The following is a 72,089-nucleotide window of genomic DNA, read 5'->3' on the forward strand; positions in this document are numbered from 1 at the left end:
TTCTATATATAATGGTTTGCATCTGCTAACCAAACTCCCAATCCATCCCTCCCCCAACCCCTTTGGCAACCACAAGTTTGTTCTCTATGTCCATGAGTCTGTTTCCGTTTCATAGATAGGTTCATTTGTGTCATATTTTAGATTCCACATATAAGTGACCTCATACAGTATTTGTCTTTCTCTTTCTGACTTACTTCACTTAGTATGCCAACCTCTAAGTTCATCCACCTTGCTGCAAATGGCATTATTTCATTCTTTTTGATGGCTGAGTAGTATTCCATTTTATATATGTACCACATCTTCTTTATCCATTCATCTGTCAGTGGACATTTAGATTGTTTCTGTGTCTTGACAATTGTGAATAGTGCTGCTATGGACATAGGAGTGCATGTATCTTTTCGAATTATAGTTTTCTCCAGATATATGCCCAGAAGTAGGATTGCTGGATCATATAGCAATTCTATTTTTAGTTTTTTGAGGAACCTCCATACTGTTTTTCATAGTGGCTGCACCAATTTACATTCCCACCAACAGTGTAGCAGGGTTCCCTTTTCTCCGCACCCTCTCCAGCATTTATTATTTGTAGACTTTTTAATGATGGCCATTCTGACTGGTGTGAGGTGATACCTCATTGTAGTTTTGATTTGCATTTCTTTAATAATTAGCAATGTTGAGCATCTTTTCATGTGCCTGGTGGCCATCTGTATGTCTTCTTTGGAGAAATGTCTATTTAGGTCTTCTGCCCATTTTTCAATTGGGTTGTTTGTTTCCACAAAATATCTATGTGCTCAAGTTTTTAATCTCAGGGTTTTAGCTCTTTCATCTGTAAAATGGGAATAAAAATTCTCATCTCCCAGAATTGCTGTGATATTTATTAACATAAGAAAATTATACTCATATTAACATAAGGGAAAGTGATTTACATCTATTAGATACTAAATTACCAATGAATGTGGAGTTAATAGTTGTTTTTTTTTCTTAGCCTGTGCTTCCTTTCATTGACTGCAGAGACTGTTCATCTACACTTAGACCAAGCAAATTATAGTATCATTACCTTTTGCTTCAAATGATTTAAATTTGAACCTTGAATCTTAAGAAAAGTCAACTGCATTGTAGACCTGTCTGAAGATATGAATACAGTTAGATAATCACAAACAAAAGAATGTTTCCCATTTGTAACAGAGCCAGCAAAGTGCTTCATAGAAAAAAATTCCATGGTCTAATGACCTTTTCCCGAAAAGCTGTATTGGGGTCACTCTATAACAAAAATTCAGTGGCCCACACTGCAGTGGACAGTTGACACATTTGAACACATCCCATGTTTGGGGGAATTTCTTTGCTTTTGAGTACTTGTGTTTATATGCCTAGAAGCAGTCATATGCCCTTGGACTCACCAGTAAGGCATGTTGAAATTTCTATCCGGAAGCCAGTAACAATGAAAAAGCAAGAGCCACAGAAAGCCACTTGGCAACTGTACTGGATCCAGTTTGTATCCTCTCCCCAGATTCACTCATCCATGCTGTAATATAAAGAAAACTGTATTTAGTCTTTGTCCCCAGTAGACTCATACCTACTCCAGGGGTTCAGATTCTTTTGGCGTAGAGCTTCAAAAAACCTTCCTGAGTGATAGAAGGGTCTTTTTTTATTCATAGTAAGCCCCTTTGGACCACATTCGAGTTTACGCTAGCAAAGCCCCTAGCTTTCTTCAGGATGGGGGCTAATTGCCAGAAAAACTAACAACGTGATAAGAAGGTTGGAACTTCAGCCCTACCTCCTGATCCCCAGAGAGGGAAGTGTGGCGGGAGAGTGAGTTCAAGCACATGGCCAATGGTTCAATCAATCACGCCTACATAATGAAAGCTAGATTAAGAACCCTGAACAGTGAGGCTCAAAGAGCTTCCTGGATAGTGAATATATTAACATTCCAGGAGGGTGGCACACCCTATGCCGTGGGGACAAAACTCCCCTCCCCCCACCCCCCGCCCTGATCTTGGGCTGTGTCTCTAACATTTGGCTGATCCTGAGTTGTATCCTTTATAATAAACCTGTAATTGTAAAGTATACCACTTTCAGTGAGTTCTGTGAGCCTTTCTAGAGAATTATCAAACCTGACAGCAGATCATGGAAACACCCAATTTAGAGCCAGCTTGTCAGAAGTATGGGTGGACCCCAGGACTTTCAGCTGTCTGAGGTGAGGACAGTCTTATAGGACTGAGTCCTTAACCTATGAGATCTGTTACTAAATTCTGGTAGTTAGTGTTAGAATCGACACTTTGCCTTTAGCGTGTAGGATTTGTGCTAACTCTAGGTCACTAACATCAGACCTGAGTTGAATTGTAGCATGCCCAGGTAGAGTTGGAGAACTGCTGTTGGAAATACTGCAGGATTCAGATTCTTGCTTATTTCGTGCTTGGAGAAACCCCAGTGATGGCTCACATTGTTCCTGCTTCACCTACTAGTAACCCATTTTCTCTGCCTTCCCCAGTGGTGCATGCTGGGCTCCAGCGTGGCCTCCATTGCCCCACCCTGGTGAGGGCTGCAGCAGCTCCAGGACTCAGGTCCAAACCTACCAGACTCATGAAAACTCTGGCTGCTCTAGCAGTTTCATGGAGGGTCCAGATAATACAACCCCAGTGTCTTGTGGGATGTCTTTCACCAGAGAAGGAATAAGCAGGTATATCACCCATATTCCCTGCCACCAAGGGATTTTGCAAGATACAGTGTTTGCTTATAACCTCTCTAGAGGCATCCCACATATTTAAATAAACACTGAGTTTTTGTGTGAAGTTTTAGCCAGTTCAATAATGCACTGCTTTCCTGCTTTTATTCTCTAGTCTTGCTTTCCAGGATTGCACCCACCCTTAAAGCATTAGAATGTAAGCTTTTCCTTAGACTTTATTTTCTAGGGAACCTGAAATAAGACAGAAGTGTAGCTAGTAAAATCCTGTATTAAAGGGATCTGTAGCTGATGGCCTGCTTGTAGCATCACATGTCCAGGGTCTGCAATGTGAACTGCAATACCTGTGCCAACTTTGGAGGCAGGATAGGCTCTGATGGAATCATCTAGAAGTATATTTAGGCATTGTCTCTGGTTGTATAACACACAGACATGTTTTTATGCCCCTCCTATAAATGCATTTACAGCTAAAAATCCTGTCTTATAGAAAAATAATTTAAAATTATAAGCATTGTTAGCTAGCAAAACTTTCCTATTTTGGAGGTGATAGGATGTCTTTATTATGTAATAATAATGATGGTTGAAGGCCAGTGTATTTGTTTTTTAAAATATCTTTATTTGGCAAAGTAAAAATTACCCTGCTTTTCTAAAATAGAACCCCAAAGAAGCATTTATCAAATTCAAAAACTCTTGGAACCACTAGATTTCCCCATTAGAGGACAGGGTCCTAGCTATCCATTTTGTGGCTTTTCTTTGACCCAGATATAAGACCCACTGAGGCTGCCCTTTTCCACAACTATGAAAAGGAGTAATTAATTGGGGGTTTAGGGACTGTTGGTGAACCAGGGGAGGTGAATAGTTTCCTCTTGTTAGGTATTCATCAGGGATACAACAGGGAAATTACTCACTAGATTGAGACTATGAAAAAAAATTATAGAAGACATCTTTCTCACACAGCCACTATCTCTCTTCCTACATTTCCCATGTAGAAGTCAGTTACACTGTAAAATATCAGATAATTAGGTCACCTGTGTCTAGTGTTAGTAGGGCAGTGCATTTGCTGAGTCCATTTCTTCCAGAGCTCTTCTGCTAAATGACACTATAATTGTTTTCTTAAAAAAACAAACAAACAAACAAAGAAACACTTATGGGGAAACCAGAGGAGGCAGATTTCTGGTTATAGTGAAGTGAAAATGTAGGCTAATATTCTCCCCCACAAAAAGCATAAAACTGAACAAAATTGTCAAAACTGCAACCATTTCAGTGTTCTGGAAATTGACCAAAGCAAAGGCAAATGACAATTTGAAAAGTGTTTCTTCAGGAAAAACTGCTAGAACTTTAAGTGAGAACAGTGGGACTGTTCAACTGCCATGCCTGAAGCTGCCCCCATCTACTCCCTGGCTCCAGCTCGCTTACTCGGTGCCAGAGTATGATCAGGGTGGAGCTAGCCATAAAAACCAGCAGCCTTGGTTGGTTGACATGATTTGGAGCAGCTAAAGTCCATACCTAGCAATGTTGTCAGTGAAAGTAATAAACTTGGTAGACAACAAAAGAGCTCTGCTTGCCTGAGGTTGCAATTTGAGTGAGCATGGTAGATCATCTGTAAGTTTAACAAAGAGATTTTAGTGAAAATCATAGAACAGTTGTATATGCTCTTCATACATCCTATCTTTATACATTTCTAACCACTGCCATGTGCAGGGGAGACCTGAGAGGTCCTGGCAGAGGGTAGGAGCTGAGGCAGACTTCACAAAGCCTGAACTTTGAATGCGCTTCTCAACCCATAGACAGATCCACAAGGAGAGGGTAGATGCGTTAGGATGCACCATTTAAGCACAGCATCTGCTCCATCACTGGCTGACCAATCAGCAACAGAGACACTATGCAGACTCAGGAACAATTCTAACAAGCCAAGGGAAAAAGTAAAAATAAGAATAAAAAAGTTTAAGTAGAAACATCAGTGACTGCACACTGTTGAAGAGACTAATTCCACAAACTGAATTAAGGTGAGTTAAAAAAAAAAATCCCCACAAATCTGAATCCAGATTTGCTACAGTATTTTACCTAAAATATTCACTTTCAACAACAAAAAAATGAGACATTCAAAAGAAACAGGAAAGTGTAAGCGTTACTCAGAAAAAAAAGCAGCTAAATGTTGACATCAGCAAAGATGTTAAACAACTATCTATATGTAACAACTATTACAAATACATTCAAAGAGTTAAAGGAAAATATAATGACAATGTGAAAACAAATAAAAATACCCAGCGCTCAGATCTTGGTTTCTAATGGCATTGTTCAATAAAAGGATGCAGGAATCATTGAAGAAATGGTTGAGACTGGAAGTATACAAGATGAGCCTGGAGTAACTTGTGGTGTAAGAAAATAAGGAAGTACTCAAAAAACAAAAATAATCTTAGGGATTCTAAGCCCTCATACTCAGCCCACATTAAGCCTCCAAAAATTCATTAGGAGTTCAGCTGTTTTTCTTCTTATCCATAACTATGACTCTTTTCTCTTTCTCTCTGTTCTACCAAAGGTGAAAATAGCCATGGTTCCCTTCTCTCTTAGGAGGAATTTGTCCACTTTTGGCCTTTAGTTTCTCAAATTGCTTTGCATTCTCAGCTTTCTGACAGACTTAAAATGATAGTGATTTTGTAAATTATCTGGCTTTTTAGTGGGAGTAACATTTTCTTGTGACTTTCCACATCCTAAATAGAGATGAACTTTTTCTAAATATTTGAAATAGTTCTCAAACTCTTATCAAAGTGATCTCCTAAAGTTCTGTCATACAGGTTTTTCTGCTGGAATCTTCTCTCCACTCATTTGCTTGGAAATTTCCACTTATTCTTCAAAACTTCAGTTACCTTTTACTTCTAAAATGTATAATTCAGGGTTTCTCAACTTCTATTGACATCTAGGTCCAGAAAATTATTTGTTGTGGAGTCTGTCCTGTGCATTGTAGGATGTTTAGCAGTATCCCTGGTCTCTATGTACTAGATGTTAGTTACACACCACACTCCTCTGATTGTGACAACCAGACTGTCACCAGACATCCCCAAATGTAGAGAACCACAGGTATACCTTCGTCTGGGATCAGTGCAAGGGGCAGCTCTTATTTGCTTTTGTTCTCATGTTATCTTGGATCTATTTATCATTCTGGCACTTATATTTTCTTTTATTTGCCTGTTCCCTCTCCTCTCTCTCTTCCTCCCCAACACACACACATTTATCTCAGGTGAAAAGTAATTATTATTTAGAAACCTCTGATGCATTGAAGAAGGTAAGTGTTAAGAGGTAGAGAGGTGGGGAGAGAGTTGATGGGTGTGATGATGTAAATAATTTGGAGAAGCTTAGAAAAGCTAAAGGTCTATGTATAACAAACGGGAAAGATCCAGGGGAAGAAATGTGTACGTATGTGTATTTGTGCCTATGTGTATGTTGGCATGGAAATACGAAGGGGAGGGGATAGCCATCCGTCCTGGAGAGGGCTTTGGGTTGGAGGCAGAGAACTTAGAGAAAGTAATGGAAAAAAGGGTTGTGAGGAAAATAACGTTTGGCAATTAAAGTTGTGATTTGAAGAAGTTAAAGAGGTCTAGTCAGGATTCTTTTTGAGTTTTGCCATGTAGTATAAAATAGACATTCTCATTCTATCTAAAAAATCTTTATCATTGCAGAGTTGGATTTGCTTTTTAAGGTTGCAAAGGAAGTTCCAGGTCCTGCTTTGAGGTAGACAAGATGTTGATAACAGTCCCTGGGGTAGGGGGTGTATAGTTCTTATTTGTTTTTTGTGTTGTCTTCATGCTGTTCTTATTTGCTTTTTATGTTGCCTTCATGCTCTGTTTGCCACTTGAAGGCTTGGTGTATCCCTAGTGTAGAGCAGAGTTTACGGCACATAGCAGACTCTCAATATCTGTTGTATAGGTCCACGGATGAGAGTTACCTTCTCTCTGAAAAGTGATAAAATGAGCAGTGAATATTATTCTCCCAACTTCTGGGGAGAAGTAATAGCTTGACCATGCAACCTGGGAGAAGGACCTTCTGTGTATATCTCATCCTCAGTTGCCAGGTGAGAACTGGAACTCTTGGGATATAAAATAGGAGTGGGAGGAAGAGAAAGAGGGGGAGGAATAACATTTATTGAGAATTTACAAACACTTCATCAATTTAAGATTGAAAGATGCACCAAAAAAGTTAATTATAATTTTAATGTCAATCATCATTTCTAAGACAGATGCAAATTTCATAGATATTTAAATATGAAATAAAAGTTAATATTAGAATTGGAAGTATAGTTAATGTCATGCACTCTTCTGAGTCATTTGAATAGTTAACTCAATTTTACCACTACCCTATGAGGAATCTTATTATTAGATGGAAAAATGATCTCTAAGTTTGGAGCCTTGATTTATCCCAGGCTATGAAGTCCTTGGAAAGCCAAATCTCCCGTATATGATGAAAGATCCTTTGGTAATTCTGGTGGAAAACTGTTCCTGAAAGATATAAGGACAGAAGCTGATCAAAAGTATCTAAGAAAGGATGAGTGGTGGTGAGCCTAAAGACCATGTTCCAGAAATCTAAATGGGGGAGAATATATAAGTGGATATCTCATTCAAAAGTATTCCATGATGTTAACATAACCCACAGATTGTGGGGCATGAAACAGTTAAAACATTTTTAAGTGATGAAAAGGGCTTCTGTACCAGGACAGCAGTTTGAATGGGTGCCATAGTATTTGAATACCAAGCAAGACCACTTTCCTTTTGCTCTACAGCTGTGGACAGAGAGGGACATTTCTATGGGGAGGGTACTGGGAGAGGGGGTCTAGAGAAAGAGTTTGTTGTTCCTGAGAGGACAGATATCTCAGCATGCTAAAAGTCTTTCCTTTCCTCCCATCTCCATCCCAACTCCACAAAAGCTTGGGAACATCACGCTGAGAGGAGAATCAACAAAGACAAAGAAAATTAAGGAGATGCAAGAGGGAAAGCAGACAGGGGAGATGGGGCCATCTGACGGAGAAAATTAAACCAGGGTGGTTAGAAGTGTGGATTCTGGAACATGAGAGCTTGCATCTGAAACCTGGCCCCCTCTGTTCAGCAGCTGTGACGGGTGTAGCCGCTTAGCTCCTCCAAACCTCAGTTTTCTCGTCTGCGAAACACAGATGATAATAGTATCTACCTCATTGGGATGGTTGTAAGATTGTTAACCTCGTGACTGGCACAAAGTTAAGTACAAGATAAGCATTAGCTGTGGTTATTCTTAAAAGAATTAGCATGCCTCTCAGATAGATATATAGATATGGATATAGATATTAGTACATACAGTAACCCTGTGTGCATGGCTGAGCAATGTCTGTACAATCAAAGAAGGAAGGAAAGTAACCAGGCGCAGATGACATGACTGGCAAGTTTGTTGACATGTGACCAAAAAGCCAAGGCAAAGTCCCCTAGAACAAAGTTCTCACCCTCTTTGGCAGGACACGATGGCATGTCATGATAGCTAGGGGCAGAATTACAACTGGCTTCCCCAGCAATTTCTTGTAAACTGTAGCAAGTGACTCTTACTGATAGGAGTGCATTGCAACTAGACATTATCCTTCAGTGGTGTACCCACAAACGTCACTGTTTTAGAGCAGTGGCTTTCCACTTGGGCTGCACAACAGAATCATCTGGGGAGCTTTGAAAAATGTTCGGATTTCTAGGCCCCCCTCCAGACCAATTGAATTGGAATCTCTGGGAGATTCAGTCATCTGTATTCTAATGGGCAGCCAGCACTGAGAACCATTGCCTTAGAGCAGTGGATCTCAAGCTGGAGTGTGTATCATAACCACGTGGAGAGCCCACCCCCCAGAGTTTCTGATTCATTAGATCTAGGGTGGGAGCCAAGTATCAATGTCCTTCAGCCAAAGACCACCAGGAACACACCTGTAGTTAAATAAGTTGGATTTATTATTTGCTGCAGGGAGGGGAAACACACACCTTGGGGATTCATGGATGTGTTAGGAAGATGCTATTATAAGATATGGGCTTTAGTTGTGCTATCTAAGGGATACAGGTGGTAGTTTGCTCTAGATTGGATGCTGTCAGAAAACAGGGATGATTCTATGAGTGGATATCTCAATAAGTTTTATCTTTAGGGAGGGGAGACTCACAAGAGGATAAGCTATAATTGGTAGAGAAATAGCAGCCACTCATTTTGGCCGAGAGAGGGGATGTTTGGTAACTTGTGGGCTGTACAATGACCTTGGTTTTGCCTGTATTTAGATAAAATTATGAAGTGGCCTTGTTTTGTCTTATTTTATCCTGGTCTCAGAGTAACCTTGCATGGGGTTAGTGTTTTGTGAGATTGTGCTTCTGTTCAGTAGGGGAATAACATGGCCCACGGTGAGTGTGAGGCCAGCTTTCAAGTGTCAGGTACCGACCCCTCCTCTTTTTCTCCTTTCTCACAAGTTCCAGGTGATGTGATACTACTGGTCCAGAGACTACCAGCCTTTGAGAACCACTGTCTGAGAGGGTAAAAAACCTGAGACCTATGTTTGGAACAGGCACATAATAAAAATACATGAACACAGCCTTAAAAAGCCAGGGCACACCATGAGCCATGGCCGCTGAGCCTGAGCGTCTGGAGCCTGTGCTCCGCAACAGGAGAGGCCACAACAGTGAGAGGCCCGCGTACCGCAAAAATAAATAAATAAATAAATAAATAAATAAAAATAAAAATGCTATTTGATATGTACTTAGTAGCAAATCAAAAAAATCAAATGATTCCAGTGTCAAGGATGCCCCCTTTAAAAAAAAAAAAAAAAGCCAGGGCACAGAGTTTCAGGGGAAAAACAAAACAAAATAAGAATAACATAGCCTGGCAAATAATGTAACTTTGGGAAACTGAGTCCAGCACAGGTGAATGCAATACACCACCTTTAAAGAAGGATGAGGCTAGCGTGTCTGGTTGTGCTCTTCCTCTCCAGCTCCCAGCTGCTGTCTTGACCAACTTCCAGCTCAGGGCCTTTGTGCCTGTTTCCTTTGCCTGGTAGTTGGCCCATTTTTTACCTCATTCTTGCTCATTCTTCATGTATCCTTTTCAAATGTTCCTTCTTCAGAGAGGCCTACCAAGACCCACCCCTCACACTAAATTAGGTTCCCTCTTCATCACCCTAACTTCTTTTCCTTCAATGTACCAATCATGATTTAAAATCAGATATTTACTTTTATGATGGTTGATTTAACGTCTGTCTCCCCCACTAAACTGTGAGCTCCCTGTGGGTAGAGACCATGCTTAATTTGCTGACCACTGTCTCTTTCCCTTCCAGCACTTTTCTGAAAGACCCGCTTCCTTCCACAGCATGCACTGAATCACAGATGGGGCCTTATTTCCCTCTATCCAGCCCAATCCATACTGCGTCTTTAAAAAATTATTTATTGCTTTGGCTTGTCAATGACACTCTTCTCTGTTTTTCATTGCTTATATAGAGCCTATCAAACACTTTATATTTTTCTCTGATTACTTCCATGAAAAATGTAAAGTGCTTGCGGAAATCTACATGAGCAAAGAAACGTTGAGTTTCACATCTAACAAATCACGATTTGTTGTCAAGCTCGCCCTGTCTTGATTCAATCTCATGGTGGCTCTTTTAGATGCAATTTTATGAGAGCTAGTAGGGACTATCTTTAAAATAAAAATTTTCCTTCAGGCATTTCATTTGTTTGAAACATTGCTTGGGTTTGTCGTTTCAATTAAGTGTTCTGACACACTTCCCTTAACCCTTCTTCTGGGGCTGGGCTTGCTAAAGCAGCCTTCTTGGCTATGGATCTGGGATGAGAGAAGAGATGTTGCCAAGAATGAGATCCAACGGAGCCTCAAGAGTTTTAAATTTCAAGCCAAACTGGGTCCTGTTCAGATCTGGTTTAGCTGGCTCCTGGATTCTGAATGCAAATGCTTCAAAATGCTCATAAAATGGTAACAGAAGACTCTGTGGACATCAAATGGCACTCACAGAACATCACTTTAATGAGTTAAGCGAAATGAAACAGGAACATGTGGATTCCATTGTCCTAAAAATACACAGGGGGTTAAAATAAAGGCAAATAAATAAGTTCCTTGGTGACATGTGTTTTGGGGTTTGCTGAACCAAACACATTGGAAAGTTCTCCAAGACGTTTATCAGGTCTAAAATGCAGCCGGCTTCACCCGCTCCCTCATGTGTGGTCAATGACTTGGTATGCCTACTCTTCCCTTGTACTCTCAGAGCCGTTTGCTCTTTGCCTAAGATGGGGCCAAGCTCACTGTCATTAGTATATACAGATGTGAACAAAGCTCCATCTTCCCGGAGCCTCAGGGAACATGTGTTCCCCAAGCAGAGAGAAGAAATGCTTTCTTTTCTCTCTACGCCAGCCCATCCTCCCTTTCCTTGGCTTACATTCTCTTCCAAAGCCTTGCCTCTTCCCTGTACAGGACCAGAGGGGTGATCAATGGACATCCTAGGTGGAGCTGGCCTCCAATACAGGCCTGCGAGCCTCAAAAACTTGAACTGGGTTGATTGTGCTGATTCCTACAAGCCCCTGAGCATTCTTTAACTGTAGACCCTTGCAGGGGTCTACTGTTGCCATAACAGCCTCCGCTTGTCTGTTCCTGCCTCGCAAGTACCCATCCTTGCAAATGTGAGAAGGGCTTCCTTCCACAATTACCCATTAGCTCAGAGGTTTCTTGAGTGGGAGAAGTAGGTAAACTATCATTTTGCCTCCAACTGTGCTCTTCCTTTAGCCTTTTTGTATGAGCATGGGCTTTATTTTCCTGTGGTATGTAAGTAATATACTTTACCACAGCAATAAAAAATGCTTCTGCTGCCTTTGTCTCAGACACCCATCCATCAGAGAGAGCCTTTTGGCCATGTTCTGTAGGCCGTCAAAATCACTGGCCCCCAAAGAGCTTCAGAAAAATCATTGCCACCTCCTTTGAAAAGGTAAAATGGACATTTGGGGCTCCCTAAAGGCTTCTTGTTTCCTTATGACTCTTTACTGCCTCATAACTCCAGCAAGTAACTATTCCAGGCTGGAGCCAAGAATCAGGAGCTTCTGTGCACAATGTGATCCCCAGAAAAGGCTTTGAGCAGAGGGTCCCCTGCTTTGTTTTCTTCCAGGTGAACAACCCAAAACACACAGGGGGCCATCCCTTCCCTGAACAAAGTGAGTACAGAGAGGCAGTCAGTTCACACTGGAGTGTCACGTACAATTTGTTTGGCTTGTGGGGATGTGTCACTCACTTGATGGGAAAGAAGTGGCTTAGATTCCTATGCTGAGTTTTGGTTTGGTTTTTCCTGCTCTAATCTTTTCTCCTTCTGCTCAACTATGTCTTGTTCCCTAATGCTTTGTGGCTTGTTTTTAAAATATATATCAGGGTTTTTCTTGGGTCAAGAGAATGAGGGCATGGGGAAAAGGGTGTCAGAATGTTGGATAAGGAATAAAATGTTAGTTCAGATGGACAAGAGGCCAATTATCACTAAGGGGAAAGTCAAGAATGACTTTTTGGTCCTGGAGTCCTGACCAGCTAGTAGAATGGTAGTCATGTCCATTCTTGTCCAAAACAGCTAAAAAAGTGATCAAGAATATATTAAAAGGAGAATAAGTTTCCCTCACTGTGTCCCCTGGAGCCTCTTTGTTCCAGCTTCAGTCCTTGTTCAGCAAATAAAAGAGGGATTTGAATGCTGAGGGTTAAAGGGAAGCCTGTTCTTCTCTATTTAATATACGGAAGAAAGAGCTGAGAACATTTTTCCTTGACATAACATGATCCCTGTCAGGCTCCTAGTCAATAAGGCAGGGTGAGATCTCCTGGTGTGCAGGCCCATTACACACAAAAATGTATCTAGAGACTCCTACCTCTATCTCTATGCACTGTCAAGCTTTCCAAGATCTCTCAAGATTTTCAGAGGAACATCTGCATAACCTACACTTCCTCACTGTTTTCTGTCATTTGCTGTTGTGTAGGACTGCAGCAACTCCCTTCCCCCTCACCCTCATTTTCCAGTTGTGCATTATGCTCACAGCCAATACCAAACTCAATTTCTGTAAAAAAAAAAAAAACAAAAAAAATGAAAAATGAGATTCAATTTAACCAAGCAAGTGGTTGAATTTAAGACTACAAAAACAGACAACCTTGTGCATCTCCTGTATACAATCCGAGAAAGCCTTAAAATGTTCTTTTTATTCTTATTCAAAGAATGACTAGACAAGATTCATCAGGGACCATTTTGGGGAACGTTCTTTCCTGGATGGCAGAGGGAAGGGGAGGATGACCTCATAAATTTCTTCCATCACTAATTTTTACGACTCTTTATGAGAACATTGGCTTTGTAGGCTTTTGCCCGGGGTAAGCTGGCATTCTTTGTGGGGAAACCATTTACATAGCCACATAGCCGTGTGAAATACTTGATTCAGCCAGATTGCATACATGGTGAGTGAAGACGCAGACTCATTTTCTCAGTAAACACATCTGCCTTCACAATTGCTTTCCTTTGCCTGAGCTCTGGCGACATTTTGAGAAATGACTCTGCAGTCAGTGAAAATAGGGGTGAAAGGATAGTCTTCATCCGTTTGTTTTTTACCACCTCTTCCCCTTCCCTAAATAAGATGAACTAACCAGGTTTTACCTGCTGAAACGTATGAAAACATTGAGTCTGTCTCTGACATCCTGCTACGACACTGATTATCTTGCTTTGTGTTTTTGGTTCATAACATCAACATGAATGTGGCAAGAACATAAGCTCCCAACTCAAATGATGATGTTCTGAAACTGTTTGCCTTGATGCACCTGCCACAAAAATCTTATCAAGCCCTTTCTGGAATTTTCTTTACATAGTTTCTCCATAGATGGACATCATTTTTTCCTGTTTAGCCTACTTTATCTGTCCTAAGTCCTCTTATCTATCTCATTTCTTTGCAGTACATGCCTAGGTTTTGTCTGACCAACCTAACTCACTCTGGCCCTGTTTTCTGGGAGCTGCTACTTCTTCTCCAACACCACATTCACATTCTTACAAGGGGCGCAGCTGAATCATGACCTCACTCCAACCTCACCCCATCCCCAACACCAACCCTCAGGCACTGTCGATTGGGCAAGAGTGGGTACCTGGTTCAACCTGAACCAATCAGAAACTCTCCTTTGAGAATTTAGATTCAAGCCTGTCAGGCTGGTCTCCTAGACAAAGGAGATACAGCATTGTAAACTTTTGGCTATTGAGTTTTATAGGAAGGAATAGAATTCTCTACCACATTGGGAAAGAGAGAAAGCTGGCCTGCAGGTACAAAACAAGCAGATAGATTGGGAGAAACATAAATGAGATAAAAGTTGGAGAGAGGATGCCTCTGGGATTCCCAAGGTCTCCCTTTTAAAGCCTGGCTATATGCTTACCTGTGGGTCCAATGAGTTAGCCTTGTATAATAATAATAATAATGTTTCCTTTTGTGATTAAATTTGCTAGAATTGGCACCTGTTCTTTACAACCCAAAGAATGGGTAACTAATCTATCTTCCAGATATCCTCTTATAGCATATTTGAAGCTACTTGACATAATTTGACATTGATCTGCCTACAATGACCACCTGGTCTTCTCTGACTAGATAGAGATCATTATCCTTCATGATGCAGTGCTCATCTAATGAACCCAGTAGCTCCTTGAATGTGGTCAAGGTTTCTCATCACTGAGACCTGGCACAATAGGCATGCGACGAGAAAGCACCATAAAATGTTGATCGGGTCGAATTATTCTTTGGTTGACTCTGCTACTTAATTTTCAACACTGCTGATCCATCATTTTGTGATCCATTCTCTTGTGTCTCTTCTTCCTGTTCAAGCCCAACCACTTCCTCAAAGTTAAGAAAAATCTGTATAAAGAAACCTGTGGCTTTCCTTACCTGTCATACTTTCTTCTGTCCTCTTTTTTTAAACATCAGTTCAGGTCAACGCAAGGCCTTTCCTAGACTGCCTGTTTACACCAGTCATTCATTTCTGGTCCTCTGAGCAATCCTCTGCTAATCCTTTCACTACATTGAGGTGCTCCTGTCCTTGCAGTTTCCTCAGTCTCTACAGCTCCGGGGGAAGGAACACATAAACTACTTGTAGACAGCCTAAACACACATGGGGGTGCAGGACACAGATAAATGTCCCTGCACACAAAGCAAGTTATTTTCAGCCCTGAGACTCAGTGAGAGTTCATTGAAAGTAGCTTTCATTGAGTGTGAGTCACAGGTCGTCAGTCTTTGTGATATAACCTGTGAGTTAATGAATTCTTACAAGTCTTGATGAAAACCGTTCTTTGTCCATGTGGTTATTAATGGGTTCGTAAAATTGCATGATAAGGTGAAATGACGCCTTAAAACCTCACTTCTCCTTGCTAGTGCAAAAACAAAACGAACAAACAAATAATAAAAACCCTGTCCCATAGCATTGTCTCATGGCTGGACCTATCGTTTTAAGATCTGTACACTTTAGGTTAGCAAGAAACCTGCTTTTAAGGAGCCACCTTTTTCATCAGAGGACCGACCACTTGGCATAAAAGTTGAAAGCCTCAGTGACTTTAAAAAAGACAAAAAATGCAGGATATATTCATATTTCTGAGGTTGTATGAGTCTGTGAGAATGTGATTTCTAAACACAGGTTCTAATTTGCTCTGGCTACAAAGTGACATTCCATGTGTGAGAGTTCCATTTCAGCGGTGAGTTCATCTTTTACTACCTTTTATCAGAGCAAATTATAGTGTACCAGATACTTCTCTGCACCAGGAGGGGTCAAGTAGTTAATTAATGAGAATTAATCTGTAAAAAGGAATAAAATCTCCAATTTGAATCCTGGTTTATGACTTGGTTTATGACGCAAGTGTGAAACTTCAAAGGGAGCTAACTCAACGTGGCACTTTAATTGCATTTTATTACATTTAAGAGCTTTATGGAAATTTTGCTGACTGCCAAGAAATGGCTCTGGAGAATAGTTTCCTCCTCAGCAGGCTGCTGGGGCCCCTGTTCCCAGAGCAACTACAGAGAGGAGCCGCTTGCACCTTCCTTGAATCTGAGAAAAAAGGCGCAAACGGCTGCTAGGTGGAACATTGGCTTAGGGAGCGGCCAAGGATCCTTTCTCTGACGGAGGGTAAAGGTGCAGAACCCAACAATCCCCCCTTTGAAGGCTCCGAATTCAAACATTCCCAAGGGCAAACTGGAAGGTTTATGTTTAGGGGCAGGCTTTTAGAGGATCAAAACCGTGAGGTGTCAATTCTGTGGGGAAAGCAAAAACAAAAGCAAAAAACCAAAAGTGGAGCACACGCATCTGTTTTCTTTGTAGCTTAACTAGAGAGAACTTTCTTAATTGTGTTGGCTTTGGCAAAAAGGAAAGAGACCCTTTCTTTAATAGCTGTATTGTTTCCCCACCCTCTTATCTTCCGTAGAGCATGACACCAAGGAAAAAGGATTCCTAGGTTAACATGACCTCGAGTCTGAATCCAGGGCTGAGGGCCAGTGTTCCAGCTTCCAGCTCTGGTACTGACTTGTCCTGTGGCCTTGGGCAAAGCTACTTAGTCTCTGTGCTGGGTCTGTCCACTCCTAAAATGACAAAGATGATGCCATCCACCCCTACCTCACTGGGACATTGTGCAGACTAGTGGTTTCCGATGATGGCAGGCTAAAGGAATGCTTAGAAAGGAGACAAGTTGGAGAATAGGTTGATTTATTTGGCAGGGTATCGGATAGAGCAGTATGTCCAAAGGTGTTTCTGTAAAAAGTAAATCAAGTAATGATATTTAAAAGTGACTTTGTTGTGAGAGGAAATTGCCCTCGGGCTTGAATAGTTTGACTTTTCCTGTTACCCCTACTCATGGATTAGCACTATCTTTTCATTAATGGTCAGATCTAGGGATCTTTGGAGTAAGTTTACCTCACTTGGAATGAAGGAAAGAAAAAAAATACACCATTTCCTCAAAAGTAAGATGAATGCTGTAGAAACAAATGAAATGTGGAGATTGGGATAATATTGGCAATTGGAGGGAGTATTGCAATTTTCCAAGTGCTATTAAAACTTTTATTTATAGCTTTGGAAGTTGAGAGGGGGAGATTCAACCTCATATCTAGTGCTGTGAGATGATGGTCAACATTTATCATTCATTTAGTTATTTAGTAAACATGCATTGAACACATTTATTGGGACATAGTTCTTACCCTCCAAGAACTTAGAGTTTATGAAAAAAGGTGCATACACACAAAATTGTTGCAAGGTCCTATGCTGAGTGCATAGTAGAAACACAGAATGGTAGCATACTAGTAGGGATAAATGAGAGGGACATCTTGAAAAGCTCTTTGGAAGTCAAAATCAAACCTACCTAGTAAGGTGATGAAAGGATCGTGGAATGCTTCTCAGGTATAGTGATGTATAAGAGTTTCCTGGGAATCGGAGGAGATTTGGAGAGAAAGCAGAGGGACCCATATGTACAAAGGTAGAGAGGCATGAAACAATATGATAAATTCTGAAGACAGGGCCACGAAGATGGAGTTTCTGATGAAACAAAGAAGATGGCAGAAGATGAAGCCAGAAAAGTTAGCAAGGGGTCATCAGGGAGGGAGAATAACTCTGCAATCAGCCTGCTTTTTTATTCTTTTTTTTCTTTTGTATTGAAGTCTAGTTGATTTACAATGCTGTGCCAATCTCTGCTGTACAGCAAAGTGACTCAGTCATACACAGACAGACATTCTTTTTTAAATATCCTTTTCCATTATGGATTATCCCAGGAGATTGGGTATAGTTCCCTGTGCTATACAGTAGGACCTTGTTGTTGCTTTCTTATTCTTGTTCCATTGCTTACTCACCATGGCACCTAGGGCAAGTTCCTCAGTTCCCCCATAAGTAAGATGGGGATAATAATGGTACATATATCATAACGTTGTTGTGAAAACTAAATGAAATAACATATGATAATACATGTGAAGATTAAAACAGTGGCTGGCACAAAATAACTTCTCAACTAATGTAAACTTATTGTTATTCATATATTAGTTGAAGAAATTTGGTCTTTAGTCTGCAGTCAGAGGAAAGCCACACAAGTAGCTTAAGAAAAGCAATGTCTTGTCAAGATTTGCGTGGAGAATGAAAAGGAAATAGACTAAGAAAGGGGGTGTGTTGGAGGGGAGGGAAGATTGAGATTAAGGAGAGGAATTTATGGAACTGAATGACAGTGGGATGAAGGATTTCAGCTGTCTCCCAGGTCTGGGACTTGGGTGACTAGAACAGTTGGTGATAATAGTAACCCAAGTAAGAAGATATATAAGGAGCAAGAAGTGTAGTGGAAAAATAATCAATTCAGTTTATTTACATGTGAATTTTGAGGTACTCAGGGACATTCAGACAGGGCATTGTGCAGGCGAGTAGAGTCAGGTCTGGATCTCTGAAAAGAAGTCTGGACTAGAAGTACAATATTGGGACTTTTTAGATTGGTGAGATTATTCAGGGAGAAGGGCTAGTATGTTAGTCTGAAAAAGACTAGAAAGAAAAGCATGGGGGAACCAAGAGAGAATGAGGCTGCAGAAATCAAGGGAGAAGAGTTTGATTAAATTTGGAGTCGTGTTTTGACTATTAGCTCCACCCTTCTTTCCTATTTTGCCATCCCTTCTATAGGCAACCTCTGGGTCTTCCCACAAGCATCTGGAATTATTCATATCATCTTCTGTGGGACACAACACTCTCTTGTGATTCCTTTACCCTTCCAAGCGTTTGTTTAACACATGATATTCTTTTAAATCACCATATAAAATGGGGAGCAATATTGATAAGAAAGGTCCAGGCAAAAATTAAACATGAAACAACTTTCTTCCCTCAAATTTTATTAACACATAAAAATTGGAATTGGAATCAAGTATGTTTATGTGGCTAACTAGAAATCCAGAATCACTTAAAAAGAGAGAGAGAGAGAGACTGTAAATTGTCAATTTACCCATGTAAGTTGTTTTTTTTTTTTTTTAATTCAGCATGAAAACAAACGCCATAAGCAAAGACAAAACTTGGAAAAGTATTTGCAGTTCATATCACAGATGAAGGGGTAATCTCTCTCATGACACAAAGAGCATCTAGAAACCAAGGTGAAATTTTTCAGTGATAATAAATATAAATGGGCATAAACAGTTCACACACACAGAAGAAGAGATATGAATGGCCCTAAAAAAATGAAAAGATGCTTACTCATAATAAGAGAAATGCGAATTAACACTGCAATCACATTTTACGCTTACAAGTTTAGGGGAAAATACCCCCAAAAAAGCATGTTGTATTGGTGAGACTGTTGGGAAATGGGCACTCTGATACACTGCAGATGGAGTTGTAAAATTGAAGTAACCTGAATAACCTTGAAGGAAGGAGATATAGTGAGATTTATCAAAATTACAGATGCCTTTACTCTTTGCTTCAGAAATCTCACTGCTAAGAATCTTGACCACAGATACCCCCATATAAGTGCAAAATGATATATAGAGAAGATTATTCATTGTGACACTGTTTATAATAGCAAAAGGTTGCTATTACAAACCCAAATGACAGCAATAAGGTATTTGGCTGAGTAAAGTATTATACATTCTTAGAATGTAGTAACATGCAGCCATTGGGGGAAAAAAAAAAGAAAGAATGACAGATTAGACTGCTGTGTCCTAAGGTGCGGAGATCTCTATGACACTGTATACTAAAAATACAAGGAATATAACATTTATTTGCTACTGTTTGTATGAGAAAGTGGGATGATAAGAACATATATACGTATTTGCTTATAATTACAAAATAACTGGGGAACACAGCTTTTTCTGGTGAATCCTTTATTCTTTGGTAGTACAAATATCTAATAAAAAGGATTACCACTGGGGGTAGAGGAAAATGGGTCAGAAGGTACATTTTTAGCGGGATATGTTCTGTACACAAAACCCACAAATAAATTTTAAAAAAACATCCAGTAGCTTTATTAATGTTGTTAGAATTAAAATGTTCTAGTGTGAAAGAAAATTTTAGTTATAAAGTCAAAGAAGTTAAGTAACAACAATATAAAATTAAAAATAAATTAGAAATATCAACATGAACTAGTAGTTTAAAAAAAACATGTTATTTATTATCTAGCGCTGAAGTTGCCTAGAAAGAAGGTCACCTTGGGATCATCCACACCCCTCATGCCAAGAGTTTGGTTTTTAATATCATTGCCCCCTAAAGGGAGCCAAGATCTTTTAAGAAATACCTTAGGGCGGGGAGGCCACAAATGATAAGAAAAAAGTTTCCACAGATTAATGAGATCCTATTAAATTGTATAGAATCTAGTTGTTGAGGCTCCAACTGGTCAAAGATATGACAATTTGAGCATCAGAAAGAATACTGTTTGTAACTGATATTGAATCTATGAAAATCCATGAGTCTGCAAGAATGCTCAAAGAGAAAGATGGAAAAAATACATTGGTCACTATTTGAGGGGACTGTTAAACCAAATCAACTTTGACAATTTGTAATTTAAAAGGAGAAAATTGAGCATTTATCCTGTCTTTCTCAAAGAAATTGTATTCTGAGTTTACCCAGCTCCAGTTGGTAAGGGAGAGGTCTACTTTACAGAAGAATAGCAATTGATATATATGAAAAGAATAATAAATTTAGAAAAACCATCGTGCAACCACAAATGAAATTTTTGATTCAGGCAGATTACTCACTGCTATTCAGTAGGGATGGGTTTTCTCCATCTGCCACCATGTCCCAAAGATCTTGAGTTTGAAATCATCAGGTGGATGGTTGATGAGGAACTAGACATTGGAATGGTGCCCAAAATTCCACCATATTTCTCAAAGGGAAGAACTTAGCAATGGAAGGATCTTACTGTTACTGGTGCTCAATCTAGCATCATTAATGGTGGGGCAGTCCATTTGGAGTGCAATATGAAGTAAATGATGTCACAGGGAATATACTCTGCCTCTAAATGTTTAACTCAAATCTAATAAGGTCCTTCCGGTTTATAAGAAATATGGCAATAATTTCCTATCTATAGGAAATATGGGGAGAATAGGGATAAAGTAAATGATGTCTTCAGAAAGCAGTCAGACAAATCATGGGAAAGAGTGACAACTAAACAAACGGGAGCAGAGATTGAATGGAGAGTTTTCCCTCTATCTTTTCATAGAGCCATACAACTTATTACCTACTAAAAATGGAATATATACTTAGTAGTGATTAGATATTTTATCATATCTTGTTAAACATGAACTCTAGGATATTGAAATAAGAGAAAAATAATTCTAACTATAGCCAGCTATTCTGCCATTTGTGAAGAGAGGGTTGCCAATCAGTAAGAATGTGGTTTTTTCATCTTCCATTCTGTCTCAAAGTCATGTTTATGTAATTCAGCTCTAGCTCTGGAGCACCAAGTGAAGAATGGCCTTTTGTGTAAATATAGTAGTCATGCTTCTTCTCCTCCCCCTACCCACTTACCCACTGCATAAGAACCTAAGCCTGCCAGATAGTCAGGCAAAAAGGAAGGAGCATGAGAAATTCCATTCTTGATGCCTAAGGAGAATATCAGAGAGCATAGGGTTTGGATACTGATGTTTTGGGTTCAGTTTCTCATAAGGACCCATAGCTGTTCCCACAGCAGTTTAGGTTTGCCAGACCTACTCTTGCAGCAGCAAAGACCTGGTAGACCTACTTTCCCCTTGCTGCTTACTGACATTAAATAGCAATCATAGGGCTTCCCTGGTGGCGCAGTGGTTGAGAGTCCGCCTGCCAATGCAGGGGACGCGGGTTCGTGCCCCGTTCCGGGTGGATCCCACATGCCACGGAGCGGCTGGGCCCGTGAGCCATGGCCGCTGAGCCTGCGCGTCCGGAGCCTGTGCTCCGCAGCGGGAGAGGCCACAGCAGGGAGAGGCCCGCGTACCACAAAAAAAAAAAACAAAAAACAAACAAACAAACAAAAAATAGCAATCATATAGAAGACCCTTAGAAAGGTAGGTTGTCCAAATGTAGAACTTAGGGAAAGTTGCAAAGAGAAGATGCACCTATGGATCAGAGGTGCCCCTTCTTCTCCCCTGGGGGCCTGGGCTCTGACTGGCAATTCTCAGTGCCTCTGCTTCTGTGCACACATCAGGGGAATTCGATGGACCCAAACTTTGGATTTTCTACTTCCTGCACATGGCACAGATGTAATTTTTGAGTCATTAGATAGACGTGACGCTTTCTTATTTCAGTGCCTGGTAAGGGCCCTTCAAGTCCCTGGGGAAAAGGCAGTGAGTGATCTTCTTTGTAGTGATTCTTATAAACCAAATAAAGGATAATAATGACCTCAGGAGCAACATACAAAAAATGGAAGGCTTTAAAACTAGCTTCTCTGGAGGGCAGGGTGGGCAAGGGGACAGATATTGCGGGTATTTGCAGGGCTCCGAATTGAAGGGGAATTAAATTCAAAGTCTGACTGATATTTGACCTGGCCAGTCACCATTAGCCGCAAACACCATTCCCTTGAGCAAAGGAGAAATTATGCTCGTGGTAGACAAAAGGAACTCAGAAAGCAAGAGAACATTTAAGCAAAGAGTTTTGAAAAAACCCCAAGTGAAGGGTCCACAGAAGTGGAACAGTTGCAGAGAAGAGAAGTGGAGATTGGAGACAACATCTGGGAAGGTTCTCAAGGGCATCAAGGCAACATGGGGGTAGATAGGTTTATGGGGAGCCTGATTAAGCCATTTATTCAACAAGTATTTGAATATCTTCGAAGTGTTAGGCACCATCTTCTAGGTGCTAGGGACACAGTGGTGAGGAAAAGCAGACAATTCTAGCCTTGATGGAGCTACTGGCGGAAAAGGGCAGACATCAGCTAATAGCTCAAACATCAAGGTCACAACTGTGCTAAGTGCTACAGAGGATAGGTGCTCAATGCTATGAGAGTGTACTGTATAGTGGGGAGATTTCTCTTAATTGAGAAGGTCACAGATGGTTTCTTGAAGAAGTGATGCTTAAGCTGAATCTTGAAGTGAAGGTAGGATACAATTCAAGACAGCAGGGATAGCATATGCAAAATCCAGAGGCGAGAAGAGCGTGGCTATTCGAGGGACAGAAGGAAGGCCAGAGTGCAGGAGAGCCTGGTGCAAGATCAGAGTGGTCTTTCTCCTGATGAAAATGATGGTTCTTTATTTGGCGATGAAGCTGGCTGTTTTCTAAACATTCCCTCCCTATTTTGCTAGTCCAGGGACTGCATTACAATGACTGTGTACTCGGTCAGGATGCCCATTATCCATAGCTAACAGATTCAAGAGTGTGCTTGTCAACCACTCAACAAAGATTAATTGAACATTATTATTATTATTATTTTGCGGTACGCGGGACTCTCACTGTTGCGGCCTCTCCCGTTGCGGAGCACAGGCTCCGGACGCGCAGGCTCAGCAGCCATGGCTCACGGGCCCAGCCGCTCCATGGCCTGTGGGATCTTCCCGGACCGGGGCACGAACCCATGTCCCCTGCATCCGCAGGCGGACTCTCAACCACTGCGCCACCAGGGAAGCCCTAATTGAACATTATTTTATGCTGGGTTCTGAACTAGGAGCTGATGCTTTAAGACATTCACACTTCTCCGGGTCTTAGAGGTTTCGATTGGTCCATATTAGTGAAATGTTTCACCTGCTTGGATATTCTGACCAATCACTTAATTTTGATACAGGATCCACCAGAAAAAGGAAGCGCTCTTGAAACCAGAACTAGCATATGTTATAATGAATTGTAGAGTACAGTCTTGCCAAGATATTTTCCCTAGTTTCTTGAGTGAGATTCCTCAACACAGATCCATAGTAAAGAACAACCCAACTGAAAAAGAGAACCCAGCTATTTCTTCCTTATATACTTATCCATTAATCTGCGGGACATTGCGTCAACTCTCAAGTCTGGCTTATTTTTCCACAAATAGTACTACTGGACCTTTAAACCCACAGTAGGAACAAACAGATTTTTAAACCAAAATGTTTCTCTATCGATGGGGATGTTTCATCCTACTGAAAATATTGTTAAGAACAAGATCCTCCTAAGGTTCTGTTGCTCTCTAGGCAGCCTTTTATTCCAAGGCAGAGAGTCTGGACTCCGAACGTTCGGTCTTGGGAGAAATTCCAACTTGGTAATGGTTTATCAATATCATAAGCAGGGTCAGAATGAGCACAACAGGTGTATGACAGATGTAATTCCGAATACAAAGTAGTAAACCATGATTGCGCCCTGTTTCTATTTGACTTATAAGTGATTGATTTCATAAACAAATTGGTTTGGTACTGCTGCCTGCAAATAAGAAAACAAACATCCTTTAGGTAGTTTGGCTTTGTTATGCAGTTATCACACTGCTGTCTGCCAGCGTCCCCTGTTTGCCTGCAGCCATGGAACACTGACATAGAGTTTTTAGAAAATCCTAGAGTCTTTAGAAACTCCACATGAATCATTTAAAGGTGACCTGTTTGCATGGCAAAATGAGTGTACTTTTTCCCTCTCCTTTATCTTGAGTTATACCTTGTCAAATTGTTGCCCGGCATTAGATTATAGACTCTATATGTTAATGGTGGTTCCCTGTTAGTTTGTCTGCATAAATCTGGCTTATAATACTGCTAACTCTTTCTTTTTTTTTTTTTTTTTTGCGTTACGCGGGCCTCTCACTGTTGTGGCTTCTCCCGTTGTGGAGCACAGGCTCCGGACGCACAGGCTCAGCGGCCATGGCTCATGGGCCCAGCTGCTCCACGGCATGTGGGATCTTCCCGGACCGGGGCACGAACCCGTGTCCCCTGCATCGGCAGGCGGACTCCCAACCACTGCGCCACCAGGGAAGCCCTACTGCTAGCTCTTGATTTCTAATTGCCTATTATAATTCAACAAGGACTAGGGGCACCACGTTGTGCTAAGTCTCTACAAGGGACAGAATAAGATTTATATATATAGCTCTGTCCTAGCATGTTAAAGTCTCTTGAGGAAGAAAAATTAATGCACACAAACCAACTAGAGGGTCTACTTTTGTTTCTTAGGAACACCCTGTTCTTAAAGATTTTCACTGCACTTGCCTCGAGGCTCCCAAATGAAGATTATTTCCTTATTTTCTCTGCCTCTGTATTCCTGTGGTTTCAGTTCTGTCCCTGTACCATCACCAGACATCAAGCTCTGCCCCTTCAAAGTCAGAAAGTGACTCACATCGAAACATTTTAGCTTCACCGAAGATTTCCGGAGTCCTGGAGGGGGCATTGCATCGCGAAGTCCTCCGTGGTTTGAATTCCTACTGCTGTAGTCTCCTGACTCCCATGTTTTTCTGTCTCTGTACTTGAGCCTCTAAAGTAGCTAGCACATTCTTTCCCCTTTTCTCACAAAATGGTTGCAGAGAAGTGTAGGTATTCCAGGAGAAAAGGTCAGGGAGGTAATGGGTTTGCTACTTTAGGAATATGCAGGGAGTAGGACTGACTTGTTGTCTTGGGTTCCCCCCTGAAGCAGACCCTGAGTTAAAGAAACTTTTTCTCTAGGAGGCAATCCCAGGAAACAGAGATAAAGAATGAGGAAGTGAGACAGGAAAAAGAAAGAATCCAAGGAGAGTTCAGTGCTGCCAGGGAGCTCTGGAAGGGAATATCGAGGGAAATTTTTCAAAAGGCAGAATCATACCTCTCATGCAAACATTAACATGTATCAAAGATTTTGTTCAACTCCTCACTTGTTAAGGAAACCAGTAAGATGTTACAACAAGTTCAAATGAAAATTTTACTTATTCTCTGCTGGATAAAATCCACTGACTTTGTCATGAGTGGAAAACATTGGCTTTACCATCAATGCTCTACAAGTTAACGTGTGTCTCTGCAGACTGGTGGAATATCTAGTGAAAGACAATCCAAGTTGCATACCCTTAGAAAATAGACAAAGCCCTAAGGGTTGCCAGACCACACTTCAAATTCCATGGAAAGAACATCCAATCATCTCTTTTACCCGTTTCGAAACCTTTCATAATTTTTGCTGACAGCAGTGTAAAACATACCTCAGAGTTGTCCCACCCGAATGGCAAGGAAGCTGGAGTATTTATGTATTGAGTCCAGTCTGCCATTGATTGAGGAGTTTTAACATTCTGGCTTTTCCAGCTTGCTCTATTCATGGGCCAGGCGTAGTATCCTGACCATTAAAAAAAAAAAAAAAAAGCCCTCAGGCAGAGTCGCAAGTACTGGCAGGAAACAGCCTTCTGTGTGTAGAGGTGAATGCCAAGAGGAATTGAGGCCAATAGGAGAAAAGGAGGGCATCCATATAGTGCCTGCTTTATTTGTCTTATCTATTTATTGGCTGATTTATCATTTTGTCTGTTTCACATTTCCCCGCCAGAATTTAAGCTCCCTGAGGGCCAGAAATTTTCTGTCTTATTTTTCACTATCTCCCAGACACTTAGCCTGCTATCAGGCACATGGTAGGTAATCCAGAGATATTTGATGACTGTTGTTGAACAAATATGGGCCTCAAGCTGGGCCTTGAAGACAGACTGTGGTTCCAATTAGAGGAAGGGATTTTGCAGGAACTTCTAAGAGGCCCATACAGTCAGGCTTTGTGTAGCATCCTTGGAACCAGTTACTTGCTCCATAGCCAACCTCCACCACAAGCCAAGCCTTGTTCGTATGAAAGCAGACGAACACAAAAGTACAGACTCTGCTTTCAACGTACTTGAAAAGGACCAAGAACACAATATTACACCTTCTTCCCACCGTTAATGACTATGCATTCGATATTTTTATGCTCATACACGCTAAGGCCCTTGTATATACTTTCCAGGACTCCGAGCAAAGAAAGTAGAAAAGAGCCGAGGGACGTTTTCTGGGGAGCACACGGTATGCTTGTCAGGACCGATATGGAAAAGTCTATGAAAAAGCTAACTTGCGTGTAGGCCTCACTGAACAGACCCGAGAGATGTACTGGTTTTATTAAGTAGCCAGATGGCCTTCAAGAGTAGCTAGAAGAGCAGACAGGCCCCAGATGACAAATGATGAGGGACCCTCCCTATGGGCATTTTTTTTTGAGACAATGTGTTGACATTAGGTATGGAATAAATCCATAACTGTGCTGTTCATGCAAATTCTTAAGACGAGCAGGTGCTATTCACCGACCTTACCCAAATGAAATTTTGCCAGGGAAAATAACCCAACTCTCTTTTAAATTCAGTTTTGGCAGGCTCCTTCCCCCACCCCCAACCTTCCAAAAAATTCAAAACAAAATTCCCAGCAAGAAACAAAGTGGAGAAAAAATAACTTGATAATTGCCCTTCATTTGAAATGGTTGACAGATGCCTTGCAGAAATTTGGAATATTGTCCAGCTGCTTAGAATCTACTCATTTCAAATGGAGTGCTCACGAAAGCATCACCATTGTCAGATTATAAGGGAGTCTTAAAAAAGCACTGTTAAGTGGATGCAGGCATTTTATTGATGTCAGTACTATGTACCAGTTACATTAAATGGTTTAGAAATTCAGAGAACGTTGTAGATTGCACATAGGTTTTAGTCCTCAGAAGAAACTCTAGGGTTTGTCCCTGGTAATGTAAATGTCCTTTATGTTTATGTATGTGTATGTGTTTGTTGTTGAATCCATATCTGGATTCTCTAGGGAGAGAGGGCTCTAAGGACCTGACCACCCTTTCTCTAGCTGAGTAACCCGCTGAAGGCCACCAGATACCCAGAAAAAAAAAATAGTAGTGGATAGGCTCTCCCACCTCCTCTTATAGGTCACGAGTTTACACTTTAGGATGACTTAGAAATTATACAATCATTCATTCAAAAGAATTTTTTGAATTACTACTGTGTGACACACACTGGTTTTTTGGTGTCAGAAAAAAGATTGTTTTCCTTCATGGAGCTTATGTATTGTTGTGGAGGATAGCAGCAGATAGATCAAAGACACACTTTACAAAACGCTAAGCAATGAATGTACAAAATTGCAGAGAAACATTTTAGTAGAGCACATATGCTAAGAAAATAGAGAAATATATGCAGTAACTATAAAAATAGAATAGGGGAACTTGGTGAAGGGAACTGAGAGAAAATTATGGGAATTTCAAGGAAGCCAGCAATCCATCACTTGTCAACTAGAACTTCTAGAGCCTCTGCCACATGCCCAGGACTATGCAAGAGGCACATAAAGAAAGTTTAAGTGTAATTTTTGCCCTATGGGGCCTCAGGTCGCAGTGAGGATGCAACTCTGCACAGATAACAAAATTAGTGAATAACTCCTGTATGTAATTAAGAAGAAAAAAGTCATCATCACAGAGAAGGAAAGTTACCTAGAGAAAGCATGTCTGGGGGAGTCTTGATTAGGAAACAAGGAGCTAGGTTTTACTCTGGCCACTTCTACCCAAGAGATTATTCAGATGTGGAACCAGATCAGAGTGCCTCAGATTCTTGCCTGTTCTAAAAATCCAGCTTCTTTACCATTAAGAGACTGATCGTGATGGGAATAGTATATAGCAGCGTCCAGCATTTAGCGTGACAAGCAGGAAAGCACGTGGCAACTGTAAAATGCTGTCAGAACGTTCAACAGTGATCACCATTCCAGGAGGAGAAGCAGGAAATTGAGATTCTATCCCCACACCCTCCTTGTGAATTACCACTGCCTGTCAGCAGATATGAGAAATCCCTTCCTTAAAGCCCTACTTAGCAGACAGTTTCATCCCCTGCTCTTTACACCTGACCTAATGGAGCGTGCAGCAGCCGCATCTATTCAGGACCCAAATATCCGGGAGATGGATATTTTCTTTCTCTTCAGATCTAGGTCAGCAAAAGCCTGATCTGGCAATTTGAGAACAAGTTCTGTTTTACAATTATTCTGATTGCAGGAGCATAAATATTGACCAAAAAAATGCCCCTGGAATGGTGATAAATGCAAAGCACATGCAGGATTTGTATAACACGCACTGGGCGGGCTCCATCAGACAGACGGAAAGCTCTCCAGTCTCCAAAGGAATCGAATACAGCAGAATCCATGCGTGTTAACATGCAGCTTCCAGACACAATGTTTGCAGAATCATGAGGAGCTCATGGGAAGGACTGACTCTGTGTCATCTACGAGTACACAGAAGACAGCACTAAAATGAGGGGCCAGCACCTGGCTTCTATTTCTGACTCTGCCAAAGATACCCTGGCAGTGTCTCCAGAAACTGTAAAGCTGTGGGTTTTAAATTGTTGGGAAAAGTTAGCCTGTGGCTTTCTTTGCCCATGGAAACAGAGAGATAATTTTGCTGCTTTTTTTTTTTTTCTTCCTTCTGCAATTGTCATCACTGTCCTCCCTTCTTGTTTGGAATTTGACCAAGTGCTCTCGGGACAATCTGGGGCTTAAAGTGAGGACTATCGCTTTGACTTGGTGACCCCAAACTCTTTCCTCCATGCTCAGAATAGGGCTAGACCAATGGTTGTAAAGCATCATGTTATGACTAGAGATCACATGAATAGTTTCTTCTTGGAGTGTGGACATTTGTCTAACAGAAAATATGCCCTTTCAGAACAAACATCCTCTCGACTGATAATAGCTCATTAAGAACTAGGCTAATTTAATTCTATTGGAAATTAATAAGGTTCTAGAAATGTAGATGATTCATAGTTAATGTACCAAGTATCAGTCATTCAAAATATGTGAATACTTACTTGTAGCATAAGTAAAAATATTAAAGTATAGAGTTCTTCCTTTCAGGAAGGCCAGAAAGAGGAACTCTGTTCAACGTACATATTTTTAAAAAATGCTATAGTTGGAGCAAACCCTAGCAATCTCTTAAAGTCCGTTACCAACGTAAATGAGCTGGCCGGATTTACAATAGACTCCATGAGACTTCAGAGGATCTCTGGCGTGGAAGAGCTCATCCAGATGAACTGCCTGGAGAAGAATGAGAATAGACAGAGGAACTGGCTTGCAGAAATTAACCCCTTCTGGGCTCATCCCTGATGTTTTCAGAGGGAGTCATCTGGGTAACCTTTGGAGGGTGACTCAGTAGAGAGGAAGGAGCAGGAGACCAGGAGTAAGAAGTCCAGGCTCCAATTTACTTGAAACCTCAGAGACTCATTTTCCGCATCTGTAAAATGGGGCTAATAATACTGCTGTTTGCACATCTCACAGGGTTGCTGCATGGAATAAGTAAACCCAAGAACTTTAATACTTTGAAAGATGTTAAGTTCTGTCCAAATCTGTATTATTCTTTCTGAGGTAAAAGAGCAAAACTGTGGAAGCATTGGTTATTAGCGTTGAGGAAAAGCTTGAAGACCCAGGGAAAGGACACCAGGACTGGGACACTGTACTGGGACCAAGTCCAGCCGGGGACATTTCCGCATAAGACCCCAGGATCGGCCCTGGGTATTCGACAACCTTGTGTGAGTGTTCAGTGGTGACACTTCAGCATTCTTGGCACTGCGCACCATGATGAAGGTCTAGCAGGTGCCGATTCTCCTTATCAGCTGTGTCTGACAATCCTATTTCCAGTGATTCACCATATACACTGTTCTCTCCTCTCCTCACCTCGCCTCTCCTGCCACTCCTGGGCTCAAAACTGCCTATGGGACTAAAATGTCACAGTTGCCATCCCCTGCAGGTAGTGAGGCCAGCAAAGCCCCCGCCTGCCACTGCTGAGCCCACGCCTAAGTCTGCTCCAGTGACAGCTTCTCTGTGGTCCCCTGCATCTTCACAGGCACAAGGAGGAGCCACTCACAAGAGGACCTTGACCCAGGCCTCTGCTGCTTCTGCAGCTTCGTGTCTCAGCCTCAGACCCACCCTCCTCTTCCCTGCTTCGTGAGCCTGCAGCTCTGTGAACCACAGACCATCCTCCTTTATCTCCTGGCTCCAGTTAGGCTCTGCTGATAAAGGTCTAGGGGAGGCTGTGAGGCTGGGGGAGGGAGAAGGAACCTGCTGTTTCTTCGCTGCTCCTTGTTCTGGTCTGTGTCTTTGTAGCGTCATTTCTTTACTCAGAGCAGCCGCAGTTGAATTAACCTCAAGGCTGCCCTTCGGTTTCCGTGGGCTCCTCCTCCAAGTCTCTAAACTTTAAAAATACCAAAATTTCCCTTTATTCCTCATCTGTGGGTATAACAGCTGCTCCTGCAGTTACTGCCTGTACAGTGTCTCACTATTCAATTCTTGCCTCTTTGCTTTTCTAGCACAGGGAGTCCTTGCTTTGCACAGTTAAAATAGGTATGAGTTTCAGCTACTGCAGTTTCGTTAAATAACACCAGCTTCCCAACAACACAGTCAAATTTTAGTTACCGTGGTATATTAACTGGGAGTAATTGCATAACATACAGAATTTGTTGCCAGCTCTTTAGTCCACAAACCACTATGTAAATAACAGACGGGCACCATGATTGGTGACGGATCACATTATTTCTTTCCAAATCCATTTGAATTGTCACTCCATGTCTCTTGTTGCTCCCTTCGCACACACAAACAGCAACGCATGTGGTTGTGTTGTCTCTCGGACGCCCAGTGATAGAGCCTCGTGACATTTGATGAAAACAGGTAACCGAAAGAGGGAATTGGCCAATAAAGACGAAAATGCAGCAAAAAGTGAAAAGTGATACCGTTAGAAGGGGAATCTAAATGGAGCAGAAATGGAGTTATAGGAGAAACAGCTGACCGTCGGGAGGGAACGCTGATATTGCTGTCCTTTGAGAGACTGGCTGTGTAGGTAGAGGAAGTTAGTGAGGGCAGACTTACCAACATAAATGAGAAAAGTGGATTTGGCTTAAAGGACGAAGATGTCCCAGAGGAAAGGACACTGGCAAGACACCTCACAGTAAAGAAACTCCAGGAGATATTTTATGACATCGAAAGCATGAAAGGTAAAATGTTGAGAACTGATCCAAACTTAGAAATGACTGTGACAATTTGCCAAGGCACAGAAAAAATGCTTGATCATCATGGTACGTTATAAGACTGGAAGAAGACAAGCGCTGTTCAAATTCTTCTTCTTCTTTTTTTTTTTTTTAAAAAGAAAGCGATTTATTAGAGTAGGTCTTACTCAATTGTGGGAGATGATGGAGTTGTCTATCTTGGCCATGGTCTTTGTGTCTAGTTCTGAGCCTGAAGTTATCCTAGATCAACCAGGCTGGTGATCGGAAGCCAGCTGGAGGTGGACAGGAGCAAGGACACGATGGAACCTGTAAGGATGAACTAGAATCCACAAGGACAAGTTGGAACCCATGTCTGTCTCTCACCACCTCTAATTTCAACTGTGGCCATGGAGCTGTCCACTCATGGCTCAGGAAATGAAGAAGCTGAAATAAGAGATCTGGTAGGAGCCTGAGGAACAGTAGATCTAGGTGCTGCCCCACACCAGTGAGGTGAGCTAGTGGATCTAAGATAGCATGCATGGTCCACCACAGCCCATGAAGCCCTGCACCAACCTTCAGTGCATGAAAAGGATGGCTGGTGCTTCCCTTCTGCCTTCCAAATGTCCCACAAAAATCTCTCTTGTGGCCTGAATAACCCAGAACCATACAAGGAAGGGATTTCTGGGAAACATGGTTTAGCTTAGTTAAGCGGACACAGTTCAAAGCCACCACATGTGCCCCGTAAGACCTGGCATGGTCTGACCCCTGCCTATTTCTCCAGCCTTGTCTGAGTGAACTCTCCTTTTCTATTCTTTTTTCTTTCAATTTTATGGAAGTATAGTTGATATACAATGTTGTATTAATTTCTGCTGTACAGCAAAGTGACTCAGTTATAGACATATTCTTTTCCATTATGATTTATCACAGGATATTGAATACAGTTCCCTGTGCTCTACAAATTGTTCTTGAAAAAATTTTACAAAGATATAAAACACTTTAAATCCCCATGTTTCTAATGCTTTAAATTATAGTGTACTAAGTAAATATCAGTTTTTGTATGTTTTTCATTTCCTTATACATTTACAACTGACAAGAGACTTTTTAATGTTTTGACAAAAATTTCAAATGTTTGTAGAACAATCGTAATTTTTCCCATTGATTATTAAGATCGCTTTCTGTAGCTGCAGCTTGTACAGTTTTTACAGTGCCATATTACCAGGAAAAGCAAAGGCTGCCTATGTCTGGTTAATTTTTTAGAGTAAATTCTCTCTGTTTAAGGTGTGGATTCTGTTCCCTGACTTGACCTGGATCGATATGCCAGCCTATTGGAAATCCCCACCTCTCATGGCATTTTTCTGCCTTACACTGTGAGTTAGTAGGAGGGAGCAGTGAATGAAGAGCCAGAAGACTTGGGTTGGAATCTAAGTTCCGTTAGTTTCCTGAACATAAGTCACTTAACTCTCTGAGTTCCTATTTCCTCACCTAAAAATGAAGTTGATAACAAAATCTGCTACAGTAACAGTTGTTATGAGAACCCAGTGACACACACATGTGAAGTACATATAGTAGTAAGGTACTGGGGTAGGCTGGTTAATGGTGTCCAAAGATATCCACATCCTAATCCCCAGAACCTGTGAATATTACCTTACATGGCAAAGGGGGCTTTGCAGATGTGATTAAGTTCAGGGTATTGGGTTGGGAGGATTATCTTGGATTATCTGGGTGGGCCCTAAATGTAATCACAAATGTCTTTAGAAGAGGGAGGTAGAGAGAGATTTGACTACAGAAGAGATGACGTGATGAAGGAAGCTGACACTGGAGGGATGCACGGTAAGATGGGGGAAGTGGCCCCAAGCCAAGGAATATAAGTGGCCACTAGAGACTGAAAAAGGCAAGGAAATAGATTCTGCCCTCACAGGCTCCAAAATGAACCAGCCCTGCCGACCTTAGCTTTAGCTCAATGAAACTGATTTTGGAATTCTGACCTCCAGAAAATAAATTTATCTTGTTGTAAGTAACTGAATATGTGATAAAATGTTACAGCAGCAATAGGAAACTAATACAGCTACAAAGTGCAGCTATTATGGCTACTCTCAGTGAAACTGCTAATGCAGCCTCTTCTCCCTTAAGTCTTTTCCTTGGACTCATCCTACTTAGAATTAAGTCCTTTAGAAAGTACCAGGAATGTTAAGTTGGAGGAAGACAGACAGCTGTGCTCGTTCACTGTTTGTCAAGTAGAACCAAGGAGGGCACAACCCCGTCTTCTACTGTGCTCATTCACATGACCTGAAGATCACACTTTGTCCAAGTCTATTCTGATGAATTCTCTCCAGTGGAGTGAAATGTTCTGTTCTTCTTGTACATCTTTTTTCAGAAAGATGGAAGTAAACCAGTTGCATCTTTCTTCTTGGCTTCCATTTCAGTGTATTATGCATAGTGAGATAAACTCTCTGGGCCTGCCCTCCTGAGCAACTTTAAGGGAACTGTCTCCAGAGAAAAGAGTGTTCTAGCAAAGTTGTATGTATGCAGCTTTAGGACCCATAAAATGACAAGCTTCTGTAACTCCCAGATAGAAGTTGGAATGACATGTTTACATCACTGGCAGTAAAGGGGTTATATGTTTGCCTCGGTGACCCACAGAATGTTGACTCCCATCTTTGTAGTTTTGTTTTCTTTCTTGTTTTTTTTTTTTTTTGGTCTCTGCCTTTCAGTCATCTGGGTACTTATATTGTTGATTGGCATATATTTTTAAAAGAACAAAACTCAGTGGTGATAATGCTTCAGTGGGCTTATCACTGCCCATCCGGTCATGCCCAGAAATGGGAACCAGCCAGTACATGGCCTACCATCTTTACTGGACGAATCTAGTATTATGGGGATAAGTCCTAACATGTGCCTTTCTTGGTCAAATGCCAGCCAAACTTTCTCTTGAATGGATTGGCTTAGCCTGTCATTAGTCAAACTGGTGGCTCCAAAAGGAAGTTTCTCCAGCAGTACCCTTACTGGTTGTGCCTGGATGGCCTTACCTAGTCCCCAGCATTGTCAGCTGGGGTATGTCTCGTTGGGGAGCTGTGGAAGGGCAGCATGCTAAGGGAAGTGGCTAGAAGGCTTGGTGCCAGTGCTCTTTAGAGTTTTCTCTAAGATAGCTCAGCAAAATCCAATCTTAAAGTTATCACAGTTGCAAGTGAAGGGACAACATGACATTTTGTGCCCCTCATCTGAAATAGAAGAACATACGCAATATCACCTTATGGATGTATGTAGTATTTTTGCCAAAAATGTTTAAAAGTACTGTAGTTATGAGAATTCAATCAAATAAATACAGAGTGTGGAGCATTCTGTAAGACAGCTCCTGGACTCTTCAAAAAAAGGTCAATGTCATGAAAAACAAAAAAGGCAGGAGTAGATGAGAATTTTCTAAGTTAAAAGAGACTAAAGAAACATAACCGAATACAGCGTGATAACTTGATTGGATTCTGGATTTTTAAAACTGCTATAAAATATATCATGGGGTTAATTGGGTGTATTTAAATATGGACAGTACATTGGATATTTCAGAATAAATGTTCATTTCTCTGGGTGAGGTAATACTTCTTAGCTAGAAAAATGTCACATTCTTAGGAGATATAAGCTGAAATATTTAGAAGTGAGATACCATGTTATAAGCTATTTACTTTCATATCTTTTAAATAATTATAAATAAAAAGAGACTGAGAGGGCTTCCCTGGTGGCGCAGTGGTTGAGAGTCCGCCTGCCGATGCAGGGGACATGGGTTCGTGCGTGCCCCGGTCCGGGAAGATCCCACATGCCGCGGAGCGGCTGGGCCCGTGAGCCATGGCCGCTGAGCCTGCGCGTCCGGAGCCTGTGCTCCGCAACGGGAGAGGCCACAGCAGTGAGAGGCCCGCGTACCGCAAAACAAAAGAGACTGAGAGAGAGCACATATGTGGTAAAATGTTAACAACTGGGGGGAATCTTGGTGAAGAGTAAATGAGTGTTCATTGAATTGCTTTTCAACTTTTCTACAGATGTGATATTTTATTATTTTCAAAATAATTGGGAGATTTGAAATATATTTCAATTATCAAAAACATTCAGAGCACTATAGAAATTTACTTCATTCTGAGAGCATCTAGACACAACTTTTAAATCATATTGTGAGTTCTCTTGTCTATCAGTTTTCAATAAAGTAATAAAATCAACAGTAAATATAGTGTTGATAGTCCCTTAAAATACACAGCATTTTAGTATTCAGAGTATATGAATGCCTGCATCCTATTTGATATGACTTGGCCGCTGAACACAGAGGTCCTCATTATAGATGAAAACCAATTGCCTGGCAAGCCCAGTCCTCTTTCCATCTCTTCACTTTGCATTGGTGATGTCTACTTTTCTTACACAAATAGCCTTCCAGTATGGGAGCTGGACTCTGGCTCAATATATATATCCTGACCCCCTGATTTTGCTCTGCTCCCCAGATCCTGAGAGTTCTTATTCACAGACAAATAATGGATTATATCTGATGGGGTGGGGGAGTATTTTAGCTGCTCAAACAAGACTGCTGGCCCAAACTAATTAATAGTGAGTGTGCTTACCATCAGGAAAAGTATGTAGAGTGAGTACTACACTAATTATAAAACTGTTGATTATTGGAGACCTGAAAAGGCGGGAAAAGAATAGAATTTTGAAAAGTAATAAGTACTTGTTAGGACCTTTTTCTTTTGATTATTGGAGAAATTGAAGATTTGAATTCTAGGACTTGTTTAAGGTCAGAATTCCACCTGATTTTTCTTAATATTTACACAGCTTAAAGAGACATAGTTGGAGGTTAGTACAAAGGAATGTCTTATTGATTTGAACAGTGACTAGAGGCATGGCTTACTGAGAGCAGCCTTCACGCAAGACATGCACAATAGAGGGATTGTTTTAACAAAGAACCGAAAAGGTTAAATAAATAAATAAATAAATAAGAAGGCACTCCATCCTCAAGCTTGCCATCAAAAAGCTTAACTGAATTTATGTGGAGGAATGCTTTACTGCGTACATACTAAGTCAAAAACAAAATCACTAAATTTTTAAATAGATAATAATTATCCAAGAGAAGATGAGAGATCCATACAATACTCCAGAGGAGTAAATTGTAGACTCCGACCCAAGATCTATAACAGCAACATGGAATGTGGTACAGTACCAGAGCATTAAACACTACAACACTTCTGCAGGAGCTTGTTACCATCATGGGAATTTCCTAGTCTCAACCCTTAACCCTCCCATTAAAGTTAACAGACACACCCACACTTAGAGAAAGCCTTGTCTGGGTAACAGAGGCTCAGGCCTCAGGAAGAGCCCTGTAATTTTACTCACATCAAAAACCTTACTAAGGAGTTTGGGCAAATATTAACCAGTAACATTTATTGAGCACTTACTATGCATCAGGCCCTGTGCTAAGAGACTTATATGCAAACCTCCTCTAACCCTTAACAACAACCTTATTGTGCAGGAAGAGGCTGAAGATCAATAAATCAGGCCATTTGCTCAAGTTCACACGGAAAGCAAGTAGCAAAGCTGGGATTGGAACCTACTTAATCTGCTTCCACAGCTGTGCGCTTTCTTTTTAATCTATCTATTTATTTATTATTTTTGGCTGCCTTGGGTCTTCGTTGCTGTGCGTGGGCTTTTTCCGGTTGCAGCAAGCGGGGGTCACTCTTCGTTGCGGTGCATGGGCCTCTCACTGCAGTGGCTTCTCTTGTTGCGGAGCATGGGCTCTAGAGCAAAGGCTTCAGTAATTGTGGCACACAGGCTCAGTAGTTGTGGCTTGTGGGCTCTAGAGTGCAGTCTCAGTAGTTGTGGCTCACAGGCCTAGTTGCCCTGCGGCATGTGGGATCTTCCCAGACCAGGGCTCAAACCTGTGTTCCCTGCATTGTCAGGCGGGATTCCTAACCACTGCACCACCAGGGAAGCCTGATCTGTGTACTTTTAACATTCATGCTTACTTGTCAAGCAGGAGATGGAAGCACAGTAATTCTGTAACCGATAATAACCTCCTTCATATAGCTCTTCGGAATTTAGAAAATGCTTTGAAAATAGTATTTTAAATGACCATTACACGAATGCAATGGAATCAGCCATGTCTGTAAAAAGAGGAGCCTCACCGTGGGCAGGACTCTGAGCCCGTGAGTGGGTCTGGGCTCTCCATGGCCCCCATCTCCCATGGCCCCCACCCTGCGGTTTTGCCAGCTCCTTTTGCACAATTCTTGGCAAGTTCTCCGTTTTCTCCTTGGTCTGGTTCCTCAGGATGCAAGTAAAAATGCAGGATTGGCTGTCTCCCTTGAGGTTGCCTCATTTGCCATCTGTCTCAGACTTGGGCCCACCCAGAAGCTCTGGCACACTCAAGTTTTTTTGATCATTTTCCTTCTTTCTATTGATCCTCATGGAGATTTCGGTCCGGCGGGGACATTGGCTCTCTGGTTTCAGGAACTTTCTCTCCACTTTAGCAGTTATCAGCCCCATCCTCTAATGAGAAGAGAGTAGGCGATGGAACATCCACAAAGCCTGGAGTGCAATACAAATTTTCTGCAGCTTTCGGATGTGTATTTTACTAATTATCTGCCAAAAATGTGATTTCTTTTGCTGCCTGGCAGAAGGTTTTTGACTCTCCTTTTGCAGACAGAATTGCTCGATAAGGTTGATAGATGTCAGCAGAACCAGGGAGACTGGCCTTTTCCAAAACTGCATGGCTTTCGAGCAGCTGTGTCGGAAATCAAGCGACGGACCCAAGGGGAGTGGACCCAATGAGATCACACACATTAAAAAAGAGAGTGAGATTTTATGACAGTGCTTCGTAGCTATAGACGTTTGGAAAGATATCAGAATTTACTCAGAATTACCTAGCACAAACAGGGTGATAATTGAAGAGTGTTTATAGGTTACAGGTGGATAGCAATGAATGACCAGGTGAGTGAACAAATGCAGGGACAAACATTAGCTAAGCATTAACAGTGATGGGTGCTTTCATGTGTACAAATCCTCCCCATGGCTCTGTGAGGTAAAGACTGTTATTTCAGTTTTTATAGAAGACGAAACTGAGGCTCTAAATGGTTGAGATACAAGTGCCCAAGATGATCCAGCCAGAAACTGGAGACTTCTGAATACAGATTTCTCTCCCTTTGGGTTGTTTAAAAATGCACCTGGGATTTTGTTGTTATTCAGGTTTGGTGAGGCCAACCGATCAGGAGACGATTGCCATTGAAAAGATAAGAGTTTGTTACAGCTCTCCAGAGGAAGGGGCACGGCACATCATGCATGGCTACATGGGGAAGCACCAGGGTTGGTCAGGAGGCAAAGGAGTGAGAGGAAAGGATGGGCACAAAACTTTATTGTGCTTGTTGCAGGGAGGAATGGGTGAGGCAGGATAAGCAGCTGAGCAGGTATAGGACTGGGTAGTTTGAGTAATTTCAGCAGACTCTGGGATACTGGGAGTCTCTAGCTGTCCGGTAACTGCCCCTGGAGTGATTTAGAGCAGAGGGATAGTATCCTCAACATCAGGGCCTGGTAAAAGGAAGCAGGTGGAGGTATGGATTCAGGATTGGTTGGTTTGCATATGAAAGGCATGCCCGCAGACAAGTTGTTAGCTATCTCTAGGAATCGGCTAACCCTGAGAGGGGCAGTCCTTCCCCAGGTCTGCAAGGCCCCAAGATAGCAAAGTATCATAAAATACAGAAAATTTAAAACATGATTAATACTACATGGGTAAAAGGTATAGTTTTTATATCTGAGATTCGAAATGCCTAATGACAAATTCTGGAAGCTTACGATGTGATCTTCCAAAATACAGCTGAAACCTAATCTAAAATATTTGACAGTCATTTTTAAATATCTCAAAGTTCCTTGACTTCTGTGTTTTGGGTTCATTCCAAAGCAAAACCTTTACCCCTAGTTCTAGTCTTGCTGCCTCTCCATTTTTAAGGCAGTATCTTCCCTGGCTAGGAGGCAACCCCCTTGCATGTTCTGCAGCTATCTGTTGATGTGGTCACTCTAGAACCTGCATGTCAATTGAGTTCCCAATTTTTCTCTCAAACTTCAGAGACTATGATTATTTAAGAATATAACCTGTGTTACCTTTGCCTTCTCCATTTTTGGATGAGTTGAAGTCCACAGGCAGAAATCTCCTCTTTTGTGTTCATGCATACCTATTATTAAATAATTATCATGATAACACTTATAAAAATATCTGATTTGTCGTGAGCATTTACTCTGTGTCTGGCATTGTGCTAATTATTTTATATTCATTTTGTGATTTTTATCCTTGCAACAACTCTATGAGATAAATATTGTTAGTCCAATTTTTGAAATGAGGAAACTAGAGCAGGGGAAAGTAACTAAATCGCTAGGACTAGTAAGGCTGTGCCTAATTCAGCCCCAGGTCTGTCTGATATCAGTGCTAATGCTTTTCACCATTAGCTGCCTTTCAGTCTTCAATGTACATTTCTCTGCTACAGTAAGGTACCACTTATTTGTGTCCGCCAGTTTCATGGTCTCACTGACATTGATGATGCAACAAATCCCCAAACCAGGTGTGCGCTCTTTATTGGAGGGACAGAAGTCAGGGACAGAACCTTAGGTCCTGAGAGAACAGGAAGTGGGAAAGCCTGGCCCAGGAGGAAGGGAAATTCAGTGATAGCTTTGGAGGAACTGGAATATCAAGCAGGGAGGATCTGAGGTCATCATGGAGCCACCAAACAGGGACTCAGTTACTGAAAGTGAGAGGCAAGGCAGAACTTAGTAACAGAAGAACAAAGGAAAAGGCCAGCCCTGGAACTGTCATAACGGCCAGAACAGGGCCAGTTGCTGGGTCAGAAGGGTGCAGAGCCTGAGAGCTCGACAGGGGAAGTGTCCTCTACTAGCTTTGTTAGAAATCATGAATGTTGCTGGGTCCTGGGCGGGGCTGAACCTCTAGGTGAGACCTAAGTATTCCAGCTTCAAGAGTGTAGGGTAAGCAGAGGCCTTGGGTCGGAGAGACCTCGAGCATATGCATTGCAAACACTTGGTCACTAGTCTTATCAATCTACTGTTAGGTTACCAGCACCAAGGCTCAGCCCTATGTATTGAAGCAGAAGGGAAGCACTTGTGTATGTCCTCTGAAGGGTGAATGCTGAAAAATGCCCCCATACACACATATTCTTAAATTAACTCCCTGCTTTGCCTGAATTTCTTCCCATCATAGGCATTCCTTTGGATCAGACATTATTTTTCTGAAGGTTCTAGATAAAATATTACACTTAGTTGGGAGGAGTAAGAGGTTAACCCATTGGCACCCATTTCAATGATCCATGAGCTGTATGTAAGGATATCACGGTGGTGAGCCTACCTGGCAGAGACAGGGAACTGAGGACACAATTAAAGGACAGTGCAGGTAAATTTTAATGGGGAATGCCACCCTAAAATACAGCTAAGTAAGACCCAGGAGAGCTGCCATGAGTGGAGATCTCAGTACTGGGGAGGCGGGGGAGGGGAGCAGGGGAAAGAATGAGCACCCACTCTGTACCTTTCACATGCTAATACCGTTCAATGCCCTGTATCTTACTGAACACAAAGATTGAAAAGTAGGTATCCTAATTCCTCTAGCTATGTGGAAATCGACTATATCTTAACCCCTTCAGGGGGTTACAGTAAGTGTCCAAGGTCGCTCAGCTAGTTATTGGTGGAACTAGAATGAAAATCCAGATCTGACTCTAAAGCCCATGTTCTTTTCCACTGTGTCAACAGTGCAGGAAATGCCAAAGATAAATTTGTCTTTCCTAATTTTCCCCAGAGTCCACCCCAACGATAACCAGAATTGATGCACATCTGCGAAGTGGGTCCTTTAACATAAGCCATGTTCACAGGCTCTGACTCTTCAGTCCTGTGGACCAAGTTTCTTTGATAGCGCTCCAGGGAAGCCAACACTCAGGATCACTATTTTGGAATGCTAAATGCTTTCCTTCATTTTCAAATTGCTTCCCTGTTTAAAAGGCAACATGACAAGCTTTTTAAGTTTTAAAAATGCCCCGCAGGGAGACGTGTACATGTCATTTTGAACTGTGATTGTTGAGAAATGTCTTTTTTTATTTTTAAATGTTCCTTCAACTCATGAAGACATTTAAGAAACAAAAATGAGGCTTTTAAAACATCCTACTTATCCCCGGAGTGATTTGTTCTTTGCAGAGCAAAAGGCAAATGGTAGTCAAAAAGGACTGCATAGACTGGGTTCCCCAGCCCAATGGGTGCTCTCAGGATTTTGAGGGACTCCTTAGGGTCTTCCATTACCCTGAGTCCACTGACACCCTCAAATGAAGTATGTTGGCCTCAGTACTAGCCCAGGTAGTCCACATCTATAGCCATTCATTGAGAGCTTACAAGATAGTACACTCTGTCTCCACTGTTCCACACACCAACATATAGGAATTAGGAAGTAGACCTGATTAATTATGTCTAGACTTTGAGACTATATTCTGTTCATTTTCCATCTGTATTATATGGAAGTCACTGGAAGAAATGTGGCCCAGGACAAGCCTTGGTGACAAATGAATCTAGGAGATGGTGTGAGACACAAACCAGGGCTGTAGAGTAGAAGATGACCAAACACTGTGTGAGGGTTGAATAAGAAAACTCTTCATCATCTGAACACTACGTCAGGAAGAATTCCAAATGAAGATTTTAAGCCGGTTGCTAACAAAGACCTGGTAAACCCCGTGGGATAGCTGTTTTTGTTTTGTTTCATAGCGTAAGTGAAATACTTTCAGCCACATTTGAGCCTGAAGGATTGGAGGGATAACACTTTCTTTGTTTACCATTAGGGCAAATAAGAACTCCTGTTTTCTTCCCAGTGTAACTCAGAGAAAACGAAACTTCAACCCTGAAATATTTTTTAAAACGTACATTCCTTGATCATAAGGTTAAAGGATACAAGAAAAGTTGACTACTTCAAAAAATTACATATAGGTTAAAATGGAAGAATTCATTTTTATAACCTCAGATTCATCAAGCGTGTCAAACTCAAGCTGTCTGCCACTTTCATTTATGTCTCATGGGGTGGCCTTGAACAGAGCAGTGCCTCTGTTTTTCTTTCTACAAATACTTGTATTAACAGTTAACCTTCAGGTTGAGGGACTTGACTATTTCAGTGAATATAGGCATACCTCAGAGATATTGTGTGTTTGATTTCAGACCAATGTAACAAAGCACATATCGCAATAAAGCAAGACACAAATTTCTTTGTTTCCCAGTGCAAAAAAAGTTATGTTTACACTATACTGTAGTCTGTTAAGGATTCTCAATAGCCTTATGTTAAAAAGAAACAAAAACAATGTGCACACCTCAATTTAAGAGGTTTTTTTTATTGCTAAAAAATGCTAACCATATGATCTGAGCCTTCACTGAGTTGTAATCTTTTTGCTGGTAGTGGGTCTTGCCCCAGTGTTGATGGCTGCTGGCTGATCAGGGTGGTAGGTGATGAAAGCTGGGGTGGCTGTGACCATTTCTTAAAATAGACAACAGTGAAGTTTGCCTCAGAGATCGACTCTTCCTTTCATGGAAGATTTCTCTGTAGCATGCAATGCTCTTTGATACCATTTTACCCACAGCAGAACTTCTTTCATTATTGGAGTCAGTCCTCACAAACCCTGCCTCTGCTTTGTCAGCTAAGTTTGTGTAATATTCTAAATCCTTTGTTGTCCTTTCAACAATCTTCACAGCATCTTCACCTGGAGTGGATTCTATCTCAAGAAAAACCACTTTCTTTGCTCACTCATAAGAAGCAACTCCTCAACCATTAACGTCTTATCATGAGACACAGCAGTGCAGCCATATCTTCAAGCTCCATTTCTAATTCTAGTTCTCTTGCTCTTTCCACCTCTGCAGTGACTTCCTCCACTGAATTTTTTTTAATATTTTGATTTTGAGTATAGTTGATTTACAATGTTGTGTTAGTGTCAGGTGTACGGCAAAGTGATTCAGTTATACATATATTCATTCTTTTTTAGATTCTTTTCTCATATAGGTTATCACAGAATATTGAGTAGAGTTCCCTGTGCTATACAGTAGGTCCTTGTTCGTTATCTATCTTACATGTAGTAGTGTGTCTGTGTTTATCCCAAGCTCCTGATTTATGCTTCCCCCCTCCCTACATTTCCCCTTTGGTAACCATAAGTTTGTTTTCAATATCTGTAAGTCTTGAACCCCTCAAAGTCATCCATGAGGGTTGGAATCTACTTCTTCCAAACTCCTGTTAATCTTGATATCTTGATCTCTTCTCATGTATCATGAGTGTTCTCAATGGCATCTAGAATGGTGAATCCTCTCCAGAAAGTTTCAGTTGACTTTGCCCAGATATATCAGAGGAATCACTATCTATGGCAGCTACAGCCTTACAAAATGTATTTCTTAATAAGACTTAAAAGTCAAAATTACTCCTTGATCCTTGGGCTGCAAAATGGATGTTGTGTTAGTAGACATGAAAACATTACTCTCATTGTATATCTCCATCAGAGCTCTGGGGTGACCAGGTACTTTGTCAATGAGCAGTCATATTTTGAAAGGAATCTTTTTGCTGAGCACTAGGCCTCAACAGTGGCATTAAAATATTCAGTAAACCATGTTGTCAGCAGAGGTGCTGTCATCCAGGCTTTGTTTTTCCATTTATAGAGCACAGGCAGAGTAGATTGAGCATAATTCTTAAGGGTCCTAGAATTTTCAGAATGGTAAATGAATGTTGGATCCAACTTCAAGTCACCAGCTGCATTAGCCCCTAACAAGAGTCAGCCTGTTTTTTGAAGCATTGAAGCCAGACATTGACTTCTCCTCTCTAGCTATGAAAGCCCTAGACGGCATCTTTTTCCAATAGAAGGCTGTTTCATCTACATTGAAAATCTGTTGTTTAGTGTAGGCATCTTTAAGAATTATCTTAGCTAGAGCTTCTGGATAACTTGCTGCAGCTTCTACAACAGCACTTGCTACTTCACCTTGCAAGGTGAAGTATCTTATGTTATGGAGATGGCTTCTTTCCTTCAACCTCATGAACCAACCTCTGCTAGCCTCAAATTTTTCTTCTGCAGCTTCCTCAACTCTCTCAGCCTTCATAGAATTAAAGAGAGTTAGGGCCTTGCTCTGGATTAGGCTTTGGCTTAAGGGAATATTGTGGCTGGTTTGATCTTCTATCCAGACAGCTAAAACTTTCTCCATATCAGCAATAAGGCTGTTTCACTTTCTTATCTTTTGTGTGTTCACTGGAGTAGCACTTTTAATTCCCTTCAAGATTTTTTCCTTTGCATTCACAACTTGGCTAACTGCCTGGTGGAAGAGACTTAGCTTTTGGCCTGTCTCAGCTTTTGACATGCCTTCCTCACTAAGCTTAATCATTTCTATCTTTTGATTTAAATGAGAGACATGTGACTCTCCTTTCACTTGAATACGTAGAGGCTATTGGAAAGTTATTAATTGGCCTAATTTCAAGATCTTTGTGTCTCAGGGATTAGGCAGGCCTGAAGAGAGGGTGAGAGATGAGGAAACAGCCAGTCAGTGTAGCAGTCAGAACACCCACAACAGTAATTAAGTTTTCCAGCCTATATGGGTGTGGTTTGTGGTGCCCCAAAACAATTATAACATCAAAGATCACTGATCACAGATGACCATAACAAATATAATAATAATGAAAAGCTTAAAGTATTGAAAGAATTACCAAAATGTGACTCACAGACATAAAGTGAGCAAATACTGTTGGAAAAATGGCACCAGTAGACTTGCTCAACACAGGGTTGCCACAAACCTTCAATTTTTGTTAAAAAACACACACACACACACACACACACACACACACACAATATCTGTGAAGCGCAGTAAAACAAGGTATACCTGTACTGTTACCAGACAAATCTCTAATGAAAAATGTCAATAGAACCAGAAAAATTAGAAAAAAATAGCAAAGACCCAAGTTGGTCTGGGTATTTTTTTCCTATCCCGTGCTCTTCCTCCATTTAACTATTTAACTTCTCCTCTGTTTGCCTCTTGCAGACTCAATGATAGTGTCACAGGCGGGTGGGAATAGATTAGCTTAGTATCAACAGAGGGGAGGAAGGAGGACGAGGGAGTCCTAAGCAAATGGACCCAGCTATAAAATGTCTTGGATTTTCATGTAAGCTGATAAAGAACATTCCTGCGGGACAGCTAGAGGGCCAACACAAAAAGCAGTTGAGTGCAGCTCTGAGGACCAGGGTGACAAAGAAGCACCACCCCTACCGCCTACCCTGTTCAGTTTGTATAGCTGTCCGCCCTGCTAGCTTGAGAAGGGTTCTGAGGTTGCCCCACGCTTCGTGTGAAAGTGTGCTGTGATTGATTAGTGATATCTGACATGGGCGTGGCTGGGAGAAATGTAACAGAATAACTCCCTTTATTAAAAATGTATTCTCAAAACAATGCTGTGAGATAGATATTATTAATCTCATTTTGCAGGAGATGAAACCGAGACTTAAAATACTTAAGGAGATTTTCCAAGGAAACAACTGTAGAGTGCCAGAGCTGGGGTTTGAACCTGACTCTGTCTCTCTCCAAAGCTCACGCATCTTCTACAAATACACATTGCCCATCTTCTCTGGTGACACAAGCTATGTGAACTAGGGGAAGATACTACTCTAGGCCTCGGGGTCTGCTTCCCCCGAATGGAGGTGACTGTCTCAGCAATGCCTACTTCATAGGGTCATAATAAGAAGGATTTTGTTGCCTAACTATATGATAAAGTTCACAAAATCTTACAACTACAGATGGTACTTATATGGTACCAGCATATAATGTCAGCCATGATCATCTTCCTACTTCTTGTCTCCTGATAATACTGCTGTCTGCTAATGACTCCTTTTAGGACACTAAGACCAAGTTCCTATAAATCAACCAATTCTGAGTATTTGATTGCCTTCAAAGAGTACTGTAGTCACTTTCTAAAATTCCTCCTATTAAATGCTTCCCTCAATTAAGTCTGTGAGAGAGAAAGCCTTCTCCATTGGCAGCTCTCAAAAGTGCTGGAGCTCCCTGCTGTAACTAATGCTCCTCTAGAGGCCTTAATAGATTGCTGAAATTGTGAACTTTAATATTGCAATAACGTTGGTTTTGCCTTAATGTGCTGTAAAAAATTTTTATAAAAACAAGCAACCTTTTCTATGCATATTTTCACATCCACAGCATTTGTGTATGTGTGGTTTTCTGTTAAGCTTTTTTCCATTCTTGAAATCATAAAAATGCTCAAACTAATGCAAAACTATGGAACAAGTTCATGGGAGATTATTACTAGATTATCACTATTATTACTATCCTGCTTCATACATTTGTCAATTAAATATGTTTTCAGAAGTGCCTATGGAGTGCACTGTGAAGGTTATTAACTCAGGAAATCGCTGAATGACGGGTCACGAGAATATTATCATTTTCCCTCCTACTTTTTACTTACATATTTTATATATATATATATATATATATATATACTTTTTACTTACATATTATATATATATATATATATATATATATATATATATATATATATAAAATCTCTACATTTTGCAAAACTATACCTAAACTGCGGGAAAGGGTTTTATAAACAACAGTGAATTTCTAATTTTTCACAATTTAAGCATAACAATTTATCACTCAGATTTCATTCTCAATATTGAACATAGCAAAAACCTAAATTTTCATGCCTTCAACATGTCACTGATTCACACCCCTTAGAATGGCCATTATTAAAAATGGAGAATAACAAGTGGTGTTGAGGACTCCCAGAAATTGGAACCCTTGTGCATGGCTGATGGGAATGTAAATGTTGTAGCCAGTGTGGGAAACAGTTTGGCAGTTCCTCAAAAAGTTAAACAGGTTAAAACTACCTTATGATCCATCAATTCCACTCCTATGTATATGTCCCAAAGCATTGAAAGCAGGGACTCCAACAGATACTTGTATAGCAATCTCCATACCAGTACTATTCACAATAGCCAAAAGGTGGAAACAACCCAGATACCTATCAATAGATGAATTAGATAAGCCAAGTGTGGTATATCCATACAATGGATTATAATTTCAGCCTTAAAAAGGAATGAAATTCTGATATGTGTTACAACATACATGAACCTTAAAACCATTTTGCTAGGTGAATAAGCCAGACACAAAAGAACAAATACTGTATAATTCCACTTAGATGAGGTACCTAGAGTAGTCAAGTTCATCGAGACAGAAAGCAGAGTAGAGGTTGTCAGAGGCTCAGGACAGGAGGAAACGGGGAGTTATTGTTTAATTGGTATAGCATTTCTGTTTGGGATGATAGGAAAGTTCTGGAAATGAGTAATGGTGATGGTTGTACAGAATTGTGAATGTACCTACTGCCACTGCATTGTATACTTAAAAATGGTTAAAAAGGCAAATTTCATCTTATGTATATTTTACCATAATAAAAAAACGAAAACTAATTACTTGTGAAGATAGACTGTGTGTCATGTAGTACTTAATAGATGAAACTTGCAGTGAACATCAATATAATTTTAAAATAACATTGATTTACAAGCCAAAATAAACATCTGACTAAAAACGTTTTTTAAATGTCACTAATTCCACAGTGTTTTCAGTGTTCCTATCCCCAAATATTTATCAAGTGCTGATTTTGCGGCAAACACACTGTCTGTCACTGGGGATACAAAAAATGACTAAGCCACAGTACCTAACCTAGAGGTAACTATAGGGAACACAGTAGTAGAAAACACAAACATACAAGCCCATCATCCAATATATTATAAACATGTTGATAGAAGCATTTATGTAGCTTTATGTGCCAAAGTAAATAACCCAGATTTAGGGTTAGTCTAAGAAGACTTCCCAGAAGGAGTGACATTCATTCTGAATCTTGAAGGACAAATAAGAGTTTGCTAAGAGAAGAAGGAAGTTGGAGAGGGAGTGTCCTAGGCAGAGAGAATGCCTCAGCCAGGCCAACCACAGTCCCAGTGCAGAAGGCACAAAGGCCTTGGCAGGTGAATTTGGAGAAATAAACTGTTTCCAGAATACAGAGCCCCTTGAATAGCTTACTTTTTTTCCTTAATTTTTTAATTGAAGTGTAGTTGATTTACAGTATTGTGTTGGTTTCAGGTGTACAGCAAAGTACCTTGAATAGCTTATTAAAGAATAAAGGTTTTCTCCTAAACCATGTACGTCCTTTGAAAAGTTTGAGAAAGGAGAGTACTGTCATCAAGGTTCATGTTTTATAAAGATTGTCTTCAGAGGTAAGGGTATATTGTGTAAGTGTAAGGGGCAAGGAGAGTGATTAGATGATATTGCAAGTCTAATTATTTCAATATTTATTGAATGTCTAAATGTCTGTTAAGTGTCAGGCACTATTTCTAGACTCTGGGAATAGTGGTAAACAAAACAGGACAAAAAAAAATGCCTTCCCTCTTAGAGCTCGTGAAGCAAGACAGAAAATAAACAAAATAAATCTAATGAGGCTATGAGACCTTTCTCTCACTTAAAGCCTTCACTTAACTAGAAAGATAAGCAGGGAACCAGGTGAAAATATGACTGTAGAAAACACTGATGCTAATTTTTTCCTTCTTAGTAATAGAAAGATTATCTCAAAGACACGGTTGTAACTGCTTTTCTTGAATTACTATTGCCTAAATCTGTGTGGGTTCAATCTATATTGGGAAGGATTTGAGATAATAATACGAAAGGCTTTCTTAATAATGTTAATTGTCTTCCAGTGAAATGAATCCCTTAGACTGTCTGTGGTTTTACCCTTCCTGGGTATCTTTATAAAAATTAAGGTCATTTCTTCTCTTTAGTTTGGGCACTCCAGGTCTGGTTCACTTGAAGGCTGAAGAATGTTCTTCATCAATGACGGTCCATAGGTTCCTCTTGTCAGGATTCTGTGATAGTGGGTCCAGCCTGGGCCTTCTGTTTACCTCTTTCTGTGCCTGTGTAGACCATCTAGCTGGCCTACACAATTCCAGAAAGACAGAAAAGATTCTGGTCTGCAGGTCCACGTTGTATGCAGTCCTGATTTTTACAGCCTTCTCTTTTTTTATTCTGAGCAGACTCACGCTCAGTAACCCCCTTGACTCACTTGGTGTTATATCCATAGCCTCTTTATTATTATTGTTACCAAACCCCAGTTCACGTGCGCAATGCACAGTGAGGCCAAACAAACCTAAATGTTGGAGTTTGGAGCACAGAAAATTTTATCACGAGGGCCAAGCAAGGAAAATGGGCAGGTCATGCTCAGAAAGCCTGGACTTCCCAGTGGTTTTCAGGGAAGAGCTTTTATAGAAAAAAACTGGGGGGGAAGGCTGCAGGGTGTGTGACTTTCTTGTGAGTGGTTGGTGGTGAGGTAATGGGGTGGTGTTGCAGGAATCTCAGTCATCAGCCTTCTGGTTCCAACCAGTCTGGGGTCCCTGTGCTTGTGCTCAGACTGAAGTTACCATCCTCCACCTGGGTAGGGGCCAGAGAATTCAGAGATATGTATCAGATTGCTATGTATATCCCCAGAGGGGGACCCTGTCCCATCCTGCACTATTGTTTCTTTCTGCATTTCCTCCCTTCCCTAATTAGTAACTGTTTGAATCTGCCCTTTGCTATTCAGGGAAAGCCCAAGAGGCTGACGCCTTTTTCCTACAAGCAAGAAACCAGGGTGCACAGAAAGGCCTTTGTACCCAGGAGGCCCCCCAGGGTGCTGACTGGTTTCCTGATGATCGCTGCACATCTATCGGTAAGGCCTCAGTGGTCTGTGGCCTTGTTCTGGGGACTTTAATTCTCACTCTGCAAAATCATTACCCCTTCTCCTCGGCATTGAGGTTTTCCATTATATTTCAGGATTTTTTAAAATGTACATGTTTGAAGTGATCCTATAAGTACAAAGAACTACTAAGAAGGTATGCAGGGAGGCTTAACAGGAGCTGCAAATTCTCCTTCTTGATCCTTCTACTTCCTCTGGCTTTTTCTGCTCCTTAACTAAATGCATTAAAGAGAAACAGCTCTTAATTGGGGTGGGAGTGGGGGATTGTAGGAGCAAATCGTGGAGCTGGCCCGAGGGGAAGCTGGCTTTCAGTGCCACCACACCCGCTCTGCATGCTTCTTCTGTTCCTCTTCCTCCTGGAAGCCCAATGCTTCACACAGACGCAGACCAGCGCGCTAACTGGACACTGAGGTGATCTGCTATGGATTGCCCTTCTCCGGAGCTCCTCCTACACATGTCTTTCTCTCACCTCTCTCCCAACAAACCCTGTGGATATCGGTTCACATTTCTTAAAACCTTCCTCTTATCCTGCGAACTATTTCCAGTTAAGTTTTTTAATTGTTGACAGTAGACTACTGAGTTACCACTCCTAGGAAAGCTTTCTGTTGTATGGATACTTAGTATCATAATCAAAAGGGTTAAGCTGTAGCCACATTTGATCAGTCGTTCTGGAAGAGAAAACTACCAGAGAGATTTTTTGGTCAGGTTGGCCTTTTTGTTTCTTACTGTCAAACATCTGGGAGCTCCTTTGTCTGCCTCTAGAAAAGGCCAGCACAAGCCAGGACACAGAAAAAAATGGCACCATCATTTGTTTTGTTCTGTTTGTGTTTTCCTGCCCGGGTTCAAGAGGAAGACTTCTGGATTGGCTGAGTTCATTTATTTAAATAGGAGATCCAAAGCAGATGGAAAAAATAATTACAGAGAAGTCAGGAAGATCATGGATCAGTGGCATAAAATACAAGTCCTATGGGAACCACAATGCAGAGTCTAGATCGAAAGGTCAAGGCTGGGTGAACTCACAGGCATTGACAGCCACATGTGACAGAGTGCACAAGCTTTGGTGTCGGACAGATTTGGTTCTGCGGGCTGAAGAGGCAGACCTGTTCCTTCCTGTATCATGGCCCTTAGGCAGTGGGGTCTTAGCTCTTTCTCCACAGAACACAGGTCTGGGGGAGGATGGATTGTGGTGAAAACCAGCCCAAGATTCTAGTACACAGTGGGGAAATGGCTGATGTCACCTCTGAGGTGCTGCCTTGGGTCTGGGCACAATCATTGGAATTCTTTGGAGCATGGTTAAATGCACACATCTTGTTGTGACAGCTACTGGGCTTCATCTCTTTGTATCCAGCTGCATCCAGGCCTGAGGCTGCTGACGTTTGACACCAGGAGCTATTTATTTAGTGCAGAGTGCCTATTTGTATCTTGAGCAAAGAAGCAAGGCCTGGGGGTTAGGGTGGAGGGAAGGGGTGGGAGCCAGTACCCAGTGCCTGCAGCATCTACTGTGTCTTCACTATTCAGAACTTGTAACTAAAATATTTAAAGAAACTGATTTCAAATGGAAATTAAAGGGCAAATGTTCCCCTTCCCCTTAAAAAGAAAAGAAAGAAAATAAAAAGAGCAATTTCCTGCTCTTTCTCTTCTGACTATCTGTGTGGCCTTGGGTAAATTTCTTAATCTCATGTCTTCTCCTCTATAAGATGGACATCACAATACTTACTTTTCAGTGTAGTTTAAGGATATAGATGCTATTTGTAAAGTAGTTAGCCCAGGACCTAGAATATACACAGGGCTGAGAAAATGATAGCTATTATGATAATAAGTATTGAACTTTTTACCAGATATGAAATAGGCTGTAAATAGTTACGTTACTTGGATTTCACTGAAACTATAAACTTCCTTGAAGAGCAACTCTGCACCTGTACTTACTATGTTCCGCAAATGTTTTTGTAGTTATAATGTGCAGACCCTGGGCATCTGGGAGTGGATAAATCGAGTGGAGTTCAAGCTGGTCTCATTTATTCTAAAGCACACTGCTCCTCCAAGTTCCATTTTTGCTGTGGGTGATGCCACCATTTTGCACTTATTTCTAAGAAAAAAAACCTGATTAAGGTTCCCTCTTTTTCCTTTCCTCCTCAAATCTAAGCATTACAGAATTCTGAAGCTTTCTCCCCACATCGTCTCCTGCCCCTCAGAAACCATACCGATTCAATTCAATTCAGTCTCATGTTCAGTTTCTTTACTAAGCCCACATTGCCACCAATGTGGCTCTGAGCCTCCTTCAGACCATCACCTGCCTGCAGGGAGTCTGCAAAGCTCATGTTTGCCCTGATTCCTTTGTCCTCTGCCCCTACCTCAGTCCTCCTAACAAGAATGCATTGGGTGCCTGTCAGATCTAGAAACCACCAAGATCACACAACCCTAGCATAAATTTTTTTAATGGTGAAATAGCAATAAAGAAAACATAAAGTTAGGCACATCAAAATCATCTCTACCCTCTTGGAAATGCTGCTGTGAATTTCAGCCTCCAGTGCAAAGCCCCGAGTAACATCGGCCAGGACAGACCTTTCCTCCCTCCCTGCCAACCTTCCCTCTGCCCAGAAAGCTGCCATGTATCCTTCACTGACCCTTTATCATGGCACAGCCCCTGGGCTAAGAACACTGCACATGTAATCCTCACGTAGCCCTCACAGCAACCCCACGAAGAGATGTCATTATCTCCGTTTCACAGAAGAAGCAACTGAGGAGTAAAGAGAATAGGTGACTCCAGTGAGCGATAGAAGAGGGATTTGAACTTACATTCTTTCTGCCTCCAAAGTTCTTACTCTTAAATGGGCTGTGTGGCCTCCCACACGGTCACATTCATCACTTCTTTTATCTGAATTTCCACTTCCTTGTGCATGCTTTTCTCACGCAGGCAGGCGACACACTCTTTTCCTGTTCTTAGATTTTATGCCATCTGCTTTTCTTCAGGGCTTTTGGAAAATCCTGCTTTCTACCAAAAGTTGTTGTGACTCAGGGGAACTGAGCAAATGACCCTTCATCCACATTCCAAACAAACCTATTGCCCTCTCTCCTCAGAATTCACGTGTTCAGTAATTAAATGCTTATAAAACTCTCATTTCTGTAAATCAACCAGTTGATCTGATTGATACCACAACAAATGCATGGTCGTCAACCTTGCTCATCCCTTTACCTGTCTTTGGCCACCATCCTCTCTGACTCACCTCCGTGATTCCTTTCCTCAAGTCCCCCACCCACTCCCTCACTCCCAGAATCTTGGCTTTTACTTTACTGAATAATTTAGGAAGATCCGTTCTTCCATTCAATACTTGCTTAAGGAACAGGTACACAACCATATAGGTATTTCAGTGGTATCTCTGAATATCTCAAATGGAGTGTATCAAGTTGTCTCTCAACTTGCTCATTTTTCTTTATTCCCATTCTCACTATCTATAGTTACTCAAACTGAAACCTTGAAAACATCCTAGACTCTTCCTTCTACATCAAACTTGACGTCTAAACAATTATTGGGTACTGCTAGTTTTGCTTTTAAAATATATTCAAAGTTCTTCTTCATCCATTTTACCACTCCTTGATTGTAACAACCCAATCTCTTGCTTGCCTTCTGTTTCCTTCTGAATCATCCTCTACCCTATAACTAAGGCAGCTATCAGAAACTCAAATATGACTATACCGCTTTCATACTTAAAATCCTTTGAAGACTCCCATTGCCTACAGAATAGATTTCAAACTCTCTAAAATGCACATACGGTCCTTTGAGGCCTGGTCAATTTCTTCATATCCTTCACCAACCTGCCTGAAACTTTAATCTCTACTTGTACCAAATTACTTTTGGTGCCCTACACATACCCTATGTGTAAGTTGTTTCACACCTCTATCCATATGTCTATGTTATTTTCTCTGTCAAGACTACACTTCTCATATCCCTTTTGAACCAACACTTATTCATCATTTAAGACTGTCATTTGGCTGAGTTGGGCTAAGGCTCCTCGTCAGCATACTCTCATACAAATGATCTAACTATTCACCATATGACATTGAAATTATGTCTTTATGTGTCATTGTCTCCTATAAGACCACAAGCCTATTAATTTTCACACATCTTATATCTAGCACAGTTCATATAACACAGTAGGTACTCAATAGATGTTTATTTGTTGACTTCTGGACTGGGTACAGTGAGGGCAAAATCTAGTATAAAACATGATCCCTAGCCCCAGGAGTTGAAAGGTTCTCAGGGTATGGGCCATGACTAGTTAACTTGAATGCATATTGAGTGGAGTACCACTTGCATGAAAGCATTGACTAATAATAAGTTCTAATAAATGCACTAATATCTATCTAGGGGGTCTAGTAGTAGATACTAGTTAATTGCATTTTACACTTGTTTAAAACGAAGAAATAACGTCATGTGCATTTGTGTTGACTTCCACTGGACACCCAATGATACCTTAAGGCAGTGGTTCGCAGTAGCATCAGCACCAGCCGGGAACTTGTTAGAAATGTGAATTCTTAGATGCCACGCCCCAGACCTACTGAATTACAAACTCTGGGGGGAGGGGCCCAGCAATCTGTGTTTTAATAAGTCTTCCAGATGATTCTAATGCACCCTAAAGTCTGAGAAACACTGCCCTCAAGAAATAGTCTGGGTATGATAAGCTCCCTTAATTTGAAATTGAATTCCAGGAAGGTGGATGTGACTCGATTAGATACCAGCACTTAATTCTAATAAAGGTGATGCTAGCTATTGAATAATCTCATTCACACACAAGTTACATTTGAGCATGAAGATTGCATTTTTTATTAAATGAAATTAACCTTTTGGAATCACTCCTATCAAAGGTATAATTGAAGTTAGGTCAAGGACTGGGGATATGTGAATTTTGGCTCCATATATTTCTTGGTTTTTTATTCTGTTCTGTTGGTTTATTTTTCTATCTCTGTCAATGTAACATTGATTTAATTATTATGGCCTTATAATAAATTTTAGTAACTGAAAGGGCAAATTCTTCTTTGCCCTTGTTCATTTTCTCAATTGCCTAGGCTATCCTCCCATATTAGTTAAATTGTTAATTTCATGAAAAATTTTTTGTGATTTTAATTGAAATTTAATTGAAAATTATTTTGTGATTTTAATTAAAATTTTAACTGAAATTACAAATGAATTTAGGAAGAGGTGACATCTGTATGATATTGAGTCTTTCCAAACCTCAGTATGGTGTATCCCTTTAATAATGCAAGTTTTTCTTTTATCTTTGAATAAAGTTTTATAGTTTTCTCTATAACGATCTTACAAAAACTTTTTAAATGTTTATTTCTTGATGCTGTACACTTTTTTTTTTTTGCTATTATGACTAGGTTCTTCCTTTCTATTGCATTTTCTATCTGGTTCTTTTAGGTGTATCAAAAAGCTATGTATGTTAATATCATATCCTACAAACTTTTCAAGGTCTCTTTTCAGTTATAATAATTTTTCACTTTTTTATACACATATTGCTTGAAGTAGGTTGATTTACAAAGTTGTTTTAGTTTCTGGTGTACAGCAAAGTCATTCAGATGTATATATATATATATATACATACATACATATATATATATACATATATATATATGCTTTTTCATATTCTTTTCCATTATGGTTTATTACAGGATATTGAATATAGTTCCCTGTGCTATAAGTAGGACATTGTTATTTATCTATTTTATATATAGTAGTTTGTGTCTGCTAGTCTCAAACACCTAATTTATCCCCCATCCCCTTTCCCCTTTGGTAACCATAAGTTTATTTTCTATTTCTTTGAGTCTGTTCCTGTTTTGTAAATAAGTTCATTTGTGTCATATTTTAGATTCCACATGTAAATGCTATCATATGATATTTGCCTTTCTCTTTCTGAATTACTTCACTTAATATGAGAATCTCTAGGTCCATCCATGTTGCTACAAATGGCATTTATTTCATTCTTTTTTTATGGCTGAGTAGTATTCCATTGTCTGTGTGTGTGTGTGTGTGTGTGTGTGTGTGTGTGTGTATGTGTATCTCACATCTTCTTTATCCATTTATCTGTCAATGCATCTTTAGGTTGCTTCCAAGTCTTGCCTATTGTAAATAGTACAAGCATCATTATCCTGTTTATACTTTAAAGAGAATGCTTCTGAAGCTTTGCCATAAAGAATATTAACCATAGGATTATGAGTTAGTATAAAGATATTCTCTTCTTTTTCTAATATTTTATTGTAAATGTACACTGAATTTTATTAAAAACTTTTCAGTAGCAGTTGAGCTGATTAAGATTTTTGTGTTAATATTTTAATGCGGTGAATTAGAATTTTAAATACTGAAATATTTTTTCTTTCCCAAGATATATACTAATTGGTCATGATGAAACATTTCTTAAAACAATTAATTTTACTATCATATCATATGGAATTTTGATCTTTGTCCCTAAGTGAGATTTATCTATAAATTTTTTTCATGTTCTACTATTTGAGATAATAGAAGTCATGTAAAATGAGCTTTCTCTATTTTTCTGTCTTCTGAAAAAAGTAATTAAAGACAATAATGATCTATACCTTAAAGTTCTGGCAAAAGTAGTTGTCCTTAAAACAATCTGGGCCTGGATCCTTTTCAGTTGGAGATGAAAATGTTTTTAGTTAGTAACTCCATGTATTTAACAATTATTGATCTACTGAAGTATTCTATTACTTTTGAATAAATTTTATATTTTTTCTACAAAGCTACCTATTTCATGTGCTTTCAAATATATTATAAAATTGTTGATTTTATTCATTTACCACTTAAATTTCTAATATTTCCCATCATTATACATATTATTTTTTGTTCTAGCATATTGTTTGTGTGTTTCTCTTTTTTTCATGACCAGTTTGTCAGAGGTTCATCTATTTTATTATTATTTTCAGATCTTTAATCAATTTTTGATGGCATAGTATTTTTTTAATTGAGGTATATAATTGACCTATAATAAAACATTAAATAAATGTTTTAAATAAACATTTAAAATATACAATTTGATAAATTTTATCTCATGTACACACAGAGGAAATCATCACCACAATGAAGATAATGAGAATATCTATTACCTCCAGAGTTTTCACATGACTAGGAAATGCTTGGAGGTAATAGATATTCATAGATACCTTTGTGATTTTCCCCTTTCACTCTTCCTCACCTCCTGCTTCCACTCCCAAGTAACCATGTTTCTGCTTTCTGTCACTGTGAATTAGTTCTCATTTTCTGGAATTTTATGTAAGTTGACTCATTTAGTATATAAGCATTTCTGTGTGGCTTCTTTAAATCACACAAAATTATTTTGAGATTTATCTAACATATATCAATTAACTGTTCATTCTTTGTTGCTGAGGAGTATTCCATTGTTTGGACATACCCCAGTCTTTTATCCATTCACTTGTTGATTGACATTTAGATTGTTTCTTGTTGGGGTTATTACAAATAATGTTGCTATAAATATTCATGCACAAGTCTTTTTATGGACATGTGCTTTCATTTCTCTTGGGTAAATACCTAGGAGTGAAATAGCTGGATCATATGGTAGATGTATTTTTAGTTTTTTAGGAGACTGCCAGACTGTATTACAGATTGATTGTACAATTTAACTTTCTCACTAGCATCATAATAGAGTTCCAGTTCTTCCACACTCTAACCAACATGTGATATGGTCAGTCATTTGAATTTTGACCGTTCTAATACATATGTAGTAGTATCTCATTGTGGTTTTAATTTGCATTTCCCTCATTACTACTGATGCTGATCATTGTTTCATGTGCTTATCTTCTGTGTATCTTCTTTAGTATATTTTAAAATCTTTGTCCTTTGTTTAATTGGGTTGTTTGTTTTTCTATTTCTGAGTTTTAAGCTTTTTTTTTTTTAATATTCTAGATAAATCTAAATCTTTTACAAGCATTTGCAAATACTTCTTCCCAAACTGGGGCTTGTCTTTTTATTCCCTTAACAGTGTATTTTGGAGAGTAGAAGTATTTAATTTTGATGAAGTCCAGTCTAACAATTTGTTCTTTTATGAATTGCTGTGTTGATGGTGTATCTAAGAGTTATTTACTTAACGTAAGGTCACAGAGATTTTCTTCTAATGTATTCTGGTAGAAATTTTATAGAAGTCTTACATTTAGGTCCATGATCCATTTTGAGTTAGTTTTTATGTAAGATGTGTAAGATATATATATATATATATATATATATAAAACACATGGATATCCAATTGTTTCAGCATCTTTGTTGAAAAGACTATTCTTTCTCTACTGAATTGTCTTGGTACCTTTGTAGATCATCAGTTTTTCACATATGTGTGGGTTTACTACTGCACACTACATTTAATCCTATTGATCTATTTGTCTATCGTTACTCTAATACCACACTGTCTTGATTAGTATAGTTTTACTATAAGTCTTGAAGTCAGGTAGTGCTGGCCCTCCCATTTTGTTCTCTATCAAAGTTGTTTTGGCTATATTTGGTCTTCTGCATCTCCATATGAATTTTAGAATTAGCTTGCCAATTTTTAGCCTACCTTCCCTTAAAAAATCCCAGCAGACTTTTTTTTTTTAATTGGAATTGCTTTGAATCTATAGCTCAACTTCAGGAGAATTGATTTCTTGAAAATATTGAGTCTTTCAGTTCAGGAACACAGAATGTCTCTCTATTTAATTAGGTCTCATTTCATTTTTCTTGGGTCTTTTTCATAGCTTTTAGTGTACAAATCTTTCACATCTTTTGTTAGATTTATCCCTACATATTTCATATTTTGGATGCTATTATAAATGGGGTTTTTGAAAATCTCTGTTTCTGATTGTTGCTAATATGTAGAAATATAATCTATGTTCTGTATGTTGATCTTATATTCTCAACCTTGCTGAACTTACTTATTGCTTCTAGTATTCTTTTGGTAGATTCTATCAGATTTTCTACATAGTTTTCTGAGAAAAAAAGACAGCTTTACTGTTTCCTTTTCAATCAGTTTTTTTCCCTTTTTTTTTGCCTTTTGTACTAAGATACCAATGCAGTGTTGAATCAAAGTGGAGAGGGTATTTGGGGGGGGAAAAATCCAAAAGCAAAACAAACATTAAGTGGAAATTTTTGTCATGTTTCTGATCTTAGGATAGATTTCAGATATGGGGTAGGTGAGAAACCATTCTGGGATCTAAATTAAAATGGATCTGCAGTTTAAATTATTTTAATCAGATAGACATTCAAGCATAAATCCTATTTTCAGTAAAGTGCTACATGGAATATTGGGGCTTATTTTAGATTTCTCTGTATTTGATTTAGTAGAGTATCTAGGGAATTTCCCCGATTAGGGCTTGTACATGTGAGATATTTGATGAGAAGAAACCGGTATGGATTTTTGAACCATCACATCTGTCCATTAAAAACTAAACCAAAAGGTAGGAGGGGAGGTCAATGGGGACAAGCGTTGTACTGCAGCACCTTCCAACTTCCATATCTTTTGCATCAGAGCACTGCCAGGCACTATGATGAGAAATGCAATTTTGGAGATATTGAATTACTTAGCTCTGGGCACCAAGGAGTTACACACACACACACACGCACACGCACACACACACACACAACCTGCCATCCCTGGCTTCTGGTTAAGGGTACCCTATGAAAATTACTCAAACTGAGAGTGGGAATTTGAGATTCACAATAATATTGCTATTGTGATGGCTCAAAATACCTTTATCAGGGGCCACCTAGAAGGAACCTGACCCGGACATTCTAATAGGCTCCTATAGTTTAGTATATGGCTCCTATAATTTTTCATCACCTCAGATTATAAGACTAGATAGGTTTAAACAGGTCTTGGTAGTGCCAGCTCTGCCTGGAGCACAGTCAGATTCAGATACATGACTGAAGCCCGTGCTGGAGGGGAACACCTAAGACCGGCACAGAACGGGACATATGGCATGAAGCATGCTCAGCCAAAATGATCTCTGCTCAAGGGAAGTTGGCAACCCTCTGGGGACTGTCAACAAGAGTCCTCAGCCAGTCTGGGCCAGGATCATCAAGTTATAGAATATTGGAGTGAGGAAGGACTTCAGAGATTCATTGAATCCAGCCATCTCATTTCACTGATGAAGGGACTGAGGTTCGAAGTAAAGTGACTTACCCAAGAAGTAAAGTGACTTCTCCCAGCCATCAGCACTGGATACAAGGCAAGACAAGACCTCAGTCAAATGCTGTTCCTACAAACCATATTCTTTCCTATAATAATTCAGTATCTGCCACCAGCTGCCAAAGCACTGTCTTATCAGATATTAAAGAGAGGAAAAAACATGAGTTGACCTAATTGCCTAAATAATTGTAACTCTTCTTATCCAGGCACGGTCATATACGACATCTGACAGTCCATAGAGTAACATTTTCAAAAGATTTTCTGATCATAAATCCCTGTGGAAGTGAATAAAGTGAATAGCAAACAAAATAATTCCCCCCTCAGGGAAGCCCGCATGACTCCAGACCGTTTCTTCCAGACATTCAACCCCCCGGGGCTCAGCTGACCATGCCATAGCAAGCGCATTCAGTACTTGGGAAAGAAAATCAGTGCATGCATTAGTGATCGCTGATCCAGTTTCTTGGGTCCAGGCTTGAAAATAACCAATAACCAGCTCTATAAACACAGAAGCACCGATCTGGGCTATTCTCAGAGGACACCATTTTTTTTTCTCTGTGACTTAGAGCAAGTTACACAATCTCAACTTCCTTGCTCAGAGAAGGAAAATACTAACATCTTCCTCACAGGTCTCTTTAAATAAGCTAACATGTATAATGTGCCTGTACTTTTAAGATATTTAGTGAATGCAGGTTAATTTCTTTCCCCTGTCTCCTACTCCTCCACACAAAGATTTTAGCATTTTCTCAAGATTATTCTATTTTTTTTTTTTTTTTTTTTTTGCGGTACACGGGCCTCTCACTGTTGTGGCCTCTCCCGTTGCGGAGTACAGGCTCCGGACGCGCAGGCTCAGTGGCCATGGCTCAAGGGCCCAGCCACTCCGCGGCATGTGGGATCTTCTCGGACCGGGGCACGAACCCGTGTCCCCTGCATCAGCAGGCGGACTCTCAACCACTGCGCCACCAGCGAGGCCCTCAGGATTATTCTTAAGGTAAAATACTATTTACTCTGGCCAATCAGTTAGCAAAGAGCTTGCCTTTATCAGAACTGTTTTCTAACTTCAGCTCAGTATCCAGCAGCTTATGGTTTTTGTTGTCAGCCTCAGGAGAAGTTTCATCTATTTAAGAACATGAGACAAATCTGAGATGTGTGGCCAAGGTAGAAGACTTTCAAACAAGAAACAGCGGTCTGTTCCCAATTGTGGGAGTGTTTATTGTCCCAAGACAACAAGGCTGAATAAACCATGCCATCTCTGTGGGTGCCCTATGGCTCTGGAGTTCTTCGATCATCACCATTATATTCAGTGAGCAATCCAAGATGCACTAGGTATTGGAAAACCAAAGTTACTTTCTTCAGCCCTGCTCTCTGTGAGGTTAAGTTGCGTTAGCCTGGGTCCTCTGAGAAGCAGACATCAGGATAGAAGTAGACATGCAAATATATTCTTAAAGCAAACACCTGTGTGACAAAATCAGAAGAGAACCAGGAGAGGCTAGGAGACCTGTCAGATCATTACGTAGGTCTGACCCTTGTGAAGGAGAGTGGGAAGGAAAGCAGCTTGAGTGGGAGAATTTTAGGCTCCAGGGTAGGTCTAAGGAAGTTCAGGAAGGCCAATGGGAGGGATCTTCCAGCCAGAGTTGCCCATCAAAGGACCCCGTCCTTACCCAGGTACGAACCTGCTTTAGTCTCTCCGATGTGCTCAGGCCTTGGCTGGGAGCAGGCTGTGGGACGTATGGCCTCAGCACTAACTCCTGGATGGATTTCACAGCCCAGCATCAGGGACTTCAGTCAGTGACACTCCTGCAGTGGGAGATCTGAGAGGTGTATTCTCACGGCTACCTTACATACTATAAGTGGCACACATGTTGCTAAACATATAAAGCACACATCGGTAGCATTAAAAAGTTAATTGACACAAGTAAGGGTGCAAATCATCATCGTTTTGCCCTCTCAAGTAAACTTAGAATCAATAACCATAGGTACAGCGGCAGCCTAAAGTGTCTGCCTTCCTCCTGTGACTTCTCAGTTCATGCTACAGTATTATTCACAATTGCTGGTGAGCATTTAACATGGCAAGGTGCTGTGCAAAACGTTGCCTATGCAATATCTCACTTCTTCATATAAATTCTATTGAGGAAATATTATCTCCAGTTAACGCAAGAGGAGACTGAGGCTCAGCCAGGTTGAGTACCTTGTCCAAAGTTACACAACTAGCAAGTGACAAAGCTGAGATTCAAAAATAGACTGATTACAAAGTGCACTCATGAAAACACTCCACTCTACCCTCCCTTCCTTTGTGAAAGTTTGAAAGACCAGAAAACAACAACAATCTAAGTGTCCGTTTAAAACTCAGTGAGGTCAACTTGATCGTAGCTCAGACACAGCCAGCATTAATTGCTATATTAATTCACTGACTCTGTTCTCATGTGTCTATTTTCTCTGCCGTGGGTGAGAAATTATGAGCACTTATCCTCATTTTTCCTAAAGTGTACAAAGCACGCTAGTGACCTATTTTCCAAGCACTCTGAAAGCTGGAGATTTTTCTAAATTAGGAAACTGGTGGACCTGAGCAGCTGTTTATCAAAACCATGTCTCCAAGTTACACAGCAGAAAATGTTGTCTGATAGATTAGAAAGCTTACCTTTGTCCTATGTGGCCAAACCCCAAAGTTTTTCCAAATCTCCATATATCTTAGGTTCCATTTGCTGTCAGTCAGTTGGTCCATAAATATTGTAACTTCCTGAACACTTACTGAATAGGGTACAAAGAAAGTAGAGGTTTCAGCTCCCATTCTCAAGAACACTACAATCGGTTTTGGGAAATAGAAGGAGGATATTCAAGATGGAAATGTAAGGTCACTTTAAACAATGTATAAACATATTCAAAATGCATTTGGGTCAATGTGACCACAAAGGAAGAAAAGTTGTGTACCTTTTTGCCCTGGAAAAACATAGTTGCCCAGGGAAGGGGTTATGTAGGGGTTTGGCCTGGACCAGGAGTTCTAGCCTTGGTTTTGCTCTAACAGTGTGAGCTTGAACTTACCACTGAATATTTCTGAATTACAGTTTCTTCTCTGTAAAATAAAGCAGTTGGTCAAGACCAGTGATTTTCAAACTTTGCAAAGCCAAGAATCACTTTTTCTCCTCCTCCCACTGAACCCCAATATAAGCTTGAGTTGAATTCAAGCTGGAGGTGAAGGGAGGTGAAGGGTCCATGTCCCCTCAGAAGTCTATTAGCTGTGCACGGGATCATGGGGTTCCCAAGGATACAACTTGAACACCCCTGGTCTAGACATTATCTAAGGTAACCTTGGATTAAAGTGTGGTGATTCTGTGGATCCTAGAGCATGAACAATTTAATATGAGAAACATATTTTAGTTCTTTTGAGATCTGAGTGCAACTTGATTTATAAATCAATAGAACTACAGTAGAAGGAGAGACCTTGTATCTCTCTGCTGTACTAGATGTGAGATCAATAGCCCATTAGGCAAGCAATCTGGGTCATGCTTTCATTCATAAACGTTTATCGAGCATCTTCTGCATGCCAGGCTCTATAGACATAGGTGCTAGTATTGAAATCCCTTGAGGAATACTCAGTCTAATAGGTTCTTGGACCAGAAAATGTTCTTCATTTTGAGAAGCCCTCAAAAAGGCAAGGTAAGAACAACATGGAGTGTTCTCAGTTAGAGCTTTTAATAATAGGTTATTTATTTTATCTAATTGGAACTACTCTGGATAGATTTAACATGCATAGTGCAGCCTGAGGGGTCTATGCAATAAGGCCCAGGGTAGACAGCATGGTGGCATCCTGACTCCCAGCCGGGGGCACAGTGAAATCAAGTGCACTTTATCAATTAGAGATCAGAAAGCAGATGGAAAATGCTCTACAAGAATGATCTTCACTGGTCATTTTATCCTGAGACAGGGCATAAAAAGGAAAGTACCCATCCCCATCACCCTTACCTACTCCCAAATCCACTCCTGAATTGAAAGGTTAGAAAAATGGCCCCAAATATCAGTCTACCAGAACACAACTAGTTCAGACATGTTTTATTAGAGTACTTGCCTATAGAACCCAAGCATCTCTTATTTCTTAATGGTTAAATTAAATCTTGCTCTGTCTCAGGACTACTGCAATGTGGCCATTGACTCACTGAAAAGCTTATAAGATAGAACATCAGATTCTAACATTTTTATAACAAGGAGAGAAAATGAGTCTATACATTTTAGAAGCATTTTAATGCAAATGATTTGGAGAGAAGAGTAGAAAACAAGGCATAGTTTAAAAGGAAGCTCCTTTTACACTTACAGGTTTATAAATAAATAATATATTTATAAGTAAAAAATAAATATATTATTTATTTAAATATTTTATACAGTTAATTTTATATATAAACAAGTAATAAATATAAAGATTAATATATAAATATATTTTCCATAAATGTATTTATGAATATATTATTTACATTCTATGTTTATAATATAAAAAGAGCTACCTTTCTTTGAATGATACCAAGATCATCTTGGAATTGAATACACATTAATTCCCTTCACGTGACTTAGTCATGTTAACTTCTCCAGGCAAAGAGGACTCAGTATTTTGTGCACATCCACTACAGTAAAACTGTATCAAATGTCATCCCTTCTTGTCAAGAAGCTGAGAAGAAATTATTATATATATGTCATCAGTTGCACACAGAGCCTATAGGTCAGCGCCTTGCCATCACTAGACATTAAGGTTTTCTTCTTTTGGTAAATTATTTTTTATCATAGAAAATTCAAAAACATACAAAAGTAGAGACAATAGGATAATAAACTCCCAGCTCCCATTACCTAATTTTACCAGTTATCAACTAAAAGCCGGTTTTATTTCATTTATACGCCTACCCACTTGGTCCCTACCTCATGCATGGGTTACTTTGAAACAAACACATGACATCAGGCCATTTCACTCATAAATATTTTGGTATATATCTCTAAAAGATAGGGGCTTTAAAAGACAAAAACAGAAACAAAACCATAATGTTAAGACTTTTCTCATGCCTAAAATATATTTAACAATAATTCCTTATGTCAGATATCCAGGCAGTTTTAAAATTTTTCTCATCGTCTCATAATTTTTACATAATTATTCTATCGAAGTATAGTTGATTTGCAATATTATATTAGTTTCATTTTGTACTAATTTTGTATTGTGATTCAATATTTTTACAGATTATATTCCACTTAAAGTTATTATAAAATATTGGCTATATTCCCTGTGCTGTGCAGTATATCCTTGTAGCTTATTTATTTTATACACAGTAGTTTGTACCTCTTAATCCCTTACCCATGTCCTCCCCTCACCTCTTCCCTCTCCCTACTGGTAGCTACTAGTTTGTGCTCTATATCTGAGTCCATTTCTGTTTTGTTATATTCATTTGTTTGTTTTAGTTTTTAGATTCCACATGTAAGTGATAACATACAGTATTTGTCTTTCTCTGTCTGACTTATCTCAGACACAATTTTTGTTTTAATTAGCTTCAAGCAGAGTCAGTGCATTGCAGTTGACTCGTCTCTTCAGTCTCCCTTCATCTGTAGTAGAAGTGTCCAATAAGAAGATAATGTGAGCCACACATGAAATATTAAATTATCTAATAGCCATATTTAAGATGTAAAAAAAGCAACATTAGTTTTAATAATATACATGATTAGACAATATATGTAAAATATTATCATTTCAGCATATACTATATATAAAAATTATGACTTTTTTTATACTAACTCTCCAAAATTTGGTATGTGTTTTGCATTTCTGCCACATCTCAGTTTGGCCTAGCCACATTTTAGGTGCCCAATATCCACATGTACCTAGTACCTACTGATTGGACAGTGTCGATATATAGATTCCCTCTCTAAGGCATACGTTCTTGGTAATCAAAACAAACAAACAAAGGAACACGGAAAGGATTTTTATGTAACTCTTCCTTACCAAAGGATAAGAAGAGGATTCCCACCAGTGTGACACATGCATATTAGAGCCTGTGTCTCCCCAAAGCTTGAGACGGACACTCGTGTGCCCATGATTTCTTTGGGAATGGGATCCTTTAGAACAGAGGTGCATGACAGGGGAGGAAAATGTTGAAGAAGGGAAAACCTGTGCAAAAATATGTTGTGGAGGTGGCTTCTACTACAGGAAACGGGTGATGCATTCTGCGGGGACCTTCTGAGGAATCCTATAAAATGCGTCACAGAGCTAATCACATGGGACAAACAGGAAAGCATGTCTGCTCCCATCCCCCAATGCTAAAGGGGACTCAGGAATTATCACTCTCAGGCTTCTGGTTGTGAATGTATAAGTGAGCAACTCCAGTTCTGCAGAGTACATAAGTCCAGGAGAGGAAGCAAGCAGTATCTGATGGGGGCAGAGACAAACTGTTGGGTGCTTCTGACCCCTGAAAGCTGTGCTGATCTGATCAAAGCCTGCAGGGCATAGGTTGGCCAATGCAGAAGTGGCCAGAATGAGGAATACGACCGAGAGGCTTCTGGAGAGGGACATCACAGGTGTCCAGTAGGATACACCTGTGACTTGAAAGTAAACATGTGTTAAATGAAAACCGTTTAGCACACAGATAGGATGACCGTGACAAGAGCATGGGGGAACACAATTCAAAAGGGGTTGGAATGGTCAGGGAGAGAAAAATATTAGTAATATCAATCCCACTAAGCTCCACATCTACTACTGTATTTTAAATAGTTTCTGTTTATTGAATGCTTTCCTTTTTTCTTTTTGGCCACGCCGCACAGCATGTGGGATCTTAGTTCCCCAACCAGGGCTCAGACCTGTGCCCCCTGCAGTGGAAGCGTGGAGTCTTAACCACTGGCCCACCAGGGAAGCCCCTCTACTACCATTTTTTAAAGCCTCAGAATTCTTCAAGCATAATCAACAATATCTGAAATTCCATCCAGAATATATAATATTCTGGTTTTCATTCTAACATGTGTTTACCTTTATCGCATTAGTGTGTTTTTCCAAAATTAATCCGATTTTCACAATGTGGGCGATAGCCAGTCAGTGCCTAGACCTCATGTCTACTTAATAAACAACACGTCTTCAACACTTATAGTTGAGATGATTTTGTAAAGACATTTTTTCAGAGCTAGACACGACCTTAGAAAGGGACATGTTGAACCAGTGCCACTAAGTGATATAAGAATTCCCTCAAGAGCCTTCTCTAGAAATAGTCACACAACATACGTTGCCACCAGAGGATAAATGGGAAATACCTGGCTTAGTTTTGGACATCTTGTTTTGCCTGAATACTCACGGTGGTCATAAAGCTAAGTGGCTAATCCACCCTCCACCAGTAAGTACTGCTATCTAAAGCAAGACACGTATTGGGCTAAAAATTGTTAAGTTCAAGGGTGCCAGGTTCTGTACAACACCTTCTGCCAAATCTGTGCTATAAAAATGGTATGATCCTACCTACCTGCCTTGCTACCATACTATAGCAGATAAATCGTCTGCCAGGGTGAGCTTTACTATGCCTTAGAATGTCTGTGATGGCTGTAAAAGAAATTGTGTTTATAAATACTGCACACATGATGGGATCTCATTCTCTTTACACATCGAATGCTGACTCCTGTTAAGTGACTGACTAAGAATTACTGCACTGGGACAAAAGTGATTAATCTGAAAATATGTACAGACTTTGACACTCATCCAGCTTGCCAAAGACAATTTTATAGTTTTTTAAACCCAATTTCCCTTCTCTATACTTTCCCTAAAGGGACCAAATTATTGGTACTTGGAAAGAAGTTAAGTTTACCTACACAATGAGGGGCTGAGAGAAATACTGTGAAGGAGGGGAAGGAGGGGAAAAGGCCCTGGGGGGTAGGGGAGGAAGAATAGTATTGTCTTGGGAGTTAGAGTGAAGGAGATTGAGGAGAGTATGAATGGCTGGGATGAATGAAGAAAATGAAGAGAAGGGACAGGTTTCAACATTGCTGTGGATTAGAAAGTAAGCTCCTTTTAATTATTCTTTGCAGCAAATGATAAAGAAAGCCATTCCTTTTTAATTAATGTTGCCCTTTGAACTGTTATTTGTTGCTATAAGGGTCTTTGTGTTTATAGGGGGTACACTCCTCCAAATGAAACCCAAGTTCAGTGAGATGCTAACCAGGTACGTCAATGGAGCCCCGTTACTGATTTATTGATACTTGGCTTTATGTCTTGGTTCGCATATTTGTTTTAGCTCCCTTCTTACAAGCTGCATTTTTAAAACTCTTTCTTGGCTTAGCTTTGGAAATATTTCTACTGAGTGTAACAGCTATTGTGGTTAAGTTACCACTGCATTGTTAGTCATTTCATTTCATTCACCAGACACATATTAAGTGCCAACCATATGGCAGGCTTGACACAGAGAACCAGGAGCTGGAGATGATCAACAATCGGACCTTGCACTGAAGGTTCCATAGCTGCCAGTAATGGCATTAGAATGTGTCAGGATTCAAGTACACTAATATTAACATTCACAGTCCTGCAAGCCATGATCTTAGGAAGCTTATAATGTCTATTATTGCCAAGTCAGGGCACCCACCAGGATAACTTCCATTTTGGATAGTTATACACAGGGATGGATGAAAAGTGAAAAATTGAGTCATTCATCCAGATATATTGCCAATACTTAGAAATTTCTGGGCAACGGTCTGATTCCCTTCACTTTCATCTTGAAGTTTGGCCTTGTGTAACCGTATGTTGAATGTAAGCACTCTTAGGCTTACATTCTCAGTTTCTGCACATCCTCAGTTTCAAGGGCATTTTCATCTGATTGGAAGTGATAACACAACTGGAACCGAGTCGTGGCATTTGATGTAACCCTCCCATTCCAGTAAAAATGGCTGGAGGATGTTCAGCACCTGAAATTAGCCAGAACTTCAAGTTGTAGATCTCATCACTAAATTTATCTTTTCTGAACCTGAATTTTCTTGATATGTAAAGCTTCTTTAAAATAAATGCTTAGGACTGGGAAGATGCCCAGCATATTAAGCCTTGAACCATACAGAGGGAATCATTTTGTAAAAGGAAATAAGTCCTTTAATATAAACTGGGCGACCATTCAACCACTAAGCCTAGCTTCGCAGGATCCTATTTAACCCACTGAGTGTTCTGTTATTTTCCACTCATCTAACTTGAGCCACAAATATGTTGCTTCTCGGTTTGCTCTCTGAGGATATTCTTTTCTTCCTTATCATGACTTAGAGGTAGCCAGAGAATAGTATTCATGCCTGGAAATGAATTATGAATCATTCAGTAGCTTCAGAATCCGAAAGGATAAGAAAAGCAATAGTTCCTAAAATTCTAGTCATTCTTTTGTATTCTATTCTATTGCAATAAAAATGCTATAATTTGAAAACTTGCTACAGATGTTCTCGTTGAAGTCAGAGGAACAGATATCCTGGAGAGAATAGGCAAGGATAAAAAAGTGAGACAGAGAGCAAGAAAAAGTGTTTAAGGGCATCTTTATCAGATGTAGTTTTCATGGTCAGTGTATGGGGCCAGGATGTGCAGACACGCAAGTATGGATATCGTGGCTTTATCTTCAAGGTGTAGCTTGCTGCTTCCCGCCAAATGGAATGTAAATAGAAAGGCAAAGTGTTCCTTTTTGCTGTGAGTCAGATCCAGCCTGGATGTCTGAAAGCGCATTCAGGAATGAAAGCTACTCCATTCAGAGATGACCTTATGATCTGACAGAAAAGTGTTTCTGTATTTAGGAAGTTCAGCCTGTGCCGAAAATAAAACTGGTGGTCCCTGGGAGCTCCCCTCATATTCCAAGGTAAACTAAATGAGTTAAATAAATAGAAAGTCTGAATTAACATTCAAAACCTATGACAAGTAAAAAGGGATCATTCAGAAGGGAATATGGTCATACTTTGCACCAGACTCAAAGAGAGGAATCTGACCCAGTGTAAGAGTGTGTCTTTTCACCTACAGAACTATAAAGGCAATTTTCAAAGATTTTTTTGTTATGGTCAGTATCTTTCTAGTGTATGCATAGAAAATCACATAAAGTACCCACAGTCTCACTAACAAGTACTAGACTTGAGAGGTCAAGAACTTTATGTGATGGTCCCAAGCACTGACTTTACTAGTAAAGATTTGTTAGTCTAGGTCTGTTTTTAAAGATAGCAAAGATGATCTCAGAAATGTTCCTATCCCCTATCTTAGTGTCCATCTTTTGATTCCATAGCTGGAAAACATTTAATCGCATTAGGTCCTTTCAGGTAGCTGTGATGGAGAACAGTGCTTACCTATTCCAGTATCCATTTGCTTCTTCCTTTTGGTAGAGAAACCCTAATTTCTACCTAGGGTTGCCAGATTTAGCGAATAAAAATACAGATTACCAAGATAAACTTAACTTTCAGAAAAGAAACAAATAAAATTTTAGTGTAATATGTCTCAAATATTGTACTCATATCCAAAAAATGTTTATCTGAAAATCAAATTTAATTGGCCATTTTTTATCTTATCACGTATCCCTACTAATCACTTATGTTTCTACCCAGCTAAGACTACATTTCTAAGGCTCAAATTATGACGTGACCAAGTTCCAACCAATGAGGTGGAAGCTTGTGTTGAGTGATGTTCCTAGAAAGTCTCCTTAAAAGAAAATGGCATACACTTTCCCCTCTCCCCCATCCTCTACACTGCTATCTGAGAAGGATATTATGGAAGAAGAGCAATTTTGAGCCATGAGAATCAAGATCCCATAGCTCTGGGAGAGATAGCAGGAGCCCAGTCCCTGGCGCTATCATGCTACTGAATACCAGCCCTGAGCTGCCTTTCTGCAAATTTTCCTTGGGTGAGGGAGTGAGGAAGTGAGGGAGAGGGAGAAAGAGAGGGAGAGAGAGAGGGAGAAACTTCTTATATAAACCACCATTATTTGGGACTTTCTCTTGTATTCAGTTGAATCCAATCCTAAGTGATATAAAACCTTATATCCCCAGAGATTTGTGGGTACAACGAAACTAAAATTTGTGGAACAGGACAATTTGTGTAGAGCAGAGTATTCCAAAGACTCTGTGAATGCTCGGTCACATAGATTCTCATTGTCTCTTTGTCTCTCACCCACAGATTCACTTACTTTTCTAAAGCTTCTGCTTCCTGCCTTATCTTCTCCATAGTGCTCAGAAGTTAACTCTAGCAATTCAGGGGGAAAAAAAGGCCATGCCTAGAGGACCAGAGCATAAAGGTGAATTGTGGTCAGCAATTTTATCTAAGAGGTTGCTTGACCATCTCAACAGACCCTGGGGGAAGAAAGTCAGTGGTGAGCATGAACTCTGCGCACCGTGGGTTCCCCGATTCCTGTCCTCTGACAAACTCTTGGGGAGAAGGTGGGTTTCCCCTCAGGCTCTGGCCTCAGCAAAAGATTGTGTGGGCTGTGATGCTGCCTTGGTCCTGAGCTGACTGCACTTGGGGTGGGGGAGAAGCTCTGTTCTCTCTTGCTCTGTGGAGTGGTGAGCACAGAGCCACTAAGTGACACACTTGCTAAAGTCTGTGTTGGCAGCCCTGACTTGTCCTCACCCTGCCACGCCCCAGGCTGTGGAGCTTTCTAGGCGGGTTGCACCTGTTGACAGGGGGCTATGACCTTGGGC

This window comes from Monodon monoceros, unplaced genomic scaffold (assembly GCF_005190385.1).
Source record: "Monodon monoceros isolate NGI ecotype Baffin Bay Population unplaced genomic scaffold, NGI_Narwhal_1 Super_Scaffold_12, whole genome shotgun sequence".
Taxonomy (NCBI): Eukaryota; Metazoa; Chordata; class Mammalia; order Artiodactyla; family Monodontidae; genus Monodon; species Monodon monoceros.